We start from the raw sequence: 72,089 nt of genomic DNA, 5'->3' as shown, positions 1-72,089 counted from the left end.
TTGGCCCGTGCAGCAACTGAGTTGACACTGCCTCCTACTCATGTTAGTTGTTAGGCGGGAATACAATGAAAGTAGGAGTAGAATGCACGCTTACCTGACCCATTTCAAAAGTATGGTAGTTGTTCAACTATGGTTGGCACCATAAGTCCTTGATGAGTTTGGTTTTTCTTAATAATCGATACTGTTGGGGGAATAAATAAGTGGCAATTGCAGCAAAATGGTAAATTGAGACTTTTAGTATTGTTTTTGTTTTAGTTCGGCCAAAAGAGATGGGGAGGGGGATCACATAACTCCTCTCTTTGAAAATTAATATTATATGGTACACCTGTTATGAAATGTTCGGTTTGAGTCATAACTACAGCTTTTCGTTGTAGCTCTACCGACTTGTCAGAAGGCAAAAAGTCTTCCGTCCGAGGAGCCTAGCTTATTATTATTATTATTTTTTTATCTTTACGATGCCAATCTCTTACATTTAGCAAAAAAAATATGGGTTTTGGATGAGGCACCGTGGAAAAATTGGGCGGGACGTCCGAAAAGTGTTTTCCCAAAAATTTCTGCTCGGCCCATTTATAGTTTATATAAATACTTTCCCAAAAAACCACTACATATACAAATAGATAAAAAAAAAATCAAGATTTGTTTTTTTAGCTATACAAAGGTTTTTTGCTTTTGGTAAAGAAAAATAAGAATAAAAATATATTAACAGCCTAATTTATTTGATTTTCTTAACCTATTTGACGTCAGAATTGTTAGCCTAGCAAAGGAGCAATAGCTGCTAACCGAGAGAACCTGCGAGAGAGCGAGAGCGAGAGCGAAGATGGGGGGTGGAATGGAAGCGCACAAGAACAAGTTCATAGAGGAGTGGGGCTCAGCGCGCGAGAACCTCGAGCACAACTTCCGGTGGACTCGCCGGAACCTCGCTCTCGTCGGCATCTTCGGCGTCGCCGTCCCCTTCCTCGTCTACAAGGGCATCGTCCGCGAATTCGTACGTCCTCCTCCTCCTCCTCTCTTGCTCGCTGGATCGACCGACGCGTCGATCGATTCCGATTGATGTTTGCCTTTCTCGATTCGGTACTTGCCCTAGTTTGGATTGCGATCGAATCGGTGCCGGGGGATCGGCTGCGATTGCTTGGGAGAGTGAGCTTGGTGGCCTAGTTGTAGTTGAGTTGGGATTGCGCCGAGGAATGACAAGCAATCGCTCGGTAGCTGAACACCTGATTTTTGATTCTATCGGTTTTAGCTTTGTGTACCGTTTGGCTATTATTGGTTTATTACATCCTGCGGTGGATGGCATTAAGATTACCTTCTATCTGTTCCATCCAAAATGTGCGATTCTTGAATTTTGGAAGGAAAATGATAGGTTCGGAAATGAATGGAACAGATAGAAGGTAATCTAGTGTTGGTTAGAGGGAAGGCAGGAGAGACTAATAAGGCTAGTTTTTGCCATGTGTAAAGACTCGGTTTGTTACCTACGGAAAGGATTAATTGATTAGAAACTTTAAAAAGAGCGTGGAGTTAGCGGATCTCATTGAAGAAATGGCAGCAGTGCTTTATGGTTAGAAGAATTTAGCGGCATGTCCAAATTGAGACAAATTCTTTTTGCTGCTGATGATGACAGCTTTGTCGGCTTCTTCTAGTTTAAATAATTTGGAATTTTGTCCGTGGGAAACACAGTGATGAGCCCTGTTAAGTGGTGCAGTTTGTAAAGGGTAGGGCTGGAGGGACATCTTCTTGGAGAAACGAGATGAATGGGTCCATCGATTATATTGAGTTCACTTGGTGAAGCATGTTGAAAGAATGGTAAGGGGGTTAAGGCGGATTAGACATGCAAGAATATATGCTGCACGCCAGAGACTATTTATATGTCTGTTGACATGAATCAATTGGCAAAGTGCATGAGCCTCTATATCCTTTCCCAGATTAACAGGTTCACTGGAATTTGCTTTATCACATTAACCTTGTGGAACTTCATATCCTTTGATTCTTCAACTAGAATGATCTACTGAACCTATGTGCTTTTCTGTCATGAGTAAGAAATAGTAGTCTTTGGATCTTTTCACACATGGTCTAGGAATGTTGGAGTCAAGTTCATATGGGGCTGGTTGTTTGTCCTTTGGCAAATATCTTATCCGGTGGGGAGCATAAAGAATTCTAATCACTCCATTCTGAGATGATAGTATCTTCAAAACTTAATTCATGCTCACTCGAGACTAGCTGAAACAAATAGAGTGAATTTTATTGGCATCTTGATTATTCATCACCAGGCAATATACTTACGTGTATATAGCTCTCTTTTGATTAATGATGGACTCTTTTGGATGCTTTTTTCAAAGTGGTGCTGAAACTGTGTTTGCTTGTCGTTGTTTTGAAAGCGAGTTGAGTTACTGATATATGTACAATCTTTCGATGGCGTTTAACAGCACATGCAGGATGAGGATAATGGAAGGCCATACAGGAAGTTCCTCTGACTGGTTTCGAAGTGAAATGCCATAATAATTCACTGTGGATGTACCTGAACCACAGAATTGGCTTTCAAGTTTTTCTTGTGAATCTCTGTGCTGTCTTTTCAGTATTTTGATGTGTGGCAACTTAATGCTGATGGTGGAACTTCTATTCTTCCAATTTCTGTGCTTGTTCAATTTTCTTTCTCTCCGGCTCCCTTGGCCCATCTGGCACCATGTTCCTTCACAGTATTACGTGTATTGCTACTTCAAGTAGTTTTACATGGGACTGATTTCTTCTCTAACAAGTAAAGGGGAAATATTCCGGAGACAAATGCAGGTTTGTATTGTTTAGCTATTTTTGAGTAACATTAGGTGGTTCAAAACTGCCTATTCGTAAGAACACTTGTTACGTAGGATGACGGGGCTTTCAGTTTGTCATGACCTGATGACCATAAGTGTCCTCGCCTGCTTATTTAACTCATTCTTCTGATAATTGTCAATTCCAATGCCGATTTTGAAGTTTGAACGAGGTTAGTTGGGGTTATTTCCTTTGGGTTGGATCAGCCAAGTTTTAACTGTTTCCGGCAATGTGTCCAATTTGAAATGACGCTCATCTGATGTATTCAGACCATTTTCGATTGGTTTTCTCGTATGATATCAACCCCGTCGGCACAACTTCAACAATGGACAGAAGTATATGCGCGTGTGTGAGGGAGGGAGGGAGGGAGGGAGGGAGAGGCTACAACATTGTTACATTGTTTTGGAGGGAGGGAGGGAGGGATGGAGAGAGAGGCTTCAACGTTGTTACATTGTTTTGTCTGCTGATCGTGTTTTGTCACTTTGTCAAAAAGATTGAAGCCAATGGTTTCTTAGAACATTTGGAGGGCAGAAAACTATACAAGTTCTTAGTTCGTTTTTTTGTTTTTCCTTTTCAGTATTTTGCTAAGATACTATTTCCATTTGTAAATGAGTTGTATGTCAACAAAATTCGGTTGAAAAAAATATTGCACCTGCTATTATTCCAGTCGTAGCACGATATATATGCGGACGACAGTAGCTATTGGCCTGAGCCATTGCCCAAGCGAGGGACAAGAAAACTAATGAATAATGGTGCGTGTTGGCTCGTACGAACGGGAGAATGCTTCTAGGACGAGGAACAGAGTCAAGTGTACCGAAATTAATCGAGTCTTCTCGTTTCCCAGGTCAAACATGTCTCCAAGGAAATAATTTCACTGTGGAGAGGGATGGAGAATCCGCAAAATGGACCGCCCACCTCTCACGAGTCAATCAGATGGCCTTTTTGATTCATTGCCAAGCAAAAGACTACAGTCGCTTAGGAAACGGGAAATTATCAAAATAATTTTAAACCTATTTCACTTTTACTAATTTAGTCTCGAATCTTTTAATTTTGCTAATTCAGTCCTAAATCTTATGCATTTGTGTCAATTCAGTCATAAACCTTTCGTATTTGTGCCAATTCAGTCCATTCGGTCAACTTTGGCCGGTCGGCATTAATGTAGATAATTTTTAATAATATTTCAATATTTTTTGAATTATTTTTTTCTTTTCTTTCTCCTTCCTTTTTTTTCCCCCTTTCTTCTTCCTCTAACCGTTCGCCACCGGCAATCGATTAGAGGCTAGGGTGTAACGTCCCAGATGCGCCACAGCCTTGAAACTTACGTATTCTGTTTTAATCTTTCATTATAAATTTGGCACATACGGAAGCACTATTTAAATCAATAGTTGGTCGTACTTAACAAATGCATGATAAAGCTTCAAACACCAACAGTAGGCACACCTAACTAAAGGTATGGCCTTATATGGTTCACTAACAAGAATTAACACAATAGTTATCAACCATTTATTTCATCAAACTTATATATATGTACAAGGGGTTGGATTCAGTTACAACCACAGTCAACAACATTTGGGAAGCAGGATCAAAAGACACCCATCCAGGGCAGTCAATGACTATCAACAACCAAAAATGGTTAGCTGCTCATAACCACAACTCCATTATATACATGATCAAATCTTCCCGTTTCCCCCACTTCTACTTCCTTTCCTTACTTGCCCATCATTAGGACCGTCGTCGTCCTCAATGAATGGGGAGAGGACCCAAAAGTACATCATCTTCACCAACCATGTACAGTGCTATGAAATAATACATAACTGGGGTAGACATCGGGCCTACTTCAATAGACAAGGTACAACTCAACTTCTTAAACTTCACATCAGGATGATCCGTATCCACATAGTCCTCCCAGGATGAAATACATTCCCGGGGAACCTCATAATATAGCATTGGCGAAGCCGCGCTAACCTGTGGCATTCCTACTATCTAAAAAACCACAACTCAACAATAGTGAGCTTTTGCCCCACGAATGAACGTCTAACATAATGGATTGCAAGCATTGAAATCAAAATACCATCTCAATAATTTGTAAATTCAATGCAAGCATCTCAGCCGTAAGCATTTCCTTTCCACAAATTCGTGAATTATATGCAATGTCTCCGGCTCTTTTGTAGATACATCTCATGCGGGTGTGCCGTCATCGGGGAAAAACCTCACCCCGCATCTCCAGTCCATAGGCATCTCCTTTCAAGAATATATAGCGAAGGCATCCCCGCCCTACGGAAAGCACCGAGGAACATCCCAATTTCCGTCCGGCTCCCATGGGGCATCGCTAGATAAATCTCATGGTGGTATAACATCGGATAAACCTCATGATGAGTGTTATACACGTTTCATTATGAAATGCCATGTCATGCACACACAACAAAATCTTGCCATCATTGGCGTTCAGGAATTTCATAAAATGCATGAATCATTCGTAATCATGATCATATTCTTTCAAAAAAGTCCAGCAATGCAAATCAGGCGTATCAAGCATAATTTTCAAGAATATGATCCAGTTTTTCAAACTACTGATGAATGATTCTAATGTTAATCCAAAAAAACTATAAATGTTAGAAATCCACTCGCATGGATTTAGGAAATCTCAATTTCCAAATTAACGAACGAATGAACGACGGATGATGGGCGGCGACGCATGGCTTCACGGACAGCGGCGGCTAAGGCGGCATGGGAACACGGGCGGTTGACGTTCGGCGTTCGGCTTTAGTAGGGGGACGGTCGACGGCGTGAAGAGGTGGTCGGCGATCGGTTCTAGCAGAGTAACGGCGAGATTTCCGATTAAAGCTGCTGAATGAACTGATAGCAGCTTCTATTTATAATGATTCGATCGCCTTGCAACAGCTTGCGATTTGTTGAGTTTGTCACGTCAGCAGGTTGAGCTACTTGCGGGATTCACCACGCCGTGACATGTGTCAAGCACGTGCCACGTGTCGCGCGATGACACGTGGCACCGCCTCTCCATTGCTTCATGCGGTTCGGCCACGTGGCCATCCACATCTCCATGTACTTGTCCGGTTCCGATTTTATATGTATTTAGCCCCGCCGTATCCAAAATAAATTATACTGTGTCGCCCCATCGTCTTAATTTCAGCCCATAATCAATCAAAGACATTTCTTGTGTCATTTTCACTTCATAGTTGTCCAACAATATTTCTGGACAAGCAACTCAATTTTCGGGTCATCATATATGGCCGGTGAGGTTGACCTTGCCGGCGTTGGGTGAGGTCAGCCTCACCCTTGCCAGCCATTGGCTAGGACGAGCTAGTGGCTTGTAGGGCGAGCGTTGCCTAAGGCCGGTGAGGTTGATCTTGCTATTGATGGTCAACTAGAGGAAGAAGAAAAAGGGGAAAAAAAAGGGAAGAGAAAAAAAAGAAGAAAATTATTCAAAAAATATTAAAATATCATGAAAAATTCTCCTCGTCGGTGCCGGCCAACCAAAGCTGGCTAGATTGATTGAATTAACACAAATGCAAAATGTTTATAACTGAATTAGCAAAATTAAAAGGTTTAGGATTAAATTGGCAAAAATGTAATAGGTTTAGAACAACTTTGATAATTTTCCTCTTAGGAAACTATATCACACACCACTTCCTTCCTGCATAGAGCAATCGGTGCCTTTGCAATTGGGAAGCAAAATCGATCTGGCTGGACGTCCGTGCGTTCTCGCCATGTAGACGACAACCAAAGGGCCATTGAAACTCGGGGCGACGTCCATGATATTTTCGTTACGGGCTGCGCCCAAAAATAAGGCTTGGAAGCTTTTCTTCGCCGAGAAAGGGATCGTCGGGGCAGAGTTGGCTGGTGAAGTTTGAAGCAACTCATCGTCGGCGAGGGAAACTCGCTTGCTTGAATTGGGTGAGGAGAGACGGCGGAGGCGTTCACTCGGCCACCACTTCACCGAACAAGAAGCGATGCAACTTCAAGTGGTCAGGGTCAGAGCGAAGCAGAGACAATGTAGCACCGAAGACAAGGTGGCCGCCACTAATTACTTTATGTTACAAGCAACACCAAGTTGAACGATTATGCATGAAGAGAGGAAATATTAACAAAATAGTCTTAAATCTATTGTAATTATGCAAATTCAATCCTAAACTTTTTTTTTTGCTAATTGATTGCTAAACCTTTTGTAATTGTGCCAATTTAGTCCATTTGGCCAGTTCGCATTGACGTAGATAATTTTTAATAATTTTTTTTTATTTTTTTAACGTGGTGTCAACGATGCTGAATATTGCCCATGAAGAGAAAAATATGAATTCAGAAGAAATTTGGGGGTTGACTAAATCAATTGTCTTTTGACCTTTTCACCATTCTATGCAATGTATACACATTCCATAATAAGATTAGATTATTCTTTTAAAGATTAGATTATTTTAGGGACGGTTAATATATGGGAATTTCTTCCCACAATAATTTACATGTTCTTATGGAGATTATCAATATTAGTGCACTAGTGTGAATATTCAATCTTATTGTGAGATGGGTCAAGCAATCCCTATATGTTTTGCCCAAAGTCCACAATGAAGGTGCAATTATTTAATTTAATCACATGTAAGCGAAGTTAGAGAACTAAAATTACGGGAAAGAGGAAATAATTGGGAACTCCGATGAAACATTTAATCAAAAGGTATGAAGTCACCAAATAAACTTTTACAAAATATATTATTGAATTGCTAAGGGCCTTTTTGGTAACACTCCGCATTCTCCGATTCTTCTTGTTCATTTATTCCCGAAAACAGAAAAAGAGTAGAAACCTATTTGATAATTTTTTTATTCTCGGGAATAGTTTTCAAACAGAAATAAGAAGCAAAACAAAAAATTGATTCTTTGTTCTCGGGAACAATTTCAATAAACAAGTTCACTCAAAGAGAAACAATGTTATTGTAGAAAAAAAAGCTCTATGTAACTTAACGCTTGTTTTTACAACCACGAGTCCATCGCCGATCCCCATCATCGCCGCCGATTGCCATCCCCACCACAAGTTGCCACCGGTCTCCACCATCTCCACTTCCCGCTGCTAATCGCCAATCTCCACCAATCTCTGTTCCAATCGCTCTTGGTCTCCACCACCACCAATCGCTGCCGCCAATCTTCGCCACCGGCCTCCGCCACCGCTGCCGTTCTCCAACGCCACCGGTCGCCATTGCCGGTCTCTACAAACTTTGGTTACCGCCAGTCTCCGCCACTGCCGGTTTCCACCACCGCCAATCACTACTAGCGCCGCGATCGGCAATTGCAGCTCTCGGACCTCGTCGCCTCCACTCATATTTTTATAGTTAAATAAAAAAATTTGGAATTCAAAATTTTAGGGTCATACCAAACGTATTTTTATTTTTTTTCTATTCTGAGAATAGAAATTTTGTGCAACTACCAAAAACATTGATTTGCCAAGAAAATGTTTCCGGGAACAAAATCAGAAAAGATAATTTTTACTTAGAACTGTTCCAGGAAATGGAATTGCTACCAAACATGCTCTAAGTCTCTTTGCAGCCCATCGGTTTCGTGATCTCTTAAGTTTAGCATTCACCTTTAAAGTGATACGAATAAAAAGAACCACAAAAATAAAAAAAAAAGAAAAAATTGGAAACTCTCTCTGTATGCGTGGGGAAGTGTTGGGGGGATGTTATGACCACCTTCTCCCGGGTCCTGGTGATTGTCGCAAGAGAGGAGTGGGAGACTCAATCAGAGAATGACCGGATCAAATAAGAGGCTAGGGTCGAGCCCTTGCCACCGTCCGTGGCGACCTGGTGGTTGGCTCGACTAAGCTAGGGATGGGTCACCGGCCTATCAATTGTCGCCAAAGCTAGGGTTAAGGATCATGCCCTTACGTGATATTGAAGGTCGCATGAAATGCAGTCTTCCTTTAAAGTTGTGATGTAAATGATTGACAGGATCTATTGATACGTTCAAGAAGCGGGCAAGCTCCGTACTAGTAAATGGATTATCTTTAACAGCACATATGGAGACACCCCGCCTATACACGGCCGGTTCCGGTTCCACGAAAAGGTGGAACCGGCGGTTCCGGGCCGGTTCCCGGGTCGGTTCCGGTTCCGCTTCGGAACCGAAGGTTCCTGTTCGGAACAGGCGGTTCATTCCGATTCTTTTTTTAATATTAATATTTAAAATAATAAATAATAAAATAAACATAATAATTTATAAATTATAAAATACAATTAAATTGTACATTATAATAAAATATGGGAAAAAAAAAAACAGAGAGGAGGAATGGGCTTGAACTTAATGAATTATCATTAAGCGCCTACATATCTTCTTGGGAATAGAAGAATCAAAGTCCATGTAGTTCTTTTACCTTTGAGAACCCCAACTTACCTCATCGTCAATCGTCGCTACCCGTTGTGGTACCCGTGGCGGTGGTATCTCCAACATCATCGCTAAAAAATTCGTGTTCACGATCTAACTCTTGGTGTCGATATTTCGCCCTCGTCCAATCGCCGACACAAGCTTGAGCTTCCACAGAGTCCAGGCTTAATCTTGAACGGCGAGAGTCCAAAATTAATCCTCCAGCACTAAATGCTTATTCAACTGCAACCGTTGAAGAAGTGGTTGCTAATATCCGACGAACGATGAGGGTGAGAACTGGATAATCGATTTGGTGACTCTTCTACCACTTCAGGATTTCGAAATCTGTACTATGTTCCGCATCACGAAACTCAAATTGAATGGTTAAATATTTTTCTAATTCAGAAATACTACCTGTTGCCCCTTTTTATTTTTTTTGCCTACTCTTAAGCATATTATACCCTCTACTAAGTGAACTACCACCTTCGCTACGTGAGGCAGTAGATTGTAAAGATCCAAAATCACTTAAACCATATCTACTACAAAATTCTCCATATAATGCTACTATAGATTCTTTAACATCTTCTAGTATATTTGAAATATCTATTGAATCTTCTAAATGTAAACAATCATGATAATACACATTCAAATAATCTTGTAAACCGTCTAATTTAATACGTGGATAAAAAACAATACCAACTAAATAGACAAGAGGAATTTGCAAATAATAATGCAACCATTTTTCTCGCATTACTAAAATAGTTCGACTTAATTCGGTATCATTTTCATATTCACTAAAAACACTACCAATATTAACACACTCTATTAAAAATAAATGCGTAGTAGGATAATAAATACCAGATAAAGTCTTAGTAGCATCATTAAAAATTTTCAAAAAATTTAAAATTTTCTTGCAAACGTCCCAATGTTGAGGAAGTAAAGTAATTTCGGGAATATTTTGTGAAATAAACATACATGATAAATCTTTATATTCAAAAGTTTGCCGAAGCAACTCGTACGTAGAATTCCAACCAGTCGGAATATCTTTTGGAAATCTTCTTGCCCTTCTCCCATTTTGTTTACAAAATTTTCCTCATGATTTCATACAATGGGGACGACTCCATAAAAATTTAATTGCACTCTTTATTGGGGCGAGAAAAGTGTCAAGAGTTCGTAAACCATCTTGTACACATAAATTTAAAACATGACAAGGACATCTAATGTGAAAAAATTGTCCGCCAAAAGTGGGTTTGCAAATATTTTCTAATTCGGGAATAGAAGCGGTATTTGCGGCGGCATTATCAAAACCAATTGAAAATACTTTATTTATTAAATTATATTCTTCTAAAAATTGCCTAATTATTCTATAAATATTATGAGCCGAATGTTTTTCATCAAAAACTCGGAATGCAATAAGTCTTTTTTGAATCGTCCAATCGTCACCTATCCAATGACACGTGACACCCATATAAGAATGAATTTGCCAAGGATCACTCCAAATATCGCTACCTATATGCACACGTCCATTGAATTCCGCAAAAAATTTTGCTAAAGATTTTTTTCCTTTTTTATAAAGATGAAAAACTTCACGTTTAAGAGTATTTTTTGGAATAGTTGGCGCTTGCGGAACCAACGCAGTATTTATCAAATATTTCATATTAAAATTTTCACCAGTATTAAACGGAGCATGATCAAGGGCAACATATTCAGCTAATGTTTGTTTATAAAGTGCATCGGTGAAACAAAATAAAGGATGAGGATTAGAAGTGGCGTACCCGGAAATTTGTTGTTGCATATTGTCGATCCCCGCTTGCGTTGGATGTTTTTTCGTTAAATGTCGACGGAATGTTCCGTAGCTGTCTCCTTTCGTAAATTTATATGTTTGTGAACAATATTTACATTTTATATTATACTTACCTTCGCCTTCATCACGTACCTTGTCGAAGTGTAGCCACAAGTCGAATGTATTATCTCGGCTCTTCCGTTCCGGCTCATTTGGCGTTGACGTTTCTTCGACACCAGTGGGAGGATGAAGACTTTCTTGTGTTTGGATGTGCTCGACATTCGGAATCGGGACATAGTTGATATTATCATCGTCGTCTTCCCAATATGTATACTCACGAGGATCATATTCGGGAATGAGATACTTGGAATCTCCCATAGTCATCTTGCCCTTGTTAGCATTTCTGCTTCCACTTGCCATTTTTGAGAGAATTGATCGGAAGTCGGAATTGAGAGAATTGAGTCGGGATTGAGAGAATTGGGAGAATTTGAGCGATTTGAGAGGATTTCAGAGAGAATTCGAGAGATTGTTCGGAGAATTTGTGACAAAAATGAAAGGGGAAGCATATGCATTTATAGGCAAGAATTATTTTTAATTCTTCTTTTATTTTACCAACGGCCCCCCCTTTTTTTTTTTTTTAACGGTTCGGGACCGTGGGCCCGATCAACGGGCCGGTTCCGGGCCCACGGGCCCAAATGGCACTCTCTACCAGCGCTGCAGGCAAAATCAAAGTACACCCGCTAATTGGATTGCGAATAATATTCCAATGCTCGAGTCACGTACAATATTGTAATTAACAAATTAGAAGCCTTTTTGGGGATCTTTGCTTTTAATATGTCGTATCACGATCACTAATAATTTACTCATTAAAATTATACGACTTACAAATCATTAGACTACATTTCGATCCGCCATACGTGAAATATTCTGGATTTAGAGCTGCAGAATGTTCACTCCGGAGTTCTTCTAGTTACTCATTTCAGGCTTCTTGTCATGTTAGTTTTGAGGCATTCGAAAAACCGCTAAACACGGGCCTTCTGAGCAGCAAACGACTTCCGTAGACAGACCAGACATGTTTTAGAATGGATTTTGTGGGAGTACTCATTGACAAATTAAAAATAAAGTACCGATCACTCTTCATGGAAACGACACACAGCATCTCCGTAAATGACATGGTAGAGGGACAGCGTTTTATTCTGGCCGGAGAGGTTAAAAACATGTCGAAAGCTTCCATAGAAGAAAATTCATATTACAATTGAATCTTCCCCAAAACAAAACGCATATCTACAGATTAGCTGCATAATCTATAAATGTTCGATTCAGATATCTTTTTCTCAAATTCAAAAGTACGAGTAGCTGTGATAGAAATCCAGCTATTGACTAAAGACGATAGGAGAATTAAGATTTTAGAACGATGAACTGTTGCAGCTAGAAAAAAGCCCCACATCTTTCACTGGCTTCAAATTGCTAACTAGTATATCACTGAGTCTACATCTATGGTAAAACGTACCACCGATATCCCGAACTCTAAGCAGCAGCCACACAAAAAACCCATATACAAAGATTGCTTTGTAAATTTACCAATAAGACTAAGGTTTACAAGAACTTTCTATGAAAATTTGCTTTTACCTAAAAGCATGTTGGACAACCAGAGTTTGCACAGATTTGAGAAGAGCCAGCTTCTCCAAACTTATGAAGGAAAATCAGTTGTCAAAAGTGTTCCACGAAAACCTTCCTCAGCATGTTCCACATCCATTTTTTGAATGGATATCTCATCTGTTAAAAAAAATAATATATATGAGTCACTAAAGAATAAGCCTCCAAATCTCAGAACTTAAACACTAATGCATAGAAAAATAATTCTTCCCCTCAAAAATAGAACCAGTGATTTCCAAAGGAAATGTAAAGAAAAAAGTTAACCATGCAAGTGCTATTGGATAACTCCCATACGGAGAAATCCAGTAGACTAGTCCCTGGTTGACGCTTTATGTCCTCTAGTTCCTATTGCCCACACTTTGTGCCATAAGATTTTAAAAAAACCTACAGATTACACCTTGGAGTGACAATTAGAAAAAGATTAAGCAAATTAAAGAAATTAGAGGGTGTAAATGTTTTTCAAATTTAGGGCACAAGGAATAGATCTTGAAACGAGACGATACAATGTGTAGGTCTTGAAACTAAGGGCGAGGGCGAAGTTGGGGATTATTGTAGTGAGATTCCCTAAGTAATTTCGGAATTAAAGCACAAAGCATATATCCACGATACTTTTATCGACAATAAATTTTTGGCATAAAGGAGAAAATGAACCCAACAGATATTGGGAAATGAATAATCACTGGCTTGCTAAAAATATTGTGCAAATGCCAATATTGTCATCACGTGATTCTGATTTTTCAAGTTTCTTAAAGCAATACCTCACTCTTTAAACGGCATCCCAGCTTGCATGTGCAAGGGGAAGTACTGGGTTGGGGTGAAGATTGTGCAATGGAGTAACCGATCTCAAGTGAAAGATTGTACAATATCTCTCTGTGAAGCACAAAGCAATGCCTCTCAACCCACAGTGGTTGTTTTATCTGAATTTGCAATTCAAGATCAAAAGAACTCGTTGGAGATTACGAATACCCAAATGACAACCAGGGGACACAAGTACGTTCACATGCATAAGGAGAAGTATTTGGTTGGGGATTGTGCAAGCTTGCATGTGCATACCGAGTATTGCACGTCTTTAAGATCTGTAATGCAGAAGAAAAGGTCAAGCACAAAATTGGTGCTATGCTCTTGTATGGCTACAAAATCCTCCACTAAATTGCTAAATTTGACTGCCGGTACTCCTATTGCAAGTCCAAAAGTTTGACCTTACCCTTTCAGTCAGTCCTGTTACTGAAGGACCCCTCACTATTTAGTTTCTTTAAGTATTCTATATAAAGAAACTTCTCCCTAAATCTACGCCAGGAAATAGTCCAATCCTACAGAAAGGAATTTTTTTATATCAAGTCTGATTAAAGTCTGCGACCCAACGCCTTGGTGACCTCAAACTTGATGGAGGGGCTACCAAGGTTCAATCCTATGATAACATAAGTTTTCTCTGGCATAAAAACATCAACCAGAACTTAGCCCTAAAAAGGGAAAAAACAAGCCAAAACATAGATTTTGACAGGTATTAATCTTTGGGCTACTCTTTGGATGCTTGGGCGGTAAATCGTTGTTATTATCCAAATGCTTTAGTGTTGCAGGATTGGCGATCATGAGATGGGTTGAAAATTTGCTGGTTTGTTTAGACAGGTATGCAGGCTGGTATGAGTACTCTCAGAAAGAGAATGCCATACATTTAACCACTTACCCTCTCATTTTGTTGTGACAAAAGGAACTCCTCGCTTACTTTTCCGTTAATCAGCTCATCATCTACCAGTATTTCCTTTTCTACTTGTGTTTTTTCTCTTTTCCCTAGTGATGTGCAGTTATGTCTTTCAAAAAGATGCAATTATAATTAACTATCACTCGATTGCCAAGCCAAAAGAAAAAATCTCACTTAAGGAATTACCAACAAGCACATTGACATATTCAGTCATCTGGCCTAACTTTTATGACTAATTTTAACAAAAATCAAAGAAGAAGAAACCCAACAATTCATGTGCTATCGTTCACACATAAGAAAGGCAATCACAAAGCTTTGGAGAATCCTATCTCCATCATAGATTTCTTCATTTATAAGGCTCAGAAAGGGAATTTACCAGCAATATCTCGATGCTCATGGATCTTTGAATCCCTCACCCAAAGTGTATCGCCAGGAAAAATGTTCAAATCTGCAAGAGTAGAAGATTCCCCTTCTATTTTTGTGTGCCCTTTGTGAATTATCTGGTTTTCTTTCACAACCTGCACATGTTATCCACAAATTGATTAGGGAGAGCTGCAAAAATTTAATTGCGAGTGGTTATCAATGGCTTTCATGAGTTGATGCAGGAAAAGAAGAAAAATTGATTGATGCAAAGATATTTGTGACTTCATCACATAAAAGCAGCTGCTAAAACTAAGTACTAGCAATATTTCCCTGCAAATATCAAAACAAAGCCAATAGCAAGTTGATTTTTACAGTAGACGAAAATCCGTTTTGTCCGCCAGCCTTTCCATGAATTGAGTCTTAAAACTCACAACATCAAACCCTAGCCAAGAAAAAGAGTGCCACAATAATCCTATATGTTGATGGCACATGTCGCTACGCATGGGTTGGGTATATAAAATATATAAGAGCAACAAATGGAGGCACCCTCAGAGATGCAAGCATAAAAGGATGAAATATCGACTGCAAGTATTCTAATCCATCATTATTTTGACAAAGCCTACCCCAAGAGATTCCCATATCATCATTTTTAACTGGTATATTGATGTGGAGCCAGAAACTTTCAGATTAACTGCACTTCCATAATTTGTCCTTCTAGAGCGTTTAGATATCCGGCGGCCTGGATCAAACGCAGCCTCAGGTGCTTCTAAGATAGATTTTGGAACTTCCTTTCCATGCACAAACGTGACATATATGTCTTCGTTGCAATAGTTCAATCTCTGCATCAATTCGGAGCTTGCTCTTTCTCCAACGCATTCCTCACAGACCTAGGACATAAATAGATTCCTTAAACAAGAGACATGACCAAGATGAGATTTCCTTCTGCAGTTTCATTGCAAATGAATAAAGAAGCAATGGATTTCAATCTCATAAAACCATTCACCCAAAAATATGCAAATATTTGGATGGCAGCAGGACCAAAAGGAAGCAACCATGTAGTGAGGGGGGGGAAAACCTTAAAATAGGCACCACAAGAACATATTTCACATTTGGCACCACAGTAGAAAGTTCAGATACAATGCATGGTCAACTAGTCCTCATAATTACCACCACAGCGTTTCAGCGAGATTACTCTCCCCTTATTCAACGTCGTACTTAAGTAATGCATGTTTGGTAATCAGTAGCTAAAATTTCATTAGTTTGCCACCTTCTTATATTTCTAATTGAACTGCTAAATATTCACAAATGAGTTTGGCCAAATCCAAACCTATGTGGGGGGAATAGTCTTAGAACATTGGAAAATTAGACAAAGCCTTCATCAAGCCAAGTAAGCTTTCGAAAAAGTAATATTTATCTGCATCATTAGTCCTTCCAAAAGAGAACCCAATTCCTACAGTGACGAATAGAAGCGCAATTAAAATCCCTGGGGAGTTATACATTTATGTATTGATAAGACCATTCACTATTTCTTGAAGCTCGACCTCTCCCCTGAGAAGATTGACAGTCGTAGCCCATTCTGAAACTAATCAGATGAAAGTCATCTGCATACCTGCCTATACAACTTTAACGGCTAGTTCCATTGGTACCTCTCTGTGATGTTTCTCATTTTTCCCAGTAACTCGTAAGAAGTATGGACATAATACTTGATTCATTCAATATCATGCCAGACCTCAGAATCACATCCATCTACTGCCAATATAAGAGATCAGATACACCTGAAGAACCTTCATTCTGCCAACTTGAAGATGCTCACATTTTCCCATAGGAGAAGATACCGGATTTCATAAAGGTATAAACAGATCAGTTTCACTGATCTCAACTGATAGGAGAATAGTTCGTTCTCGTTTGCTTTTAATTATTCCCTTTGACAGGGAATATTTACTCGTGACCAATCATCCTTAAAAGAGGACCACTTAGGATAGTTTGACCAGCGTCATTGTACCTTTCCTACATATAGAAAGCCTTATTGTACTTCAAAGCACATATCGGTAATTCCACAGACAAAAGGCAGATCTGCCCAATTGGCTATTTAGCCTGTAGATATCCACAACCGATTTTGGGGAAAGCAGTCAATTGCAAAATAATAACGTGAACAGTCCTTTCACAAAGGAATGATGAGTGAGCCCAATACTTCGAAACCACAAGTCCTATCACAAGGTGCACAATCCACAAATAAGACCATCAGTTTGAAGCAATTAAACATTCTTGAGGTATAACAATCAGATACAGAATGACAAAATACCGAGGAATATATCCACGAGGATAAAGAGCAAGAAATGGAACAATGGTGGACTAGAAAGTACCTCTGGTGATGTCCTGATCACTAGCCTTCTCTCATCAAGTCGATTATTTGACCCATCAATAGAACCAAGCTGCTCATTACCTATCAATGACTCTTTACCACACATACCCTTATCTTGGGCATCATTATCATGCTCAATGATAGCGGATATGCCTTTGTTCTCAGAGCATCCCCATTCTTCACAGAAACATTTCCAGTCACTTGATGTTATGATTGTCAATCCATCTGTCTAGAATACAAAGGAAGAGAGGAAAGGAGGAGAACGAATTATGCCAAACTGTATATGGAAAACAGCCAGACAACAAACACAGCTTTCCTAGTGCTTTACAATGAAAAGGGATTACCAAGCTCATATACACACATTGATCACAATGATGAGTATCAACAAGATCTACAAAATCATCCAGAATACGATGAATAATTCAAAACCAACTAGAAAGATATGAGAAAGAGATTTCTTTTTCCCTTTTGAAATCTTCTATTCTGATCTTTAATAAAAGCCTAACAATAGACAAATTGAACACATGGAGCTTCATTTTCTGCAAATGTACAATTTTAGTGAATTTGTACAAACTATCCTCCTGGTACAATGACCCAGATTCAAAATTCCAAGAAGGGAAACTTTGAATAGATCTTATAATTTAAGCCACAAAGCACAAATCCATCTCCTTACAACCTCTTCATTTTCCCCAGCAAGTCTTTGATTATGAACCTAATGTGCCTTTTCAGTGCAGATCAAATCCAGAAGTTTCATTAAGCAGTTGTAACTAATTTGTTGGATTTCTGTACTGAATTTCAGTCAAAAAGCAAGAAACAAGTTACATGCACCTAAGACAGCTGTTACATGCACATAAGCCAGCTGAATTGTGGTTCAACCAAAAAGCAGGGTCTGGACATCATCTTTCCCTTTAAAGAAAAGATATGCATGTTCATGAGACAAAACGGAGCCCTCCCTGCCTATCCTTTCCATTTTCAGCGCCATTGAGAAAACATACCAGAGTCTACAAAGTGGTATGATCAAGGGCAGTCCCAAAACAAAAGCTCTCGAGAAAAAATTGTACTTTTATTCTAAACTACCATTGAGTTCCTCTTCTTCAGAGTCCGCTCATATATGCAAAAGGGAGACTGCTCTCCCTCCCCCAAAACCCCAAACCAGCCCCCCCCCCAAAAAAAAAAAAAAATCCCAACCAACAATAGATAAGGAAATACTTTCCGAGAAGAGGGACCACTACTACAAGAAGTCAAAGGTCATGAATGCTCTGTTGACGGAACTCAAGACTAATTGCTAACCACCCAAAGCACCTGGCTATCATCATTCAACAATCATGGTCACTAGAGCCGGGGACAGATCTGGAGGTGAAGCTTTGGTGGGGCTAAGATAATAGCAAATTCACTAGATGAGGTTCAGCTGACCAATTGAAATTTCAAAATCTAGGGATTTAGGCCTAACCTAGCCACCATAAAATCAGTTTGGACTCTGATCTCTTTACACATTGAATTAGCATCTGATATTTCACGTGAAAAAAGGCCATAGATGGAACATACTAGCTGATAATTATTGAAGACAAGTTTTTTTTTCAAGAGATTGTTCTTCTATTACTGTTGATGCTACAATTTTATAAGATGAATAAAAGATATGATGCTCTTACTGGTGATATATCTTTCGCTAATTGATCGCAAGAGGCAACTTGGATTGATCTAAATTTTTTTTTTTTTTTTTGGTTATGTTGGTTGTTTTGGTGCAAGGCCCCACCACTAGTCCCCAACATCTATTTATAACCAGAACATTGACTGAACATCACCATCACCATAATTACCTAAAGACCTTGTTACCATCACCTTTCATCACCATCATGCTCCAACAATGACCACAAGAACATGGACACTGGGGTCCAGAATTGACTATACAGTCCCCACTATTACAATTTAAAAAAAAAATCTAGGGATAAGGGAACAGCTTGTGATGCGGCTTTGTCGCCATCATCTGAAATTTTAGATTTCACTTCTTTGTTCACTGTCTTCATGCGCATCTAAGAGCTCCAATACACATGATTCAACTTTTGTCGAAAGAAATTAGAGCATCGATACTTACCAACACCTAAAGATTATACCTGCTGTCTGTTATCAAGTGAATCAGATTCTGAATATATGAGGGTTGTAGTTTTTCTTCCTTGTTTATGAGGAAATAAATATTTCATGATAGTGTCATATACTTACAAGAGAAACTTTCTGAAAAATTGCTCCACGCTTGTGTACCAGGTCAAGAGGCCTTTCCAGAAGACGTAAATGCTGCTAAGAAGCACAAGCACATCCCTGAGTAAAAAATGGTTGAATATGGAGTTCAAAAAAGGTATCAATACATGCAAGGGATGCCAGCTAAAACATGTGTATTAATAGATGCCACAAGTCAATTCATATCATCACTGGTAGGAGCATAAGAATGAACCATCATCTCCGAAATAAAACGGAAGCTAACTTATCACAAAGTCCCACCACCTATTCGGATAGATTCAACAGTACCAGGTCCAGGATAGTTATTTACTGGCAACCATATAAATCCGTGTCCATGATCAGATCAATTAAACGTTGTCAAGTGGAATTTGATCTGTGTCTGCTCCAGTATAGTCACTTTGGTTCCATAATTGTGCCACTCAAACAAGAATGTATTAATCTAAAAATCACATGAACCAACACCCTAGAAAATAGCATCTTCTTGTCAGCTGGGAAAATATTTATTCAGGGCAAAGCAAATTAAAGTACTAAATTTCGTGAATGTTACAATAATTCTTTTGGTTGCAAAAATTGGAAGAGACAGTCCAGATCAGGGGATCTGTGAAATTAGAACGTAAAGCCAGTGAAAAACATAGACTAAAACCAACAAGAAGAACCAAGCCTTATCCCACTAAGTGGGATCAGTTATGTGAATCTATACGCCGGCTTGTTCCTTTATTAGATTCTCTGCAAGGTCTAGATCTTCCATATCTTTCCTTATCTTCTCCTTACTCATCCTTCTAGGACTCCCCCTACCCATTTTAATTAATGTATCCAATCCTTGCCCACATCTCTTCACCGGAGCATCTGAAGGCCTTCATCTAACATGGCCAAACCATCTAGGTCTTCTCTCATCTTATCCTCAATTGGGGCAACACCTACTTTTTCCCTACATAACATCATTCTTTAACAGTCGGAAAAAATCCCAAATGTACTTCTCCACTTCATCCATATGCCTGTACTCTATGGGTGAGATCTCCATCTACTCCTTGGCACTTCCTTATGCCCACTTTTCACCAAGGGGTCATTTGCACTTCTTCCCTTAGTAAAATTACAAACCATATATTTCTGTATTAGTCTGGCTCAGTCCATTAGATTCCAAAGTTTCCCTCCAAATTTGAGTTTCTGGTTAACCCAACTTGATATCATCCACCAGCACTATGTCATCTGCAAAAGGCAAACACAAAGGAACACCACCTTGGATATCTCTTGTTAGCTCATCCATAACAAAGGCAAAAAATAAGGACTTAGAGCAGAGTCTTGGTGTAACCCTATATTTATGGGGAATCTTTTTGTTTCCCCTCCATTTGTCCTAACGATTTGACCACTCCATCCTACATATCCTTAGTCGCTTGTATATAGGCAATGAGTGCCCCATTCTCTTTTAGAACCACCCATAAGATTTCCCTTGGTACTCTATTATATGCTTTTTCCAAATCTATAAACACCAAAAGCAGATCGCTCGGTTTATCCTTATACCTTTCCATCAGTCTTCATAATAGGTAGATAGCCTCCATACTGAATCTGCTTGGCATGAAACCAAATTGGTTATCTGAAATATGAATCTCTTGCCTCAACCTCTCCTTCATAACTTTTTTCCATAGCTTCATGGTATGCCTCAGTAGCTTAATACCACTGTGGTTGGCACAATTCTGAGTGGCACCTTTGTTCTTCTATATAGGCACATGGGGTACTTTTCTTCATTCTTCCGGCTTTTTGTTTGATCTTAAAATTTTATTGAGAAGGGTTGCAAGCCCAGATACCCAATCTCTCCCATAACCTTCCACACTAGTGGTATGCAATAAAGGCCCACTTCCGTTCTTCATCTTCTTTAAAGCTCTAACAGACAATTAAAAGATCTTTACTCCTTCCTAATACGCAAAGACAAACATAAATGATTTTTGAAGACAGAGAAACATACAAAACAAGTATTGCAGGAGCTAAAACTAATATACAGATTTCCAGAGACCAAAACCAAACCATAGAACTTAAAGAAAGGAGATAAAGATGTTGCAGAGTTTCAGTACATTGCCTACCCAGGTAAATGATTTGCTTGTGCTTGTGCTTGTGGTTGTGGTGGGTGAGTTGGTGGAAAAAGGGGGACGGGGGAATATGCATTGAAGAACCTTCTGGACTGGTTAAAAAAAAAAAAAAGCATCAAGACACCGGAGATTGCAAGATATGACTGCAAGTTACCTTCGCACATGTCAGCTTATCAATCACGGAATCCAAAGATTCAGGCTCATTGCACGACAAAGTGTTCTTGCCACTAGCATTCACATAATTTCTCCACGTTGTGAGCCATACCGACGGCAACAAGTAATACTTGTGATAGGGAAGAATTGGAAAGCTTTTACCAGCAGCTAACTTCTCATGATTTTCACGCTGCTTGTTCTTCACCGCTCTGAACCCAAGATACACAAAATCAACAAACATGCAAGTAATCAGCTCATATCTTCCAAACAGACAAACAGACAGATGCACACAAAGTGAAGATAAATGTGCTAGCATGTATGATGAACAATATCTGTATCCACAAAGGCAGTTAACTGAAATAACGGATGTATAGATGACCTTAGAGAATCTTCTAGGCATGCCACTTCTGAAATTTTCTCACTGCATTGGCAGCACTGCTCTGAGCTAATGTGGAAGCTAGGACAACCCAAAGGATCATCAGGATTCACAGTTAAAGCATCTTCATAAAAGAATAGCCAAAGATTCTCAGGAACCAGCAAACGCCTAGCACCGGCAGCCTGCTCAGGCATAAGTTGCCCATGAGGACATCTGATTGAAGCTGTAGGCCCCGCATCAGCTTCACTTGGTGCATCTGTGATTTTTCTTTTCACCCACTGCTGTAACCTGCGAAGCATGGCAGATTGATGCTGCATTACATTAACCAAAAGATCCTCTCCGATATTCTGGTGAATCTTTGGTTCGTTTCTAGGCATAAATAGAAAAAAAAATCTGAGCCAACATTATTATGCAAGAACAAAGGCTCACACAACTTCACACAGAAAGACTTGCCACACAGAGAGACAGAGACAGAGACAGAGACAGAGAGAGTACATAGTTGGAGTGCCAGGCAATAATTGCTACTAAACCGCAGCGAAGGAATGAGTAACAAGTTCTTAAACTAATTAAGTTCTCTACTCACAATTGAAGTGGTAGAGTCGTTACCATTAATGACCTTTTCCTAAATCTAAACACATGAATGAAAGAACTGCTGATTTCTGCATGGCTATTGTACTGGAACTACGAAGAGAACTACGCCTCACCATCTCAATTTGGCAACAGCTCTATGTAGCTGATAAGAGAACCTGGAATTGCCTTCTTGAAAAATTGAAGATTGCCAGTTCTTTTAAGTTTGACACAGGTAAAAAATGCTCCAACACGTTATCGGCTCAATGGAATGCTACTCGTCTTTGCATTTGATTAAGATGATCTTATGAATTTCTTCAAGGATTCTAAGATACTTAATAACTGCACCTAGGTAGGATTTATCTGGTCCCAAGCCATAGGTAGTGGACAAGCGATGCTCAACGTCCAAGAATGGACCCTACAAAGAATTGCATTAAAGCTAGGTCGTCGCCTGGAAGTGCCACGTCGTGTCCTAAACACAGTGAGAAGTGTGCAATGGCCATTGCACAGGCGCTTGGTGCAGTGTCAAATGAGCAAGGATTTCCTTACCTTTTTTTGGAAGAGACAAGGAAAAGAAGTTAGTCCACGAGTGTAGGATTCAGTTGAGGACTTGGAACATTGGGACTTTCACAAGTAAATGGACGGAAGTGGCTGGTTTATAGTTAGGAGAGAGATTAGTACTATAAGCCTTGAAAAAAACAAGTGGGTTGGCTCTGACGCAAAGGACCTCAAGAACTCAGTTTTTCAGCTTTCTAGACTAAGAAATGAAGTTGGAATCACTGTGGAATTAGCCTATGACAGAGGATATTGTGGATGTTAGAAGGATCTCGATAAAACCATCAGAATCAAAATAGTGGCAGGAATGAGTACTTCAATGTCATTATCATATATGAACCTCAAGGTAATTGGGACATTAAGTACAAATATTGGGAATGGAAAAGATTTTAGTTGAACTATAGGAATCTAGATACAAACTACTTCTGAAGAGAAAATGTCGCGTATTAGCCAGTAGGTGTCTTCTTTGTAAGCAGAGTACAAGATCTGTTTCTCATCTTCTCCTTAATTTCCTGGAGACTTGAGGACTCTGGAATATGGCTTTGTCACTCTTGCACATTAGTTGGGTCGTGTTGTGGCAGGATCTCTGTTGAACAGGAACTCTTTACTTGGTCTGAGTTGAATTGTTGTAAAGATAAGGAAAAGCTTTTTGTTTTTAATCCTCGCTTCCAGTTGTCAGGGTATATGAGAGGAAAGAAAAAGGCGGGCTTTTTCACATGGGGAAAGTTCTATAGGAGCTCTCAAGGATATTTGGCTTTCCATGTTACTTTTTTGGCATTGTGGTGGAAGCTCTTTAGACGTCTGAGTCTTTTTTAATTTTGTTTTCGATATTTTCTAGCTTTGAGGTTGTGAAAGGTAGGAACCTCCTGGTGCTCTTTAATATACTTCATAAAATTAAAAACAAGGAACTGATTTTACCACTTGATCTAAAAAGAAAGAAATATGAAAGACAGCTCCTGCCTAGGGATCAATAGGGAAGATATAACGGAAAATTGCACAACCATACCAGGCCTTCGATACATAGTACGTTCCATCACTACAATTTCCGGAAAGCGCATAATCTGCAAGTTCCTTCATTGTTTTTCTCCGATCCCTATAGCTGTCAGCACAAACCAGTCTGTTTGCCGCCTCTTTTAGGCAGTCCACGCAGTAGTCATCATTGGCCAATGCTGGCCCCCCACCATACTGAGAATAAAAGAACAGTAGAAAGCAGTTAATATTAACAGTACGACAAATTGAAAAGAAACGTGAGCAAGAGCTCCGGTTTAAAACGAAAAGATATCTGAAAGCCTCAGATGACAGATTAATGAAAAATGATGTGCTGAAGACTGAATCTTGCTTGACTTAAAATAGTGGAAGCATGTAGAAATCAACAAAGATATTCTATTGTACAAAACCTTAATCTATGACTTTGGGTATAGCTTTGAAAAGAGGGGAAAAAAAACAGAACAGAAAGCACACCAAGATCCACAGTAACACACGCATAAGTCAGTTTGATAGATGAATTCTTCCCGTAGCTTTAGCACTTAAGCAATAATCACAGCAATGCTTCTGGTTATTATCTCACTGCAAAGTTTTGACAGCTTATAGGCACTCACACTATTCAATATTTGCTCCTATTGGAGAAGACACTGAGCCCCAAGGAAAACGTAGAAGAATCTGCAGCTACTTGATGTAATTTAAGATTCCCAACCACATTAACGGGTAGAGATATAATAACATGGCAACCAGGTAGATTGAGTAGGAACCCTTATACTGTGCCCCTAACCAGAGAATATGGTTAACGTGTCCATTGAAGCTACTGATTGTTAATATTATTTATATATATAAATATAAATATATATATTGGGTGGGGGGAAGCATCTTAATATCCATCAACAATGTTCCCAAGTTAAAAGAGATAAGTCACCCCTTTTCCCTTGAGAAGGTGAAAGAACTTGATTGACACAGAAAATAAATTGATGCAGGCACTCAACACTCACTGTGACCACCAAACACTCATTCATAGTAAGATTATAGCAGTTAGGCGAGAGGTAACTTCATGAAAAACAACTGAGTACCTTTGAGAACAATTTCACCCAGGCACAGGCAGACAATCGCTTCATGGAGCCTACCTCTGCCATGTGAACTTTTCCATGAGAGCATTGAATGAGAGTGTTATCCAGAACACTGCCAGACATCACAGTGAAGCCAGGAAAATACAAATAATGATAATCCTCCCAAAATGCAATGGATAATGATAAGAAATACATGAACAGTAACTAAAACCAACTACAGTCTCCTGCTTTCCTCTTTGAATTCTAAATTGGGCCTTGGGATAGCCATATCGAGCTTTTAAAGGTACCGAATCACAAGTTATCTTTGTGAAGGAGGAATGACTCATGTTTGGTTTGTTCAAAACCACTTTTTTTATCAAGTTTATTCTTCAATGTCAATGAACTTTTGATGCGGCTCATCGATCAACTAGTTGATCATTGTGAACAAATTGACATGATTACAAGGTTCTGGTGAAGACTGACTGTTTCATTAGTCCATGGACTAGCATTTCAGTAGAGCCTGCAAGTTTAATGTTCATCAAATTGAGAAGACAGACACTTATCTTTCAGTTTTCAGCAATTGTTCACTTCTGAGTTGTGTGGCGCGATCATTTTCTTAACTTTCAATGCTTTTTACCAAACCTTTCAACCTCATTGATTGCTTATAATAACCCATCATATCAATTCTGTTCGTAGCCCACAAGTGGTATTTGTATATCTGATAGTACTAGTCAGATTGTCCTACACCAGCTTGGTATAAAGTATACTCCAAACCATGGTAGCGAATTCCATATGGCCTTTTTTGGGCAAGTTTGAGTAATTACCAACAAGACAGTCCCCTTTATCATCTGACAGCAGATCAGAGGAATCGACGGTCAAATGTGTTCATTTGAAGCCGAATCTCCCAACTTGAATGCACAAATGCATTTGAAAAAGCAAAAAATGAGCATAATTCAGCAAGCAATGTCAACAAAGAGGTCAATGAAGACGATGATAATGAACATGTAGAGAAACTTGTTGGGACAGGCCAGTGTGAAAGATAAAGTTGAAGAAGTAGCCATGCTTGAGAGGGTGTCCTAGGACCATATGAAACCAGTCATAGTGAGGAAAAGAGCAAGGATGTTGGTGCTTCAGGTAACGAGGAGAACATGGCCTCTATAAGCCTAATGTATAAATACTGGCGTGAAGTAGTAAGTCAGTATTTAAGAAGTATGCATGTCAGAGTGAAAGAGAGAAGCACATGGCAATGGTGGTGCAGCTGGAGCATCTGTACTTACGGAGGCATAATATTGTCAACCCACAGGCGGAGCCAATTTGCAGATATCCAATAAAAAGGTTCCTCAAATGATTGAACAGGAGCTTCTGAAAGAATTAGGCGCACCTCTTGCCTCCTTTCTTCCATAAGATGCAATGTTGTTTCCTTCTGTAGTTTATACTGGTGGCATGCTTCCACGTATGATGCATTCAATTCATCAACCTCGTCTCTAAGGTAAAATGGAAGAGAAGTGATGTCATTTGATGTGCTGTTGGTGTGTTCAGTTTCAATATTATTGGCATCCAGAACTGTGAACGTCTTCTGAAGATGCGTATTGGTTTGCCGCAGATTGTACATAAGCATGTATGCATCAGCAGATGAAAAGATCTCAGAATGTTCTGAATCACCATTTTCTGCCAAATGTGGCAGCACATCATCAGTAGCATCACCAGCAGCAGAAACTGGCGAGGAGTGCCGAAGTGGTTCCTTTTGTGAAGGTTTACTCTTGTATCCTGACGAATCTTCTCCAAATGGGTGATCACCTAAATTCGAGACATGCTCGTCATCAAACTCCCACCACTGCCCTGCCTTTTCATCTCTGATATGAGCAATGTAATGTCCACTGTTTACTGCAGTTCCTTTGTGTATCAGGATTGCTGACAAGTCGTATATTAAATCAGCCTGAGCTGGGTCACATAATCTCTTCCGCATATCAAGTTCCCGAGGAAAAGAAAACGCAGAAGTTATCTTTTTCTTGGTTGTGGTCTACAATGACAGAATCAAAATATATCAACAATAAGTGAATGCAAATACAAGAGTATAAACAAACTACACCACTAGAGAGAGAGAGACTAAGGCATACAGAGACACTATTATCAATTTTAATTATAAGTCAAAATGGAATTCTTTACAGAAGAAAAAGGTCAAACACTTGGAGCCATCTGACATCATTGGTTCTACCATTGTTGAAACATCAAGTGCGAGAAGTTATAGGAAGAAATATTTTCAACACTTCCAGCTTTAACCTTTCAATAGACCCTATAACAACAAGCTGACAAAGCCATTCCCACTAAATGGTGTCCTCTGCACAGACTATCTTTTATCACCGTGAGTTTTGTGATAAAATCTTCTCTCAAAAACCTTAAGTCTGGTTGACTTTCTAGTTAAAGATAAAAAAACTATAATATATATCTATGTACATAGTTGTAATTGCTATGAAGTACCTTAGGAAGGAAAACATAACGCTTAAGCTGGATATTAAGTACGCGAGGAAGTGTCCGAAGCTTTATGCTTCGACTAGCATCAACTCTTGCTCCACAGGATTCACAAAAATACTGATTTTCCCCATTGAGCTGCTCCACACGCAGATAATCATTTAAACTTTCATCTAAACTTTTCAAACCCAACACATTCAGTTCCAACTCGTAGAAGTCTTCAATCTTTGAAGAAGCCTCTGAATCTTTCCCACATCTTGAGCAGCTGTAGGCAGAAAATTGGTCCAAAGGCAAATGTCATGGCTTTTGTAACTTAAAGCACTAAGACTTCCAATTATTTTGTGAAAAGTAACTCCTACCACAGCAACCACTTAACCAAAAAATTAAGAATCTCTCCAATTCAGTTTAGGACAAACATAGACGGTACAAAAAGGCAAATAAGGCCACATCGTCTCATCACAAAATGGCTTCGCAAAAACATGACGGTGGTTTCAGAACACGGCTTCACAAAATGATTGTTAGCATGCAAAGTATCGACTGCATCAAAGCAACTCAAAGAACCCCAAACACCTGAGAAAAAGGTAACTCAACCAAGCTTAATCATATGCAAGTGGATTTACAAGAGTCAAGCAGAAAAGAAGTAACTGAAATATAAAATAACTCAAAAAATATCAATAATATCGCTTTCCATCCCATACATTCACGGTAACTTTCCTTCTTCTTTTTTCCAGATAGGTACATTCATGCTAACTTTCAAGCAATCCTAAAATTTTAACCCGCCATTTGGAGGTCCAGAAAGTTGGGGAATGGTTGTGGAAGAAAGTGGCAAGAAAGTAAAATTCCCTTGTTTAGAAGGGGCAGTGAAAAATAAGGTGAAGATTTGAGGTGTGGGAAAAAAACCAGGGCCCACCAAAGGGTCCACCCAAATTGAGAAATAGAACATGGAGAAATGGTAGGCCACCTCGTTAATTCCTCAAAATGCCCTTGTAGTCGCCTCAAATATACACCCTTTTTATCCATTCTTATCGGTATTGACATTTTACAATCTAGTCAGCGGGAATCATTGAACATATCACTCAAGATATTTGGTAAATAAAGAGCACTACAGCTATCTGATCAAATGTAATTTGCATGGTTATTTCCAAAATTCTTTTATAGGCTGTTCTTTTACAGTTTTGTCTTCTCCTACTCTATGGGAAGATAATCATTTGCTACATAAGTATTTTCTTTCCACTCAATTTCTTTCCCTTTCCAAACAAGTCAACTCTCAAATCTTCAACTTTTCATTACTCCCAATCCTCGCCCTTCCAAACAACTTCAAAGGATCATCTACTTCACCTCAAATTTCTTTACTTAGATTTTCTTCACCTCCCACTTATTTCTTCTAAACAAAGCGTAACGAATAAACTTTGATCTACACTAAGCTATGCACAATTCTTGAAAAAATTGATTTTTATTCAACTGCTCATTGCCGAAGGTCATCATTCTCATGCTTATTTTACTAAAATAGACAGTGAAGTATAAAAGAAAAAATATAGGAATAACACAACTCAATATCCTTACGTTGTCAAGAAAAAAAAAAAGGAATAACACAACTAAATATCCTTACGTTGTCACATGGGAAACACTTCCACGAAAGAGATCTTGAACAATAGTCCTAGCCACAACACTTCGGGAATTGCTGAGGCATCGCTCAAGCAGAGAAAGGAGTAAGGTTAAAAATTCATGGCTATCTTGTTGGACGCCATTATCTAACTCCAGCGTCTTTATAAACGGGGCAGAATCCACAAATGCTCTTTTACTTGCATGAAGCTGAGCAAAGAGCCGGGCAAGCTGATCCAGCACAGGTTGTTTTCTCAGTACATCAACTTCAATGGACAAGAATCCTCTTCGAAAAGTTGCATTCATGTAGAGACATTGGAGAATACTGTTAGCATAGCATGTTGCACCCAAATTAGTTAATCCAGCAGGTGAGTCGAGTGAAGCACGAAGTTCTTTAAATGGGTCCGGACCCAAAGATTGAATAACATCTGACATCTTTTGCCATATTCCAGATTTCCGGCTTCCATTGGGAGATGGAATCAGGCCACAAAAGCAGTTTGGGTTATCTTTAGCATTTACTCGGCAGCCCTGGCATACTGGCTTCCCGATGTTGTATAGCTGGTTTATGTCATCCTGCGTTATTTCACCAGACGCGTGGATTTTCCTGCAAAGTATAAGGCAAAGACGACCCATTATTAATGTAAAGAGGCTTGCATAGGCGTAAAAGTGAGTTCCAGTTACCTTAATGTGTCCGAAATCTTGTCAACATCATCGGATGGTTTGGGCTTTTTATTTTTACTTCGCGTGGTTGGGCGATTCATGTTTACATACACTAGCTGGAGAAGACATGTAAAATGACATCAACTACAGCAAGAGTACTCAGTAAATTAAACCCACAGACTATGTGTCGTCCTCATCAGTATTCCTTATCAAGAGGGTAGATGAGCAGGAATATATACGACAAAACATAAAATGCATCTGCTATTCCTCAGAAATTACCCCGTCCGTGCAAAAGAATCACATTCTATCTCACAGCTTCTTATGTAAAGACTTCATGGTGTAGCAAGCATCGTGCAACTTACTAATGCTCTCTGTTCGTACCGAAATGCTTGTCCAATCTAGATTTCTTCTGCTTCATATCGTGCGCAAACAAAAGTCTACAGAACAAGGAACCGATGGATTACATTGAGGAATTACCTAAGGTTTGGGGGGCCAACGCGAGTGGATGACGCGCAGGGAGACTATTAGGGTTCGCGAACAAGAGCCGGGAGGTCTGGAACCACACTGGAGCTCGACATTGGATCACAAGACTCCGCAAAACCCGCGAACCGACGAAATTCAGGGCGACGGAGACGACGGCGACGGCGACGATAGATGGTAGATAAGGATCACACACGCACCAGAGTCGGCATCAACTGCTGCGTCGTCTGGTCGGTGAAGCAGAGGAAGGGGGGAAATCGAAGCAGACGAGCGAGGAGCGAGGAGCTAGGGAGGGAGGGGGCTTCCTTCTTCGTCGTCCCGCGGAGGAGCTGCCTCTCCAAGTAAACTCGATCGACACCACTCCTTCGATTTCTTCTTTTTTACGTTCTCCAGTTTGTATTTTATTTTCTTCAAAGTCGAAATATATTTTTTTGAATTCCTCTCACTATTATTTTTCCTGAAAATAGCGCCACAAGTGGGGTTTTTTTTCCATTTAATTTTTTAAAAAAATATTTGCAAAAATATTTTTTAAAAATAAATATTTATAAATTTGGGTCTCGCTCGGTAATTGAGCTGCCGAGCAGCTAAGTCTTTGGGCCCAGCATGGCTGCTCGGCTTTTTCCCCAAAAAACGCCATTTTCTTTGTTAATTTTGCATTTTTCTCCCTTCGGTGCTACTTCTTGATATCAAATGAACCCTCCTTTCCCTCTTTCCTCTTCTTTCAATCTTTTTAGCCGATCGAATTGCATAATTACAACATTATTTATATGAATATTTTACTAATTTTATATTATGAATATTTTCAATTAATTACATAATTACAACATTATTTATGAATTATAGATCTTAATAATTTTTTGTATTAATTATTACTAATTATGTTATAAAGATAAGCTTCGCAAAAAAAATTATAAATAAAATAAATATAAACATGTTAAAAAAATACGAAATAAACTAAATATTATAAATATAAATAATTAAAACACTTAAAAAAATGAAATTTTTTTAAAAAAAAGATAAGCCTAGCCTTGCTCGGCAACCATGCTGGGCCCAACAGCTTAGCCGCTTGGCAGTTGGGCTGCCGAGCGGGCCTCGCTCGGCAACCCAACCGCCGAGCGAGGCCCAAATCTGTAAATATTTATTTTTAAAAAATATTTTTGTAAATTTTTTTTTAAAAAATTAAATTGGAAAAAAAACCCGCCACAAGTTACTAGAATTTTTGGTTTAATCCACGATATTTTTGGCATATTTGTTAATTTTCTTTATTAAATTTCTATATTTGAATTGCTAAATTAGAATAAATGTCGACTTATTTATCCGATCGACATTTCTGAATGTGATAAGTTTGTAATAAAAAGCAAATATTATAGTACACGTTCCAAAATGAGCACGAGCAATGTTTTCCATCCTATCCATTATTGATTTCAGGTAATGTGATGAATGTGCTAGTGTTGGATCACATTTATTACTTCAATGGGCAATCAAAAGATTATGTTAGGTACCATCTTATATATTTGGGTTACTTTCAAGTTTCGTTTCTTTTTTTTTTTTTTTGAAAATGTGATGTTCGTCAAAAAATATTTTCCACGAAGATGGCATTACTTTTGAGTATTATGTTTAAATTTGAAAATAAGCTCAAAAACATTTTTCACCTTTAGTATGAAAATTTTGATTTGATTTTTTTCCGTGCAATCTATTTTAAATTTTTTCTATTTTTTCTCTTTTTCTTTATATTTTGAATTTTGAATTTTGAATTCCTTTTTTCTTTTTCGTTCTTCTTCTTCAAAAAAAAAATTTCCAATTATTTTGGCCAACGACCTGCCACAAAGCAGCGATGAGCTTGCCCTAGGTCGGCAAGATTGACCTCGCTTGATCTAGCAAGCTTCAAACTCGCTTGTGTTCGATTGCTGGCCAAATATGACGAAAAAAGGAAAAAAAAATTAAAAATTTCATTATTTTTAAAAAATAAAAATAACTAAAATGATTGCACGGAGGAGAACATGCTTGGTCTAGGTGAAAGAAAGATAAAAAAAATTAATTTTTCTACTTTTGAAGATTTTTTTTATTGATGGAAAATAATTTTTTTACTAGTACATTTTTCGTGAATAGAAGGCTGAAAAATTCAAAAAACATTTTTCTAAAAATTGTTTTCCGCGTTTTTTCCTACATATGCACATTTTGCGTTATATTTTCTTTCTTTTTACCTTAGCAACGTTCTAACCTTTTTGTTTACCCCCAAAATTATTTCCAACAGCAATTAACCTAAGATGGCCCTCAGATAACCCTCGTGTAATGCAAGGGATGTTTAGGGTTTGGGGTAATTTAAACGATATTTGCGGTGTAGGGGTCTGGGGTTATTTAGGTATACTCAATGCCTACTTAAGGGTTATTCTGGGTTAAGTTAGATTAATGGGTCATCTGGGATTTATTTTGAGTTTGGAATTTACTGGAGCTTTGATCATGACTCATTTAGTTCCCTTGCAAAGGGCACTTAGAAGTTGGCAAAAAAGTGAGTAGATATGGATAACGAGAACAGACTTCATGAAATTGAGTAGGAAATACTTCAGCTGGAAAACCGGAAGCTCCAATGCGCTGTTGTATGAATTCAGAAGATGTTAAGGTTGCTGATTGCTCGCCGCCGCTAATGGCGTCTCTTTCTAAAGAGAGCGCTCATGAGTCTTATTCTTCCTCCGGTGTTTACAAAAGCAGAGAGGTCGCTTGCATCCAATTAGTGAATCCTTGCATCTTGTTCTCCGTTGAACCTCGCATTGAACCGGAGTTTTCAACTTTCAAGGGAAAAGTGGAAAGGAAAAAAAAAAAAAATAACGGATCCTCGAACATGTATCGACCAGATTCTGCTTCTGTCCCTCAGTCAAGAAGCAGAGATTTAGCAGTGTCCTCCAATAAGTGCTGAACCAGAACGTTCTCTGCTTTGGCCTAGTCATGGTTAAAGCTTTGAAGAAAGCTCCTTTACAGTCCTCTTGCTCCACTGCAACTGAATCACTAGATAAGATTACCATGTGCTTGCTTTAAAGTTCACACGATTATAGTTTGGCCGCTGATTTAATCTTTTGAACCATACAGTTTACTTCAACCATTGGTCCCAAAATACTGATTACTCACAACACCAACACGAACAAGAACAAAACACTGCACTGCACTGGAAAACTAAGGGCAACCAAATGCAAACTTAAAACAGGAACAATTGATCCCACAATGTATTCGCATGAAAGAACAAACTGCATAATCGAAACTCACGCCCTGAAAGCACAGCATAACATGGGGCTACAATTTGTGGGGCAAAACGATCCGCTTACCTGATATAATTATCAGTTTCTTCCTCAACACAGAACACTATCAACATAACAAAACTACATGGCATGCTTCAAAAGAATATCAATTTGTATGAAGTATGCTTCAAAATATCAAACCACGCAATCTAGTAAAATGAAAGGGACTTTCGCTTTCTAATGTCCTTTCCCTTCTTCATATATGAAATTCTCCCAATGTGCTAACTGGAGTGCACCCAAATATGACCCGCTTCTAACACATTTAGATACCTCGACTTAGATAAGATAATATTATTATGTACTTTAAGTTAGAATATGCCCTACTCAATAACCATAATCTCCGAAGTAGTAGGTCGAATACATAGTTGGGCTGTTTACTAAAAAAAAAGCCATTTACCTTATCTTTAAATTTTTTATCTTACTTAGAGACTTTTATGTTGCGTGCTGATGACAGGGCTTTTATCATTTTTTGACTCAGGCAAATTTTCAATGAAAAAAGACATACAAATGGATGGTTGCTAAACAAGAAAGTGGACACATGTCGAGGTATTTTAACTTATTTTTCTGCAGCAAGCACACAATGACTACCGCAATTTTAAATTTTAGAAGCATACTATACTATACATGAATCAACATTCAAAATTCAAAATAACACTGTTACAAAACGCAGCCAATTCGACTGAGAGAACCATTGGCACCATATCCATCCCCGATGGCATTGGTCCCCTACCTTATATCATCGGCTGTTCATGCATGACAACGGACCAGCTAAAACTAGTACTTGGAACAAAACAAAGGAAGAACCAAAGGGCAAAACAAAAGCATGACCAGACCAACTGAAAACTGGCAGAAACACCATATCTGGTATCCGAAGATCCATATGGAATAGCAATAAAAACACCATAAAGATCCATATGGAATAGCTAAAAAAACACCATAGCCAGGATTCTGAAGATGGTTAGCCTGAAGCCCAATACTCAAGCAATTAGTTTTCTTCTCTGTCTGAGGCATGGGATATTGCCAAGACATTACCAACAAAATCGCAATGTTTCATGGACCCACCTGAGGGGGATTTTCCTCATCAACGGGAAATTTTTTTGCAAGAAGACCAAATCAAGGAGGACAGCTTGGAGGCAAGTATAGTTCACAAGTTTATTATTAAGCCAACAAGGGTGACAGCTTCGCCAACAAATTAATACTCCTATGTTCCAAGCCATGAAAAGCCATTCAAAATTATCCACCACAAAGAGGAAGCACAGCCCTCAGGAATCAATTGTTCTGTTGAGACAGACGTAGTTGCATCTTACTGTCACACCTAGAGCTTTTCTAAGTGGCTTACTCAGCATCGGACAACCCACAGAAATTCCTAAGAATAAAGATTTGTGCTATTCCTAAATTGATTAAACAAACCCTAAACATTATCATTGCGTGGCCTCACAGAAGCAGTAGTTGCAGACTATGTGCATCTGAAGACAACAGATAAACAGAGATCCAATTCAATTTCTTGCCCCACATTCCCCAGAGAAAGTCCAAAGATGTTTACTGTCAATTTCATTTCTCAGAATCTTTGACAGCCAATGCGCTTGACCTTTCAGCATAGTGAACAAATCCAAAATCTCGTTCGCTAATCCCAGATTTCGAAGGTGGCATGTCCACCTTTGTCAGTTCTCCATGATGCTGGAAACTTTCCTTAACTTGTTAAGTAGTGGTATTATCAAGGATGTTCGTCACATAAAGAGCCTTCACCTAGTAGAACACAAGCAACCAAGTGATCTCTCTTAGATGTTTACTATTAGGACAAGCAATAAGAGACAACTAGCTTTAACAACTAGCATGGAAAAACCAATACTACAGCTGAATAACTCGGTAAATGCTCACACAAAACCCAAAGCCACAGAAAGTACACAAGGCTACTGTCACATGTTGTCAAACTAATGGTTTAACTTATTTAGATCCCAACAGTTCACCCAAATGATAAAAAAAAAAAAAAAGAAATGACCTGCACTATCCCAGCCTCAAACACACCCTTGCACCCAAAGAGTACAGAAACTTAAAAATAAAAAATAAAAGGGAGAGAGGGAGAGGGGACACAATTGAAAAACTCACAATATTCCATGGATGAACGTTTCTCCATTGTTTAACAACTTACATTTCTTATTAGTAAGAGCAATCATATAGCAATCATATGGATGTTACCAATGAAGTTTCACACCTGCTACAAGACACTCAGGTTTGAATCATAACTACTTAACCCTACATTGGACTCTTAGAGATTTGGTACACAAACTTGGCTTTTCTTTTGGGTCTACTTATTTCTACTCATTCATTCCAATCAGTACCCTTAACCCCCATGTTGTTGAAAACATAGCAATGAAGCTCTTTTTCTTCCAACATTTGGTATACATTCCTCTTAATTCCAAGTTCCCAAGCGACCTAGGGAAAGGAAATGAAGATCTCAATCCCATATCATTGTCCTTACTCCTCGTAATCAAACAAGCCTTGATCACACAAACATTTGCTATCAATGCATACTTTCAAACTGTTTGGAAGCACAAGCAATGAAAAGTGGAGCACCAAGACAACACAACAACATTCCAATGGCAGCAAGCATTGTTCTTGATAACAAGACCTGATAAAAAACCAGAGCTACCTGAATTTTGAGGATACTGTTCTCGATAAGAGAGGCATAAGCTTTAACATTCACATGATTACAGTTGAATGTCAACTACATAACAAGACCCCGCTAAATGGTTTGTGAAATTACAATAAATATTGGCTAGTGAAGTGATTATTCTAGCAAAACAGAGACGATTGAATGGTCATGGTCATTCATCGAGCAGAGTTCTAACCAAACATCTGGAGAGAACAGAGTATTGAAAGCACAATGGTGAAGCTACTAATGAAAGACCAGATCTCATAATAGTCTCAAACAATTCCATTTTTCTTCTTCTTCAAATTCAACACAATCATTCAACATCTCAAGATAGCCAGATCTCCCCAAAAAAAGGAAAGTCCAACAAACAACTCCTAAAACCTCTAGATTCTTGATGGCTCACAGCCGAGATAGGGTGAAACAAGAGTTTCCACATAGATAGCAAGTTCGGCTCTCTCTACGAGAGAATCCATGTAAGTATTATCCTTTAGATTGAACAGAATAATGTCAAAATCAGCATGGAAAATGATTTTTCCGCTCCTTGTGAATGCCAAAGGGATCAGCAAATAAATACCAGGTATGTCTTCACTCGAAAAGCTGAACAATTTTGTCCATGATACTCCTATCCCATGCTCATTTGTTATCCATGCCATGAACCAGTGATCATTTGAGGTGTACATTAACAAATTGGCTGCATGAATCTTGAGTCCTTGGAAAAGTATTTGCCCACTCCATTCAGGGACCAGACGCACCTGGTGGAATATCTCTTCTGACAAGTCAAATGACACAATCACTCTATTGTTTCTCCCCTCGTCAACCCTGCACCAGTTTAGGGCCCCCTTCCAATAAACTCCTTCTCGATCATAGGCAAGGAGGCGGCTTTCTTGTTGGACTTGTATCCTTCTCCAAGAACCGGAGTTGAGCGCAAATATCTCCACCTGACATATTTTAGAAACCTCACCGAAAATATCTCCACCCTTGACTACCACTTTATAGTCATCAGATGCAAGGTCGTATCTGAATCCTTTAAAGAACTTCTTCATTTCTTGATAAAGATCGGGTGGGAATTTTCCTAAACTCCTCGGTGGTCGGATTATATAGGATAAATCCACTGATGACATCTAAACATACCAGACCATCGCAAGACCCTATGAGGAGGGGTTTCCATGTAGAATCGTCAATTCTTGGTTTACGAAACCTTATAACCGTGCTATCATGGTCCAACGCTTTGTAATCTATGGTCTCGATAGGGTAAGTCTCAAGGATTCTTTGGCGAGAAATTACATCCGTTGCCTTTAGCCTTTGTAGATGCCACTTGGCCAAGCCTGGTTCCAAAATTAGAGATCGCCATTGTTTACTGACCCATTTAAATCGCATCAAGGACTTGACCGGTAGCCTCAATAATACCTGGATGATGATATCCTCAAGTAAACTTTTGGTCACCAAGGGTGGTTGGCGACGGCTACTTGCCGGTCAAGATGGGGCTCGCGAGGGAGGATGCCGAGGAGGACGAGGTTCACTTGCAGGCCAAGATGGGGCTCGTGAGTGAGGACGCCAAGGAGGACGAGGTTCGGGCTCGGGCTGCTTGATCGCCAATCTTGGCGTTGCCATCATCAACGCCAGCGAGGAGGGTGGTCCATGTTCACGTTTACATACCCTAGTTGAAGAAGACATGAAACCTGACATCAATCACAGCAAGAGTACTCAGTAAATCAAATTCAGAAACGTGAGAATTGGGTATACATCACAAAGTCACGAATGCCATGCACTTGAAGATGTTCTCAGCCTAAATTGTACATCAGCAGATTGGACAAAGAAAGTTTCAGGAAATGGTTCACCTCACGGTTCACTTTTACCAAGAAGCAAACTCAAACAGGAAAGGTCATTGAGCTGGTGACGGGTATATCTTGTCATTGACAAGTGACAAAGCATTTTCTTCGAAATTAGTATCGTTCTACAAGTCATCAGTGCCCAAAAGATGTTTTCGTATAGTTTCTTCCATTTCCCTCCTTCCCTGCTTACGCCAACTAGAATAATTTGTATTTCAGCGTTACTGCCCATCCCTCCTTACTCCAATTCCACCTTTGATGACCAACTTCCAACAATGGATTTGTTGACTAATTCAAGCATTAATACTACTTATAGTGAGTGAGTGCAATCAAATACTGACTGAGATGAATACTTGTCACCCACAGAACATGCGTCGTCCTCACCAGTATTCCCTTATCAAGAGAATAGAGGCAGCAAAAAAATATGACAAAAAACATAAAATTGCATCGGCTATCCCTCAGAAATTACCAGTCAGTGCACAACCATCACATTCGATCTCACAGTTTTTCATGGTCATCAACTGTACAGAAGATAAAAACCTTCTAGATGACGCACTAGTACATGGGTACTGGGCAAGGGGCAGAAAACCCAAATGCAACAGGATGGGAAAACCAAAAAAGTTGCAATTTTCCATTAAAACACAATACGAGCAAGCACCAATAGCAAGGTTGAGAACAAGGAACGAATGGATTCCAATGAGAAATTACCTAAACGAGATTGGATGACACGCAGCGATAGTATTAGGGTTCGTCTGGAATCACACCGGAGACGACGAAATCTGATAGGGTTGATCACACTCACAGAGTCAGCTTCAACTGCGGTAATCGTCTACCCGATAGGGATTAAACATTGATAAATACTTCGGGGTTCAAATTGCCATTGCAGATGATGACGAATTAAACATTGATAAACACTTTGGGGTTCATATTGCCATTGAAGATCCGACTTTAGATTTTTATTGTAAATTGGAATTCACTCGTCCTCGTTCAAGTACTAAATTTAATAATTTTATGGACAAATTGAAAGGTTGGACTAAATTGGCATCTGCACACTAGGTTTGGGACTCTTTTGGTTATTTATCCCATATACTAACACTCTAGATATTTGTATTGATTCTAGCTTGTTTATCGAGGCAGTTTTATAAGAAAGGGAATTTTCTCATTATACATAATATAGGAAAAAGGATGATATTGAATTTCCGACAATATTTTATGTAATCAACCATTAATTTCCTTCAAAATGTCAATATGCTACTTGGATATTATTTGCCTTTTGTTTCAAGTATTTCTAGGTAAGTACACATAGTAACAATTTGTTTTTTGGCATGGGTAGCTCCAACTCTTGGATTCCTACCTTTGATGAGTTTGGAGATTGCTTAGCTCGGGCGAATCTTGATGATCTCATATATGTGGGGCATAGGTTCACGTGATCCACCTCATCGGGAGAGACTCACAAGCAACGTAAGATTGATCGTGTTATTATCAATGAGCACTGGAGTCGTGTCTTTTCTTTCTCCGAGGCTACATTCCCGGCACCTGGCATTTTAGATCACACTCCTATGGTGGTCAAGATTGTTTCCCCTCTCTTATCCAGAAGACCGTTCAATTTCTTCAATTCTTGGACCTCTCATCCCTCCTACAAGGATATTGTGGCTCACGTCCGGGGTACACCTATTCGGGGCACTCCTATGTATGCGATCTGCCGCAAGCTGAATATCCCGAAAGCCGGCTCAAACAACTAAATAGAAGCTCCTTCTCCGACATCTCAACCCATACCGAGCAAGCAAGGTTAGCTCTTTCTTTGGTTCAAGATGCTTTAGAACTTGATCCCTTGAACCGCAGCTTAGTTGATCGAGAACTGGAGCACCTTCGGACATTCTCGGACCTACGATTTCGGGAGGAGTCTTTTTATAAATAGAAGTCAAGAATACGGTGGCTCAAGGAGGGTAACCAGAATACAAGGTACTTCCATTACTTCGTAAACAAGCGACACCACCACAACCGCATCCTCTCGGTATCGGACACGGCTGGTACACTCTTGACCGAACCACACTTGGTTCAGAAAGATATTGTTGGCCATTTTGAGCAGCTTCTTAATGGGAACTCTACGGCTACACGTGGGTAGCGGATATATGGGGATTCGTTGGTTGTACTACGGATGATAGCCAAATTAATTTCTTATCTTAGCATGTCATGGAGGAGGAAATCAGACGCACCTTCTTCTCCCTTGCTAGAGGTAAAGCCCCCGGTCCCGATGGTTTTAATGTTGAATTCTTCACATCTTCATGGGACATTGTTGGTCAATCGGTTACTTTAGCAATTAAGGAGTTCTTCTCGACGGACTGTTTGCTTAAAGAAACCAACACCACTATCCTTGCCCTTGTGCCTAAGACATCCAATGCTTCGGTTATGATCGATTTTCGGCTCATTGCATGTTGTAACACGTTGTACAAATGCATAACCAAGATCATTACTAATCGAATTGCACATGTTATACCATCCATCATTAGCCCATCCCAAACGGCATTTGTGAAGGGGAGAGGGATTAGTGATAATATTTTGCTTGCTTAAGAGTTGTTCGCGGACTTTCATCATGAGCCGTATCTTCCCAAATGAGCAATCAAGGTAGATTTCCAGAAAGCTTATGATACGGTTGATTGGGCTTTCATTGAGTTGGTGTTGCGGGCATTTCGATTCTTGACTTCTCTTATTCGGTTGATCATGAAATGTGTTACTTCACCTCGATTTTCGGTTGCGGTGAATGGAGAGCTTCATGGGTTCTTTTCTAGTAGCAGAGGTATTAGACAGGGTGACCCCTTATCCCCATACCTATTTACTATGGTTATGGAGATTTTCTCCGGTATCCTTCATGCCAAGACCAATCTCTTGGGATTCAACTATTTTCTGGAGATGCAAACACTCTCGGTTATCCCATCTATTTTTCGTTGACGATGTGCTCTTATTCATTGAGGCAAACGTGGGTTCCATTCAGTTGCTCAAAGAAGGGCTTGACATCTTCTCGGGGTGGTCGAGTTTGAGGCCAAATGGGAACAAGAGAGATATTTTTTTCTCGGGAGGCACAACGACTATTTACAACCACATTCGGCTTTGTCTTGGCTTCTAGCAAGGTACTCTCCCTTTTCGTTACCTTGGAGTATCTGTCATTGCATCTAGATTAGGCAAGGCTGATTGTCGAGCATTGGTGGACTCTATCACTGCCCGAGCTAGGTCCCGGTCTCAAAGATTTCTATCTTATGCCGGACGCCTTCAACTCATCTAGTCTGTCTTGCATTCGATTCATGTCTACTGGGCTACCATGTTTACTCTTCCCAAGTCTATCCTACACGATATTGAGCTTATTTTTAGACAGTTCCTATGGAAAGGCCCCGACTTAGGGGTTGGGGGTGCCAAGGTGTCCTGGGCTGACATTTGTATTCCGAAAGAAGATGGCGGTTTGGGGATACGCAGACTTATGGATTGCAACAAAGCAATGAATTTAAAGCATATATTGACTCTTTTCACCTATAAAGAGTCCCCGTCATGTAAGTGGATCCATATTACTTTCTCGAAGAAAACCAACTTTTGGGGGGAAAAGTACACTAGAAGTGCTATAACTTGTGTACGGCGTTCACTTAAGTGCCATAGCTTTCAAAACGTTCACTTAAGTGCCATAACTTTTAAAAATCATTCACTTGAGTGCTATGTCGGAGCAAAATCGTTCACTTGAGTGCTATAGCAACTTTTTCGGCGTGCCACGTCAGCCTTTCGGCGTGTCACATCGGTTTTTCGGCATCTACAGTAACTTTTTCGGTGTGCTACATTAACTTTTCCGGTGTCTACGAGTAACTTTTCCGTTGCCACATCGCCTTTTCCGATCGCCATGTCAACATGACACTTAAGTGAACGATTTTTAAAAATTATGGCACTTAAATGAACGTTTTGAAAGTTATGGCACTCAAGTGAACGCCGTACAAAAGTTATGGCACTTCTAGTGTACTTTTCCCAACTTTTGGGTGGCTACCAAACCCACATTCTACTCATGGGCTTGGAAGAAGATCTTAGACCTCCATGTCGACTTCTCCTTGCATTTCGGATAGAGGATTGGGAATGGGCAATTGATGTTCTTTTGGTATGATTGGTGGCATGATAGAGGCCCCCTATACAAGCTCTTTGCTAGCGGGGATATTTATCGTTCCAGGATTTCTCATGATGCCTCGGTGCGATCCTTTTATGAATCGGGCTGGCACTGCCGTGCTGCATTGGATACCGTTATGGGATGGTTCGAACCGATTCCTTCTTTTGTGGAGGATAAAGCCGACACACTCGCCTGGCAAGCTCACCCTTCCAAGACTTTCTCGGTGGCCTCGACCCGGCAGGTCATCAGATTCAAAGGCCGGGCTGTCCCTTGGCATTCTTTTGTGTGGGATCCAGCCATTACTCCTCGTCACGCCTTCTTCATGTGGTTAGTCACCCTCAACCGCATACCCACTCAAATTTTGCTGCTTCGGTATCATAGGATCATCGACACTACATGCGCTTTTTGTCGGGGGAGATAGGACTCCGTGGATCATCTATTTTTTGGGTGCCGGGTTACGAGCAGCTTGGCCTTATTTTAGGCGACCAAGTGTCACCTCAATTGGCAAAATCGTCCGTGGTAGGACCGCCTCCGTTGGGCCATAAAACACTTAGGTGGCTGGTCTTTCTCTCATTGTATTTGCATATTTTCTCTCAGGGCGCTCTGTCATATTATCTGGACCGAGAGGAATGACATCTTATTCCGTGACAAGCCTCTTTTTGTGTTGGGCATGATCAAGCACCTCATCGAGGTAGTCAAAGATAAAGCCCTTTCCCTTGGGCCCGTGGAAGATCTTCCTCGCAATCGTCGGCTACAAAGAAGTTGGGGTCTCTCCTCTACCATTTTTGAGGTTCGGCCTTAGGCCACCTAGCTGTCTTCTTTTCCTCTTTTGGCTGCTGTTTAAGCCATGTAGATGGTAGGATTCTTGGCCGGTGTTGGGCTGTTTAGGAGTTCTTAGGTTTGGCCGCTTGTTTGGCTGCTTGGTGTATACCTCCCTTGCTCTCATATCTTTTTGTGCCGCATCACCTTCGACCCCTCTAGGACAATTTCTTGTGTCCTAATTGGGTCAAGGTTTTTGTGCTCAGCCTCATCTTGTTACCTAGTGCTTTGAAAAGTTTATACATACTTACTTTACCAAAGAAATTTTTTTTTTGTTTTTTGGTAGAGACATATTAACAAATTCAAGTGACCTATTATAGAGTAATCGAAATTACTTATCCGGCCATAAATAATTACTCAACGATGAAACCAAAAAATATTATTTGCAAATTCTTGTAGTCTTCAAATCTTAATTTCCCAACTAAGACTCTTTCCTAATTTGTGCTTCTAATGGAGCTTATGTTTTGGATCTCTTGCTCAAAATACAACTACCTATTTTTCAAAGGCAGATATGATGAGAAATATAGAGTTGACCCTTAATAATGTGAAAACATTTATTTACTTCTACATATTGGAAAATCAACCCTTCCATAAAAAATTCTTACTTTTCCTAAAAATTAATTTTGTGGAATATTTTTTTTTTCATAATACTAGATTTGATGATGCCTAGTTCACACCCCCCCAAACAAACAAGCCTCCCGCAGTGATGCACGGCCAATCTCTCTTCCGTCCAATGCTTGTCAGTTGTTATTTTTGGTCCCTTTTCTTTCATCCTATTTTCCGTTCTATAACTTGGATCAGCCCAGAGGTAAATTTTAGTAAATTGTTTATTCGCAATGTGAATAAGTAATTTATAATTCCAAGTATTATATCTCTGTTTTTGTATAATCCTTTTCATTAGGCTGTAAAAATATTTCAAGTGATCTATTTTAAAGTATAAAGTAGTCCTCACAATCAGTTGTAATCATCAAATCTTCATTTCCAAAGTAAGCTTTTTGCCTAATTTGTGCTTCCAATGTAGCTTATGTTTTAACTGTTTTACTAAAAATACAAATTTCAATTTAGCTCTTTCATTATAAAATACTCATTCATGGAGATTATTTTTCAAAGGTAAATATGGTGAGAAATACAGAGTTCAATCTTAAAAGTGTGAAAACATTCATTTTTGCACGAATTGTAAAATCAACCTAACCATCAGATAACTCTTACTTTTTCTGAAAAGTATATTTTGTGGAAGGTGACAACTCGAAGAGATTATCCCAAAACATTGCATACTAGATTTAGCATCACTAACCCCTTATAAATAGGTACATTCTTTTCATTATACTCACATTGAACATCACATTCTATCACAACTTTACTATCTTCAAATTATTTTAGTTTACTGTCTTTGATCATGGCTGGAAAAAGTACAAGAGGACGTCGGCCAATCCAGATGAGGCTGATTGAAGGTGAGGGCCATAAGCTCATCACATTCTCCAAACGTAGATCAGGTATCTACAAAAAAGCAAGCGAGCTTGTAACCCTTTGTGGTTCGGAGGTGGGAGTAACAATATTCTCTCCCACCGGAAAACCGTACTCTTTCGCCCATCCATCTATCGACTTGATTGGAAACCGATTCCTCAATCAAAACCATCCACAAAATGATGGTGTTGATACCGTGGTGGAGTCCTATCGTCGACTCCGGATTAATGAGCTCAACCAACAACAGGATGAGCTCGTTGATCAAGTCAAATCTGACAAGGCGCGAGAAAAAATGCTGAAGCGAGTGACAGAAGGACGGGATGGCCAGGGGTGGTGGGAAGCTCCAATTGAAGAGCTCAACTTGGAAGAGCTTAAGCAATTGAAGTCGCAAATGTTGGAGCTCCAGCGGAACTTGTGGAGTTCCATTAATCAAATGAGTCAGGGAGCTACATCCAACCAAGGAGAAAGTTCAAATCGGAGAAACAATACTAGCGGACAAGCTTGAATAACTATAGCTACTAATCTTCATGCGTACTTATTTAGTCTTTTCAGTTGTATCTTACATTGATAAGATGCTATGGATGATTTTACTACATATTTGTTGTACTCGAATATGATATCACTACTACAAATTTCCAGCCCAGATATGACAATAAGAATGGGAGATTTGTTTTCTTGTGCACTGGTTTAGTCTTTCAATCTGTGTTTTGTATTTTCGACCCAAAAAAAAAAAAAAAAATTCTGGGTTTTGCATAGGATAGGGGATTACGGATTACATTGCTAGACATTTCATATGTGTTTTACACGTTTTTTTTTTTTGGTCGGAACAAGTGTTTTCCACGTTAGCAAGTGTAATTCTCCAAAATTTGTCTAATGTACAAGGTTTTTTTTTTTCTTGAATATGATATTCGTAAAGTAACTTAAAGAGTTCTACTATATGATATTCATAAACTAACTAAAAGAGTTCTAGTACAAAAGACTTGAATCAGACCAAAGTCAGGCCAAAGGGCTTTTTCGGAGGGTTGAACAACCAACAAAAGGTAATGTCTAATCATGTGACCTTTAGTGATCCAGTCCGCCACCATATTAGTCTCTCTCCGCTACAATGGGCAATCTCGAATTCGTGAAACCCATTAATAAGAGCCCGGCCTCGGTGATAAGAACACTCACTTCCCGTGAACAATTATTTGGACCTTGAAGTGTTTCAAGCAAAACTTCGCTGTCAGACTCCAACTGAAGACCTTCTCCCCTTTGTGAGCTTAAGTACTTCAGGGTTTCGAGCAAAGCTAAGACCTCCATGTGCTCGGCTGAGCTTTCGCACTAACAGCCATAGCTTTAGATCACAACCCTATTTTGCATGACTGTGACCAGATGGCAGAAAGCTTTAGTTTAGCAATAACGCAAAAGACCATAATTGGCATAGGGGAAATAAGGAAAGAAATCCAAAATATGTCAGTTTGAAAAATAAACTTCATTAGAATTCATCATATGTAAACTAGCTATCTAGATAATGTGAATAATATTTATCTTAAACCGATCTTGTTTATCAAGACAGTTTCGTACAAAAGAGCATTTTCTCATTGTACATAATAAATAGCAAATGATCTCATAAATATCAGCAAAGTTTTTATGTTAATTTACAATTTAATTCCTTCAGAAGGTCGACATGCTACTTTAATATTGTCTACATATGTTTGAAGTTATTTCGTGTAGTATCTCTTCGAAGCGCACGTAGTAACGAATTTCATGTGACCAATTATAGAGTAACCCAAATTACGTATTTGACCATAAATAAATCCCAAACAATGAATTAAATATATATTCATTACAATTTGTTACAATAATCAAATCTTAATTTACTAAATAAGATTTTTTTTCCCAAATTATGCTTCCACTGGAGCTTATGCTTTAAACGTCTTACCCCAAATACATATTTCGATTTGGATCTTTCTTTATAAAATACTCAATTATAGAGACTATTTTTCGAAGGTTAATGTGGCTAGAAATACAATGTTATAGCCTAAAATTGTGAAAACATTTATTTAGATGCACATATTTGAAAATCCACCTTTCCCTCGAACACTTCTTACTCTTTTTTAAAAGAAAATTCATGGAAGGTGGCCTCAAAAAGAGTATCTCACATTGATATAATCACCTTGTAAATAGGTGCATTCTTTTCATTATGCGCACACTGAAGTTGACATTACTATCACAACTTAGAAGGATAAGAGGATGTCAAAGAATCGAGATGATGTTGACACCTAAAATTTGCTTTCATTTGGTTACTAGTTGCATACAAAATTAGGAGCCGACTACAGCCCCTAAACAAAATATTTAACTTACTTTCATACAGTTTTAAGTGCATATATTAGTTTAATTTTCTACATACATTCAGTTGCATTTTAATTGAACCGGCAGCGAAAATGGACCTGAAATTGTCATGCGGACCGGCCTAGAACACCTTAAGAATTCAGCCGACGGATAGGGGAGGTGGGGTTGAATTTATGAAGACCTTATTCAAGTTTAATTCGGCCCATTAAAAGCCCAATTAGGGAAAAGCCTTCAATTAAAGCCTATTAATTAAGAAAAAAGCCTTAAATTGCGACCATGAAAGAGCGAGACAAGACCGTCGGGGAAGGAATTTCGGCCAGCCCATGATGAAGGGGCTAGGATGAATTCCACGATGACACAGAGCCAATTCGATGCAATTTGGCCCTTCGGGGACTTAATTGTAACGATATTGCAAGTCCAGGTCAATTTTGCAAAAAACGAAAACTTGAGGCCTCTGACCTAAACCGACAACGTCTATCTAAACAACATCATGCCCTAAAGTTCAAGGGCAGCAAACTTAATCAGAAAACATGTGAGAAACACTTGAGAGAGAGAGAGAGAGAGAGAGAGAGAGGGAGAGGGAGAGGGAGAGGGAGACGAGGAGCACGGCCAAGACCTTCCCCGGGCGCTCTCAACCATCGCCGTCGCCACCTCCATCCGGCGGCCTTTGTCCATGATGACTAAGCTATTGCTTTAGCTCCACCGAGTCCCAACTTGCACCCCGACAATTAAGCAGCCGCTATGATGACCGAACCGCAGGCCTCTACCCATGACAACCGAGCTCTTTTTCGAGCCCGGCATCCCCATTGTTATTCCCGAGTCGACCAAGACCCCAGGCGCCCCTCGGTGACTACTGCTATCCTTTGTTGATCCAACGAGGCGGCGGACCCACACATACTTCTTGTCCAACGTCACTACTCCAACACAAGTCCCTATCATGGTAAACCTCAATGCCGTCGCCACTATTCAAGACGACCAGCCGGTCCCTTGGTGCTTCTCTTTGTTTTTTCATTGATCTTGACAAAGCCCGCTGCTATGACAATCTCGCGAATTGGAGACCTTGGTCGAACCACTTTCACTCCCGGTAAGGCCGAGAGTTCTTGTCACTATACTTGCCGGTTGCCGTGAATCAAGGGTCCCACCGCAAGTCGTTGTTGACATCGTCGTCCATGCTGCAACACCTTTACCAAGCCGTAAGCCAACCATATCAGCCGGTTGTCCGCCGTGAGTCATCACCGCCGGTCCGTGATCACATCTGCCATTCATCGGAGTTCAATTTTGGAAAGTCAATCCTCAAGTTAGGTAAATTTCTTATCTTTACTCATTTGAAACATTTTATTGCCTAGTTCATAGGATCATCGGGTAGATTATTGATTTAGTGGGTATTTTAAATTTGATAGGATGATCTATAAGGCATTAGTTATGTTGCACCGACACGCCACCTAGGGAAATTTTCACGTATCGGACATGGTCGGACATGCTCGGACACACGGTCAACGTGTGTCCGAACTTCGACACTTGATCAACCGAATAGACTCGCGTGTCCGGGGGCAAGGTAGGTCAAAATTCAAAAGACCCAAATTTTTCTGACCTAATTTTCTACCTCTCCTGTCAATCTCACATTTTTTCTTCGACCTCTCGTGCTCTTGGCTCTATCGCGACTCTCCTCTCTCTTTCTCTTGCGTCGCTGCTCTCGGCATAAACTTGAATAGAATGAGAGAGAGAGGAGCAATAGTGATGTGCACATATCAATCCTTGATAGTTGTTTTGAATCCCAGTATGAACCATCACAATTCGGTTTGAATTTGAACCAACAACCAATGATTTATCCCATTTACTTTCGCTCGATTCCTCTTAGTACTTAGTTTTTGTTCCGTCAACAAACATAGTTTACTTGCTTAATTATTGCATAAAATGTTTTTTAATTTGCAGTAAAAATAGTCTTCTCCAACAAAAAGCTTTTGAGCTGCTCAATATGGCCAAAATTCAATTTTTTTTTATGTATAAGAATGTTTTTTTTTAACTACAATGAAAAGTTTGAAAAAGTTATTCATTTCTCTAGTTGAATTATGTGGCAAAATACGCTTATTGAAATTTGGAAATTGAAAACCAGAACTAGCAGTGGAACAGTACAACTAGTCGTGAGCTATTCAAATTGATTTATCTGCTTTCCATATTTCAATTGTTTGATTGAATCATTATCTCTTTGCCATATTTTTCTGTAGGATTTGAACCTTAAAATATATTGCCTGTAGATAATGTTGCATATAGATAAGATTTGCATATACTTTAGATAGAATTGCATGTTTAAATTTGATTGCATTCTCGGGATACATTTTCTTGAACATTTTCATATTTAATTTTCTAGATAATTTTACATAAACATGCAAATTGTTTAATTGTTGTGAAGTCCTGAAATTTTGACGTCCGCAAGATAATTGGATTCAATGAAGGTTGTAATCTTGAATTTCGGCCTGTTATAACGATATTTGGATTTTTCCATAGACGTCGATCAAAGTAGATTAGGCTTCAATAGTTTAACCGTCTCGCAGTAATTTTGGAACAATTCGCACCCAAGCCAACCCCGACCGAACCCTAGCTGCGAAAGTGTCAAAATACCCTTCGTCGGTTGTGCCAAAGGTCCAACCAGTCCTAAAATGCCAAATGATCAAAACACCCCTACCTTTATGCACTAAAAGATAAAGTTTTCAAATGTGATTTGACTCTTTGGTGGGCCCCACTTATCAATCCCCACCAATCCCTCTCACTAACAAAGTCAACTCACATTCTCTCTCTTACTTTTTCTCTCTCTCTCTCTCTCTCTCCCCCCCCACCTCTCCTTCCCTCTTGAACCCCGAAGCCTTCCTCCTCCTCTTCTTCTCCCGAGGGTGACGACCGCCGGCCACCACCCCGCTCCGTTTATTCGTCACCAACCGGCCGCAGCAGCCTCGAGTCGTCGATCTCACGCAGCAACCACACCCTTCGTCTTGTTGTCATTGCTCGCCTCGCGGAGCCCCGAGCCCCTCGGCCTCCGCCCCGTCTCTCTCTCACTCTCCCTTTGCTCGGCCTTACCCCGCCACCTTCCGGTAGCCTCTCATCATCCCCAAACGTCACGCCGCCTCTTCGTGAGCCGTCAAGCCTCTGGCTACCCCGCAAGCCACCACCCGAGTTTCAACCTCAAGGGACCCCAAACCCAAGTAGGCAACCTCCATCTCATCGGTAGCCGTTCCACCGAAATGAGCCACTGCCCCTCATGCCACCTACTAGCTCGTCGCCGTCTACCAACCCACGGCCGGTCACCGTCGAAGACCTCGGTTGAGATCAACGCCCTCCGTCGCGGCCGTTTTCCTAGAGCCGAGTTCCACCGGAGCCCAAGTGTGCCGCGACCCGAGAGGCCTCGAAGCCACGTCCTTGAGCTTTATCGTCGCCTTCGCCGTCGTCCCGGACCGCTGTAGTTAGTTAACCCCTAACTCATGGTTACATCATTAATTATGTTTAGAGTTAGTGTAATTAGGTGTTTAGGTAGATAATTGTGGTTGGTTTAGTTAGAAACTCTGTTTATGTTAAATGACCACAATTAATTAAGATAGACTAGATAGCTAGGTGGACTATGGCTAATTGGTGAATAGACTGGATTGATTGATCGGCTACAATTATTTGATCGCGAGCGAGCAATTGGTTAGAGCCGAGTGAACAGTGAATTGACAGGATCGATTGATTATTATGGGCTTGATTTTATGAAATTGGACTAATATTTACAATGATCGAATTAATAATATTTAATTAATTATTGCTATCGCTTGCTCGATTGGGTGATTTACTAATTGATAGCTGGATGTCCTGGTTGGGCATATATATATAGCATATATACGTTTGAGAATTAATCACCCAGTATTAGACACAAATTTTAGAGGATAAATTGTGCATTCATGTGACCATGTGTGGAATCAAATTGCATATTTAAGCATGAAAATGGCCTTGAGCCGAGTCTTTAAGCATAGCCGTGTGAGCATTTGACTAAACGCCAAAGATAAGAATTGCTGGTTGTACGGTGTGCTTATGTGGTCATATGATGGCTTTCCCGACTAGCTAGTGCCGTGTCGATCGGAGTTACACTACTTGTCAAATGCATGACAATCCGTGTCACCGGGTTGATCGGATGCTGGTCTCGGCTTGTAACGAATCGACGTTCTTTGTAGGAATATCTGCTACGCTGTACCGTATTGATCGGAATCACACTAGCCTAGTAGTTGCCGTTGCCGAAGGAATATAACGGTGCCTGGTCCGGCCAGAAGGGCACCAACTGTCTAGTGTGCTATGCACCAACCGTCTAGTGTGCCGGGCCAAGTAGCCATTAATAACTAGAACACGTATGGTTTTCTATGCATGCAAGTTGTTTAAGTGTTCCGGTTGTTTTCCATGGTTGTCGTCATTGTTGAGTCAAGTCGAGTGTTGCATTATGTGTGATCCAAGGCGTGGTAAGTTTGCATGTGATTTGTTATCAACCATTGCCGTTTGTGTAAGCTGCCACTGGCGAGTCAACGCCTTAGCCAGGCTTAGGCGTTGACTCACCGAGATTTATTTCTCACCCCGTTGTTGTTAACCCTTTTTAGGACCAAGGTAATGGAGGTTTGGTGCTGTGGTTGTTGTGGAGGACAAGGATAACGTAGCCCTTCTTTTGGAGTAGATATGAATTTAACCTTGCCCCGACCCATCTAACTTTTTGCTAGTAGGGAGCCGTCCCGAAGTATGGGGTTGTATATATTTAGCTTTGTAGGGTTAAAGATTATCTCTTAATGGAAACAAAATAGTCTTTTGCTGAGTTAACTGTTGTTGTTGTTGTTGACTATCTTGCTTTCCTATCCCTATTGTTTGATTTATCGTCCGAGAGTTGTATGTTCTGTATGCGCTTACTAAAAAGATAAAATGTATGGGTCAATGACATGCCTAGGACATCGTCTTTAATGACTTGAGGCGATTAGGTAGGATTATTGCGTACCCGGGGGATCGGGGTGTGACATCTCCGCCCAAGGTGGTATCAAAGCAAGGTCAGCCTGAATCATTTAGTCATGGCATGGAGTAATAAGGAGCTTTGGGTTTTGGGATAGTTAGTAGGATTGAAATTTTGTACATGTATTTATTACTTGAAGTTTTATCCATAGGGCCTAAGCTCTCATTAGTGTTGTTGGGGGTGAGCAGGACCCCGTAAGGTATCTGCTGGGAGTGTAGCTTATTAAATTAGTTGGGTTGAGTTTGGAACCGCTGGGAATGGTCTTTAGGACCTCTACACCGTTAAAGGATTGGGTAGTGTCTGTTGTAGGATGTTATGGGTGTAAGTTGATTATCGGGGGTCATGAAGAAAAGATAGATTCGAATGTGCCGGCAATGTTTGACTCTAATATTATTACTAGTATGGATTGTCGTAGAACTATAATGGATGTTGTTACAAGGCGTTGTGGTTTAATCCGTTGGATGGGGTTAGTTTTGAGTTTGATGGTAAGCGATGAGGAACCTTGACTTTGCTGGTTTTGTAGCTTGAAGCGACTCGTCTACTGGAGAATGGTTGTCAAGGTTACCCGGTGTCTATGGTTAATGCGTCGGATGAGGAACCTATGATGGAGGACATTGCTGTTGTGTATGAATTTTCGAATGTCTTTCCTTAGGAGTTGTAAAGGTTACCGCGAGAAAGGGAAATAAAGTTTATAGTTTAGTTAGCCCCTGGAATTAATGGAGCCAATCTCCAACCCGTATAGGACAGCGTTTTCAGAGCTTAAAGAGCTCAAGATGCAGATATAGGAGTTGTTAGATAATAGATTTATCCGCTCCGGTGCGTCACCATGGGGAGCACTTGTGTTGTTCGTGAGGAAGAATGATGGATTGTTGAGGTTACGCATCGATTACAGGTAGCTTAATCGGGTGACGATCAAGAACAAGTACCCACTGCCGAGGATAGATAATTTGTTTGACCAACAACAATGAGCTTTGGTATTTTCCAAGATAGACCCATGGACGGGATATCATCGGTTAAGGATTAAGGAGGAGGATATACTGAAAATGGCATTTAGGACGCGTTGTGGACATTATAAGCTTATTGCGATGGCGCCCGGCCCGACAAATGCCCCTGTCGCTTTTATGGATTTGATGAATTGGGTGTTCAAGGAGTATTTGGATCGATCGGTGATAGTGTTGATAGACGCTATTTTGGTGCACTTGAGGAGTTATGGGAATCATGAGCAGCATTTGAGGATTATATTGAGGACCCTTAGGGAGTATAAGTGCATGCCAAGTTTAGTAGATGCGAGTTTCGGTTAATTCATGTAACTTTCTTAGGTCATGTGATTTCTGATGAAGGAATTTCGGTGGATCCGGCCAAAATTGAGGCGGTCATGGATTGGCCAAGGCAGCCATTTGTAGCAGAAGTTCGAAGTTTCTTAGGTTTGGTAAACTATTATAGGCATTTTGTGGAAAGGTTCTTTGCAATGCTCTTGGCGTGATTACCTAAGAAGGACAATAAGTCGAAGTGGAAAGGAATTATCGATAGATTTGACTTGTGAGTATGGGATTGTAATGAGACAACTAATATTGGTGGATTATATAAGTTTGAATTTGTGTTGTATTCTAATAGCTTTAGTTATCGACTTTCATTAGTGGCCTTGAGTGGCAATATGAGTGAGATTCCCAAGCAGGCGAACGAAAATTTGGGAGGTTTAAGTATGGATTTGAACTAGTGAATGTGCTTAAAGTTTAGTGGTTTGCTTATGGATGAATGGCCAATTGGATTATATGATTATAATTTTGGTTTGTTAACAACCAAACTTGAGAATATAGTATAATAGTCGTCAGGTGGATGGGATGATGAGTTCGGGAGGTGATGATTTAAACTTAAATTATTAGAGTTTGGTGGTTAGCCTACTTGGAATTGTGGTGATTGATAATTATGGATTATGGGTCTAAATTTGTGTGGCACCTTGATGGCTTAAGCTGTTGATTTTTATTGATGGCCTAGATTGATGAGAAAAAGGATTGCAAGAAAGCGAACAATGAACATTTGGACTAAAAGCTAGTGTGATTAAATACGTATGAATTTTGTCCGGACATCGATTAGACATGAAATTATATATCGACCTTAGGTGATGGATGTTTGAGATGTAACGGTTGCTTGTGGAGTTAGAAAGTTCGAATTGATAAAGATTGATGTGAAAGTGAGTGGTGTGTGAAGAGTAGTAAAGACAATCATGCACTGCACATGTTCATGAGCAAGCTGCGTTTGTGTCTAGTAGGGGAAATAGTAACCACTTTTGCCTGTTTGTTAGTTAAGAGATGATTGATCGATGAGTATGGATAGCTGATTTCTGTGGTTAATTGTGGATATAGTATCGCAATCGATAATTGGATTGGACAAAAAGTTCAGATGGTGACAATTTATGTTTGAACTTTTGGAGTTAGACGATTTAACCTGTCTAGTCGGATTGTGGATATGGAATTGTGACAGGTTGCTAATTGAGGATCATAGGTTTGAATATGACTTGGGTATTGATGGTTGTTTTGTGGTTTTAGTGTGTTTAGTTGAGATGAGGATTAATATGAAACGAGTATTGTATGACGAGCGATGAGGATGTTATGAGGCGAGAATATATTCATCTTTTTGAGGTTGTGTAGTGGTATAATTTCGGAGACGAAATTTCCTAAAGAGGGGAGAGTTGTGACGTCCTGGAATTTTAACGTCCGTAAGATAACTGGATTTAATGAAGGTTGTAATATTGAATTCCAACCTGTTATAATGATATTTGGATTTTTCTCGAGACGTCTGTCAAAGTATATTAGGTTTCGATAGTTTAGTCGTCGCGTAGTAGTTTTGGAACTCTTCGCACTCCAGCCAACCTTGACCGAACCCTATACGTGAAAGCGCCAAAATACCCTCCGTTGGTTGTGCCAAATGTCCAACCAGTCCTAAAATGCGAAATCACGAAAATACACCTACCTTTATGCAAATGTGATAAAGATTTCAAATGTGATTTGACTCTTTGGTGGGCCCCACTTGTTAATCCCCACCAATCCATCTCACTTACCAAGTCAACTCACACTCTCTCTCTTCTCTCTTTCTCCCCCCACTTCTCTTTCCCTCTTGAACCCGAAGCCTTCCTCCTCCTCCTCCTTACCCGCGTGCGACGATCGCCGGCCACCACCCCACTCCGTTCCTCCGTCATTGATCGGCCGCCGCAGCCCCCAAGTCGCCGGTCTCACGCAACAACCCACGCTCCTCCATCTCATTGTCTTCACCTACCTCGTGAAACCCCGAGCCCTTTGGCCTCTGTCCGTCTCTCTGTTACTCTCCCTCTGCTCAGCATTGGACCGCCACCCTCCGGTAGCCTCTCATCATCCCCGGACCTCGCGCCACCTCCCTATGAACCATTGAGCCCCTATCCACCCTATAAGCCACCACCCGAGTTTCAACCCCGAGAGACCCCAAACCCAAGCCGGCGCCCTCTACCTCACTCGTAAGTGTCCCATCGCCCTTCGTCCCCGCCGTTTGAGGTCTTCGGCGGTGACCGGTTGTGGGTCGGCGGGCAGCAACCTCTACCTCACTCGTAAGTGTCCCATCGCCGTGAGCCATCGCCCCCCAAGTTACCCATTAGGTCGTCGCTGCCCGCCGACCCACGACCCGCCGCCGCCGACCCACGACCCGTCGTCGCCGAAGACCTCGGCGGAGACCCGCGCCCTTCGTCCCCGCCGTTTGCCCCGAGCCGAGTTCCGCCGAAGCCTGAGTGTATCGCAACCCGAGAGGCCCCGAACTATGCCCTTGAGCTTTGTCGTCGCCGCCGCCGCCGTTGTCATCCCGGACCATTGTAGTGAGTTAATCCCTAACTCACGGTTAGGTTGTTAATTACGCTTGGAGTTAGTGTAATTAGTGTAATTAGGTGTTTAGGTAGATAATTGTGACCAGTTTAGTTAGAAGCTCGGTTTAGGTTAGATGACTACAATTAATTAATATAGACCGGACAGCTAGGTGGATCGTGGCTAATTAGTGATTAGACTGGATTGATTGACTAGTTGCAATTATTTGATTATGAGCGAGTGATTGGTTAGAGCCAAATAGATGGTAAATTACCAGGACTAATTGGTTATTATGGGCTCGATTTTATGAAATTAGATTAATATTTGCGATCAGATTAAATTATCATAATCGGATTAATTATATTTAATTTATTATTACTGTCATTTGCTTGATTGGGTGATTTACTGATTGATCATTGGATGTCCTGGTTGGGTACATAAATATTTATAGCGTATATACATTTGAGAATTAATCACCCTATATCGGATACAAAGTCCGGAGGATAAACTCTGCATTCATGTGACCATGTGTGGAATCAAATTGCATATTTGAGCATGAAAATAGCCTTGGGCCGAGTCTTTAAGCATGACCATGTGAGCATTTGACTAAACGCCAAAGATAAGAATTAGCTGGTTGTACGGTATGCTTGTGTGGTCATATGATGGCTTTCTTGACTAGTTAGTGTCGTATCGATCGGAGTTACACTACTTGTCGGATGCACAACAATCCGTGTTGCCATGTTAACCGGATGCCGGTCGTGGCTTGTGACGGACCGATGCTCCTTAAAAAAATGCATGTTACGCCATGCCATGTCAATCGGAATCACACCGGCCTAGCGGTTGCCTTTGCCGAAGGAATGGAACAGTGCTTGATCCCTCTAGAAGAGTACCAACTGTCTAGTGGGCGGGCACTAACCGCCTAGTGTGCCGGGCCAAGTGGCTATAAATAACAGGAACATATGTGGTTTTACGTGTATGCAAGTTGTTTGGGTATTCTGGTTGTTTGCCTTGATTGTCGTGATTGTTGAGTCAAGTCAAGTGTTGCATTACGCGTTATCCAGGGCATGGTAAGCTTGCATGTGATTGTGATATATGGCTGGGTTGTGCCCTTTCTTGTGATAGCTAGAGCGTTGCGCAAGCCGTCCACTATTGATCCGTTATCGATTGTTGCTACTTGTGTAGGCCACCTTGAACGAGTCAACGCCCTAGCTAGGCTTAGGTGTTGACTCATTAAAAGTTATTTCTCACCCCGTTGTTGTTAATTCTTTTCAAGACCAAGGTAATAGAGGTCCGGTGTTGTGGTTGTTGCAGAGGACGAGGGTGACATAGCTCCTCTTTTGAAGTAGATATGAATTTTACCTTGCCCCGACCCATCTATATTTTTGCTTGTCTTAAGGAGCCACCTCTAAGTATGGGGTTGTATACATTTAGCTCTGTAGGGTTAAAAATTATCTGCTAATGAAAACGAAATAGTCTTTTGCTGAATTGATCGTTGTTGTTGATCGTCCCGCTTTCCTATCCATATTATTTGATTTATCGTTTGGGAGTTGTACGTTCCGCATGTGCTTATTAAAAAGATAAAATATATGGATCGAAGACGTACCTGGGATGTCATCCTTAATGACTTGAGATGATTAGGTAAGGTTGTTGTGTGCTCGAGGATCGGTGTTGTCACCCGAATTTTGATTAATAGTTTTTTAGTTTATTTTTTAAAAATTAATAAAAATCATAAAAATTTAAAAAAATTGAAAAATCAACTTTGGTGACCTTGGCCAAGCCTAGGGAACCATTTTTGTCAAAAAAAAAAAAATTTCATAATTTTCATATTTTTTAATATTTTCTAAAAATAGGAAAATACTTGAAAAATTCTGAAAAATAGCATTCAAGGTCAGAAAAATATGAAAAAATAGTTTATATTTTTATTTTAATATCATTTTCACTTTGACCACCCAAAAGTTCAAAAATATAATTCAAGTATATGTGTTCCTTCATTACACATAAATTGGAATTAGGCAAAAAAATACAATTTGAGTAATTTTATTTGCAATTTTTGCATTTTTAGAGTCTTGACATTCAACTTGATTACCTTTCATTGCAACTGAGTCCTTGAATTTCAAGAAATTGCACAATTGCACCAATTGGACTTAATTGCATAATTTTTTTTTGAATTTAGTCCCTAGATCATATTCAAAATCAAATTAATCAAAATATAAGGAATTCCATGGCAAAATGGGACCACTATCCTATTTTTTTCAATCTTTTGAATCGATTGGTGAGGGTGGTTTGGTTTGATCTGACCATTTAGGGTTTCAATTGCTCAATTTCAATTTCCAGTGTCGGACATAAAATTGGGGTTTTTGATCAATTCGTCACAAAATTTTGGGGAAAATCACATTTTTAGATGATATTCATATCCCTAAATCCAATTTTGAGGTTTAATTTGAAAAATTCCCCAAGGTTTTTGATTAATTTTGAGATTAAAATCAATCGGGTTTGCTAGGTTGGACCCGATCCAACCAGGTGAAGCTATCGAAACCCGGTTTCTTCGACCAATTTTCCCGCGCGAAATACCAATTATGCAGGCCGAGATTGTTCAAGGAAATTTGATGCCAAATCGTTGATAATTAGACGAATTATGGTGGGGGAATTGGAGAAGACATTTGCTCGCGTCGATCGAGCCGTGTCAGACAGCCTGGGTTCGCTGGAGTTGCGCCGGCGAAGGTAATTGGTGCCGCGGTCAAGCCTATTAAAATGCAGAGCAAATTCATGCCAAATTGGCATGAAATTGAGTTTGCCAGAGAACCAAACGGAATGACCATTTCATTTCCGCCGACGATCGACCTCTGAGGACCATTTTGCACGTGGTATCACGTGCAAAATAGATCAAGCAACCCCCTTCCACGTGCCAATTTTTTCAAAAATCCAACTATAAAATCGTCACGCATTTTTTTATCACGGAGGAGGCCATTCCGTTCGAGAACATTCCAGAGAGAGAGAGAGAGAGAGAGAGAGAGAGAGAGAGAGAGAGAGAGAGAGAGAGAGAGAGAGGCGATCAAGAGACCTTCGACGACCGCCATTTGAGCTTGACTATGCCGGACTTGTCGAGAGCTCGCCGGGTCTTCTCCGGCAAAATCGAGCTTGTCGACCCATCCAATCAGCCCGAGAACTTGAAAAATGATAAGGTTACTTCTCAAGTTCTCTCTGAGCCTCGCATGATATCTCATGATCCAATCGATCATTTAGTGAGTTATTGACCTTGATTTGTTCCTTACACTTCATTGATCACAACTGTAATCGTTTTGTGCATTTTTATCGAGTGAAACTCTGTGTCGACCTCCTACCTTCTTTGACCGGCCGAGAGCCGTCGAGCTTGATCTAGGCCAAATCAAGCCATTGCGAGCATCGGTAAGTTCCCTCAACCTCCCTGTGATGCTTCCTAATGAATTGTTGTAGGTAGATCGCGTAGAAAATGACTAGGGCGGACTCTCGCCGAAGATTAGCTTCAGTCGGAGTTGCGGGTGTGTAATATGTTGTTCCGCTTGCTTGTGCTTGATATATGTGGTAGGGGATGTCGAGATGAGTCAATTGGCGTTGCTTTCAACTCATTTGGCGCTCCGTAGGCCTCAAAATCGCCTTCCGACGATGCGCTGGTGTCGATCATCTTCTCTGGGTCGAAGTTGACCAAGTCAACACCGGTTGACCTGGTCAACGCTAATGTGGCGCATACATGGCCCCACGTGGCATGATACATGGCAACCACGTTAGCAAGGCCGTTATAACCATTCGATTTTAATAAATAAAAATTAAAATGATCGAATGGCTGAGAGTGTGACACGTGGTCTAATAGAGGCCGTAGGATCAGTAAATAGATTTTCAATAATTCTAGAAAATAGGATAAAAATAAAAAAAAGTCAAAAAATAGAAAATACTATACGGCGCCGTTTCAATGCTCGAGTGGGTTCGGGTATAGGTCTAGACCGGGCGCTCGATCCGAGTTGATATTAAAAAAATAAAAAATAGAAAATCAATAAAAAAATTATAAAAAATTATAAAAAAATGGGAAAAAATCGAGAAAAATCCCAAAAGATTCAGAAAAATCACAAAAAATGGAAAATGACCACATTCAACTGGCTTAACCTTAATTTGTGATTTTTGGGTTCTTGAGCCTTCCAAAATGATTAGTTTACCTTTTTGGGTATTTGGCCCTTGAACATTTTCTGAACGAACTCTGGACTTTGATTGGACATTCTCTAAGCCAATAGGGCTTCACTAGGCATGGCATGCTTGATTTGATTGATTGGTTTGATGTGATTTATCCATACATGTCCGATTCCTTGATTTGCGCACTTTAATACTTGATTGTGGCCGATAGGATAGAAAATTCCCATCTGCATGACACTCATAAGTCGTTAGAGCCTATCTCACATCCTCGAGCATCTGTATGAATTCTTAGGTTAGAAAAACACTCAACTTGGTACCGAAAGGGCGTCGATGGCATTCTCAGCCTAACCAAATCCCCGAACCCATTTCTCTAGTTTTTGTAGAATCGATTGGTAACTCTCGACTGTTCGATAAGGTTTCCAATCATACCCTCTAAAAAACGATTTGTGGCGACTTCGATGGCACGTATACTATGCACATGCCACCCGACCATACTAAGGTCAACCCCGATTTTAATCTTTCCCATCGTTGCGATTTGGGTAATAGACCTTGGGAGGGGCCCACGTTTGAAATCCATCCATTACGAGTTGGATGATGACGACCCATTAACCCTCAAAAGTGTTCCACACAACGATCGCTTGACGGAGGGGGTCACAACAATCGGGGCGTGGCAATTTTTTTCATGAAATAGTATCGAAAGCACGTTATAGTAATCTAGCGTAACTAAGTTCTTGAACTCAAAATCTCTTATTCGTATGAATAGAAGAGTCCTCCCATTATTTTATTTAGGTATCTAATCGACTTATCGTAAGCCATGTAGCGATGACTCCGAGTTAGAGTTTTTGCATGTTAAGGCATAAACCCTAATTTGCGATTTGGTATGGACTTGAGAGAGGCTGAGCTATGTTAATCAAATAATTAGCTTAGCAGTCCATTAGCCTAGGATATTCTTGATCGTTATACATTATTTGTTGTTGTGATCAAAACAGTTTTATATCAAATAGGGTCTTCTTATTATATATAATGATTAGATAAACCTCGCCATATTTTTATGTTTATTGAGAATTTAATTCATTCAAAAGGTCAATACGCTACTTTGATAGTATCTACCATATGTTTAAAGAGATTTCTACGTGTTATCTCTTTGAAGCACACATGGAATATCGGTACGTATGGATGATGAATTAAATGTTGGTTAACATTTGGGGGTTCAAATTTCCATTAAATATCTGATTTTAGACTTTTATTTTAGTTGGATTTCACTCATCCTCCTTCAAGTACTATACTCGAAGGTTTAGGGCTAAATTGGCATCCGTATAATAGGTTTATGACTCTTTTGGTAACTATCTCATAAACTAACACTCTAGATATTTGTGTCGATTGTATCTTGTTTATGAAGATAGTTTTATAGAAAGAGCATTTTCTCGTTATACACAATAAACAACAAAGGATGATATAGAAGTTCCGCCAAAATTATATGTAATTGACAATTAATTTCCTTGGAAAGGTCACTTCGCTACTTGGATATTATCTTCCATATGTTTGAAGTGTTTCTAGGTATTATCTTTTTAAATACACATAGTAACATTTTTTTTTTGGTCGGGACATAGTAACAAATTCAAGGACCCTATTATAGAGTAATCGAAATTGCTTATCTGGCCATAAATGATTCCCCGACAATGAGTTATTGCAAATTGTTGTAATCTTCAAATCTTATATTTCCCAACTAGGACTCTTGCCCAATTTGTGCTTCTAATGGAGATTAAATTTCGGATCTCTTGCTCAAAATACTACTACCAATTTTTCAAAGGCAAATATGGAGAGAAATACAGGGTTGAGCCTTAATTGTGAGAAAACATTTATTTGCTGTCCTCGAAAAATTCTTACTTTTCTTGAAGAGATAATTTCGTGGAAGGTTATTTTTGGTCCCTTTTCCTTCATCCTTTTTTTTTTTTTTTTAACTTGGGTCAGCCCAGTGGTGAATTTTAGAAAATTGTTTAATCGCAATGTGAATGCGTAATTTATAATGCAAAGTATTATCACTCACTTTGTTTTTATATGATGCTTTTCATTAGGCCATGAAAAAAATTCAAGTAATCTATTATAGAGTCCTGACGTGTTTGGCCATAAAAAATTCCCAGACTAAGCTTTTCGCCCAATTCGTGCTTCCAATGTAGCTCATGTTTTAACTGTTTTACTGAAAATAAAAATCTCAATTGGACTCTTTCATTATAAAATACTCATTCGTAGATTTCTTTTTTCAAATGCAAATATGGCGAGAAATACAGAATTCAGTTTTAAAAGTGCGAAAAATATTTATTTTTGCACCAAGTGGAAAACCAGCCTAACCATTGAATAATTACTTTTTCTGAAAAATATATTTTGTGGAAGGTGACAACTCAGAGAGATTATCCCAAAACATTGCATACTAGATTTAGCATCACTATCCCCTTATAAATAGGTGCATTCTTTTCATTATGCTCACATTGAATTTGACATTACCAAATTATTTTAGATAAGTGTCTTTAATCATGGCAGAAAGAAGGACAAGAGGACGTCGGCCAATCCAGATGGTGCAGATCGAAAATGAGCAAGATAAGGTAACAACGTTCTCCAAACGTAGATCTGGTATCTACAAAAAAGCAAGTGAGCTCGTAACTCTTTGCGGTTCGGAGGTGGGAGTAGCAATATTCTCTCCTACCGGAAAATCCTACTCTTTTGCTCATCCATCTATCGAGTCAATTGGAAACCGATTTCTTGATCGAAACCATCCGCAAAATGATGGTGCTGTTACCTTGGTGGAGTCCTATCGTGGACTTCGGATTAATGAGCTCAATCAACAACACGATGAGCTCTTTGATCAAGTCAAAGCTGACAGGACAAGAGGTAAAATGTTGAAACAAGTGACAGAAGGACGGGATGGTGAGGGGTGGTGGGAAGCTCCCATTGAGAAGCTCAACTTGGAAGAGCTCAACCAAATGAAGGTACGAATGTTGGAGCTCCAGCGGAATTTGCTGAGTTCCATTGATCAAAGGAATCAGGAAGCTACATAAATCCAAGGAGGAATGTGAATAACTATTTAGTCCTTTCAGTTGTATAACATGGTTAAGATGCAATGGATGATTTTACTACACATCTGATGTACTGGAATATGATATTACTACTACAAATTTACAGCCGAGATATGAGAATAAGAATGGGAGATTTGTTTTCTTGTATATTGTAGGGAATCTACATTCCCGTTCTACTTCAATCTAATTCGCGGAAACATACCCAATTGAATCACTTGAATCACCGATCGTGCAAAGTATATCACGAGGATATACCTTAATTGTCACCAGTTAAAAGCCCCTTTTTGCGATATCGGAGTTCCATCATCGAACGTCAATCAACCGAGAATTGGGAGGAGAGTTTACGTTCTGTCTTTTTTTTATTTTATTTTTTGAAAGTGATTGAATGAGTGTTGTAAAAAAGATAGGGAGGAAGTCGGTTTTATCATCTGTTGAAACAATGTGACTTTACACGTTGGTTTCCTGTGATAATTGCTAAGGGGAGGTGTTGTTGCCCGTGTGGGCGCACACCGTAACCCCGTGGACCCTATTCAATATAATCTAATATCTTCCACTCGCCCATGCAGGGTAAACAACTCTCATCCGCCCACCGAGGGCCAAATACAAAACTCCTTTTATTTTCGCAAAATTCATATTAGCAAATAACCCATGCGACCAGCATACTTTAAGAGTTCGTTGTCACATATCCGGGGAAAAGTATACTAGAAGTGCCATAACTTTTGTACGGAGTTCACTTGAGTGCCATAACTTTCAAAACGTTCACTTAAGTGCCATAACTTTCAAAAATTATTCACTTGAGTGCCATGTTGACATGGCACGCCGGAAAAGTTATCGTAGCTCGCCGGAAAGCTAATGTGGCATGTCGGAAAAGTTACTGTAGCACTCAAGTGAACGATTTTGCTCCGACGTAGCACTCAAATGAACGATTTTTGAAAGTTATGACATTTAAGTAAACGTTTTGAAAGTTATGACACTTAAGTAAACACCGTACACAAGTTATGCCACTTCTAGTGTACTTTTCCCCACATATTTGTTAGGAGTATATGACAGCTCCAAAAAAAAAAAAAATGGACATGACCATAGATAGATTTCAGTATGCTGTACCCTATATCGATCGATCACATACATATCTTTCTCTGGATCTCATTCAAAAATATGATACGTTATATTCACGGTTTTGATCACACTAAATAATCATAACTGACCGGTCTGTGAATATAATCCATGACGTGACACAAATCTCTAAATCGATCTTCCTCATCCATTAGACCTCTTAATCTCATCTCAGCTCGCTTTTCTAAAAATGTCCCTTTAGATCGAATCAATTTCATGACCATAGGTAATACTCTAAGGTAGCGAACACTAAATAGAGATCTCAAGAACAACGAAGAGTCATGAGAGTACTAAAAATGAGGAATTTTATCATTGAGAGTTTCACACGGCATAGAAAAGTTGAGATATAAACTTTTGCAAACTCTCATTGGTCGACTATGCATACGTAATATGAAATATGTATTACGGTATATTTCTCCTTTCCCATGAAGCGCATATCTTCTCATTTTTATACCGTACAGATGATTACTTTTAACACACTCAATACCTTACTTGAGTTCACGTAACAACTTCAGCCAAAAAGTTTCCATCAGAACTCTCATCCGGCATTGAAGATAGATAAAGTGAAATATATAGGTTATTTCACTTTGGGACATTATAATATAATAAGTCCTCATCTTAACATTCTGTTAAGGTGGCATTAATATTTTTAAGCTTGAGCTCTCAATTATCACCTAGATAATAAGCTTAAAATTGCCTCATATCTATTCAACACACAGTAAATAGAGGCAATTACCCGTGTAAGTGGGCTAATCTCACATCCGTTCGACATACCTTTTAAATACAATGCACCAAGTATTAACATGCATAAATATCAAATAGACTTTCATATTGACAAACAATATCATCAATAATTAATATTCGGGGGAAAATACAAATATTCGGTACATCAACTTCTACGCAATCCTAGAGTCTTTATATGACTCAAGAAAACATCTCTAGGAATTGGCTTTGTCATAGGATCTGCTAACATACTATGTGTAGATACATATTGTAGGTTCACTTCCTTTCGTGCTATCATGTCTTTGACATAGTTATACTTAATGTCTATGTGTTTGGTCTTGCCATGAAACTTAGGATCCTTATTGTGAGCCATTACTGCTTGACTATCACAATAAATCTTCATAGGTTTTGCGGTATCTTTAGTAACACCCAAATGATCTAAAAATCTTTCAAGCCAAACACCCTCTTGTGCTGCCGCCGATAATGCCACGAACTCGACTTCCATGGTGGATAAGGTTATACACTGTTGTTTCTTCTTGCTCCACAATATGGTGCCATTATTCAGTAAGAACACATTTCCAGAAGTGGACTTCCTCTCATCCAAATCTCCTCCTTAGTCAACATCAGAATAGCCTTCAAGGTGCGGATCACTTCCTTGATATGTCAGAGAGTAATCAACGGTTGCTTTCGGATACCTCGGGATTCTCTTAATGGCAGTCCAATGTGCTTGACCTAGATTGGATTGGTATCTACTAACCAGTTCAACCGCATAACAAATATCGTGTCCGGTACACATCATAGCGTACATGAGGCTTCCAACAGAACTAGCATATGGAGCGTTTTTCATATGTTCTTGCTCTTGTGGAATCTTAGGACACATTTTTCGGCTCAATCCTTCACCTTTTGCAATAGGAGTATCAATGAAATTGCAATCTTACATACGAAATCGTTCAAGAACTTTATTGATATATGTCTCTTGCGAAAGAGATAATAACTTTTTCAAATGATCTCTCGAAATCTTGACTCAGAGAATGTACCTACCTTCACACATATCTTTCATTTCAAAATTGGAAGATAGCCATCTTCCGGTTGTCTTGACAAACTCCATATTACTTCTGGCAATCAGTAAATCATCAACATATAATGATAAAATTACAAAGTGACCTTTGGACCTTTTGATATATACACAATTATCTTCATTAATCATATCAAAATCATATGCCACAATGGTATTATGAAAGTGTATATACCATTGTCTTGAAGATCGCTTAAGGCCATATATCGATCTCAGAAGTCGACATACCTTTTGTTCTTGACCTTCTTTGACAAACACAACGGGTTGTTCCATGTAGATCTCTTCTTCTAATTCTCCATTGAGAAAAGCGGTCTTTACATCCATCCGATGTAACTCAAGATCCAAACTAGCTATTATTGCCAGAATAAGGCAAATTGAGATGAATCTAACCACAGGAGAAAAAGTATCTTCATAATCAATTCCTTCCTATTGGTTATATCCCTTCGCCACAAGGCGAGCCTTATATTTTTCAATCGAGACATCAGCCTTACGCTTTATTTTGAGAACCCATTTGTTCCTAATGGCTTTGCGTCCTTTGGGAAGATCAATCAATTCCCAAACATGGTTTGATTTCATTGACTCTATTTCTTCCTCCATTGCTTTCATCAATTTTTCCTTATCCGGGAAAGATAGAGCTTCATTCACATTTCTTGGTTCCTCTTCTTCTAGTGGAGCTATCATGAAAGCTTCCCCTTCGATCTCAAAGCGTTGACGAGGAATGATTTTGCGACTAGTTCGTCATGGAGAAGATTGTACCCTAGGTACTTCACTTTCAGTTACACTCCCACTCGGATCAGATAATTGTATCGATTTATCAAGTTGTTGCAATTGAGACCGATTGGTACCTAACCCCCCACTTCTCACATTGCTCCCACTTGGATCATTATATCCAGCAGTTCCATTATCCCGACTAATGTCTTAAATAGGGAACAGTTTTCACCTATTTCACCCTTTCTTGGAAAATCGTTCTTTAAGAATATGACATCTCTAGATTCAAATTCAGTCATACTTCCGCTTTCTTGTTCACCTATGAGTACATATCATTTAGAGTGTTCTGAGTATCTTATAAAGATACTCTTTTTGCCTATTGATCCTAATTTTTCATATTTATGAGAGGACTTATGAGTATAGGTAGCACAACCCCAAGGTTTGAGAAAGCTTAAATTAAGTTTTCGACATGTCCACAATTCATATGGGGTAGAAGTGACTGATTTGGAAGGCACTCAGTTAAGTACATAAGCAGTAGTTAATAAAGCATTGCCTCAAAAGGCAATCGGTAAATTAGCTTGTGCCATCATGGACCTAACCATTTCAAGTAGGGTTCTGTTTTGTCTTTCGGCAACACCATTTTGTTACGGAGTGTATGGAATAGATAACTGTCTATCTATTCCCTTTTCATCACATTGATTTATGAACTCATCAAATAAATATTCTCGACCTCGATTGGATCTCAAAGCTTTTATTTTCTTATCTAACTGATTTTCCACTAAGGTCATAAATTTCTTAAAGCAACTTAATGCTTCTGATTTATAAGAAATCGAATAGACATATCCATATTGAGTATAATCATCAATAAATGTAACAAAGTATACAGCCCCATGCCTTGCCCTTACATTCATTGGGCCACAGATGTCGAGATGAACTAGTTGCAAAGAAAATTCATCTCTCGTAACCTTTTCAAATGGCTTTCGTGTTGTTTTCTCAGCTAGGCAATGTTCACAGATGACCAATTTGACTTTTTCAATATTGCCTAATAAGTCGTCTTTGGCTAATCTATTCATTCTTTGTTGGCCAATATGGCTAAGCCTAGCATGCCAAATATTGACATCGTTTTCACTAGAATTGGAAGATGCAAATAGGGAATAACACACATTCACACTAATATTTTCAACATCTAATACAATAAAGCCATTCACAAAGTAACTTGAACCATAAAATGTTGTACGTAACAACAAATCCATACCACTACTATGGAAATTCATATTGAAACCAAGTTTGATTAACACCAATGCAGAGACTAGATTTTGATGAATCTCCGGAGCATACAAGGCATCATGTAGGAATAAAGTGCGTCCACCACGCATGTTAAGTTGGTAGTTGCCAATCCCTTTTACTTCTACTCTGCAATTATTTCCTACATAGATCCATCTCACTTCACATGGAATTTGTCGAAATTTCACAAATGTACTTCTATCTCTAGCTACATGGTGCATGGCGCCCGAGTCTATAGTCCACAAAGGAAGAGATTCAGTGAAATATACAGAACTAGATACAAAACCGACACTTTTAAGTGTGTCTAGGGTTTCTACCTTCTTCGGCTCACTACGATCGCGAGCAAAGTGACCTTTCTTGCCACGCTTATAACATTTCATCCTTGAAATATTTTTCTTCACGGGACGCTTCCCTTTGCCATTCTTCACAAAACTTGGTTTCTTACTCGATGGTTCCGCTCCTTTACCCGCCCTCTTTATGAACTTGCCAGGATACTTGCGTTTGAAGCTTGAAGCTCCATGTGAGATAGATCCAACCATATAAACATCAAATGTATTTTGGCTGCCAAAAGGCGATCCTCTTCTAGCTCTAAGTGACACATAGCATCTTCGAAGGTTTTCATATTCTCATTGTGGGTCGGGTTGACTTTCATATGCTCCCAATTATAGGGCAAAGAGCGGTTAATCGCTCGCACCCGCTGTTCATCAGATAATATATGACCAGCATCTTTCGGTTCACTAATCATGTTTGACATCTTCTTTAGATGTAGCCTTATATTATGCCCATGTGGCATCTTATATGTGTTAAATATGATCGTGAGCTATCTCAGCTTAGTGATAAAGGTATGTCCAAATCTTGCCTTCAATGCATCCTATATATCTTTAGCATTCTCATGCTGTATGAACTCTCGCACAATGTCATTATTTATATTGCTCAGCAACGTAATGTGAACAGTCGAGTTCCTTTTCTTCCAGGCAATGAAGGCTTCCTTGTCCCTTCTATGTTGTGCGGTGTTACCATCTTCTGGTTCACTCATGATAAGGTTTAGAGCTTCTAGTGCCTCTAGCTCTTCCAACACATACTAGATTTTCACACTCTAGATTTCATAATTTTCTCTATTCAATTTCTCTCCTTTGTTGAGCTCAAGAACAATATTCTTTGATGTCGTTGCCATAGTATCCGAATATTAGACATTTTGCACGATTTTAAGTCTTTTATACAACAAATGCAATTGTATTTATGCATCTTGATTATATTGATATATTGTTTCGGAAAAGATTCCAAAATCAACGGTTCACTAAGTTTCCCATCATCATCTAGATATTCTAATATAAAAACCCTATATCAATATAATCATCCATGTATGCTCATCATATAGTTACAAAAAAAAAAAACTAATGAGCACTTCCACTCGGATATATACAACATCATTGTATTAAACATATGACATGTTCTTAATAGAATATATAATTAAAAATATAATAGCCACAATGAACATTGAATCAACAACAATAAGTTCCCAAAAATAAATCATAATTCAACATAGAAATAAAACTATCAAGAAAAATTTAAAGGTAATCGCGCGTCGTGACCCTTATATTGGTTTGAAGATTGACCCGGGTAACTTCCCTTATCCAAGGAAGAGAACCTATAAGTTCTCTTGGAGGATTTTCAACTATATTAGGAGCCCATATCGGCACCTTAGGAAAACCTCTCTAAGAACCTATGGTCTTACGCCAAGGCGCATTGTGCCTGCGCCAAGACCCATTCATTCCAAGTGATGACGTCTTCGTTGCTCCAACCTTTATGAACTCTCGTAAGAAATGTAGCACGAACAACTTATAAGTAGTAATAGAATCTATCCAAGACACTTGAGTCATCAGTCCATGCTATTCCTCGGGTATGGAATCCCTTAGAGCATAAAAAGCATCCATATAGGTTATAACACATTCAGCCCAAATAATCTTTTGGATCTTGTTGTTGATCGTTATTACATGGGTTATAATGTCACGTACATTATCCCATCTGTAATGAGTCAATTGTTGAATCTTCTCATTAAGGGCTACTATTTGCTCGGGTTCCCTTGGTCTTCTTGGCATTTTTGAACTTCGCTTTGCCCATATTTCCTTAGGTCTAGGTCTTGATGACATTGCTCCCGCAACGAATGCAGAACAAAGTGGATTATTAAAATCCATCAATCAAGCGATAATTACGAACATATCTTAACCAATAATACCAAAATCAAATATCATACAAGACATAATAGATTGACCGAGTCTCTTTTTTGGGTCAACGGTCAAAGTCGATGGTCGGTCTATGGTCAACGGTTAATGGTCAAACCGGGTTGGGTTCAAAATAGGGCTCCGGTCGTGGGCCGGGTCTTGTCAATCCGAAATGGGCCGGTCCAAAATTTTTTTTTTTATTAAAGAGCTGGATTTCGTATTGGGCATGTTCGGGCCCAATACATCGAAGTGAGCCGCAGCCACATGCGTAGCACGCCGGCCGGGCCCCCACGTGCTCGGCATGTGCGACGCGGGCTCGGTTGGTCACGTGGCTCGGACATGGCGCGTGGCCTCGCTGGCGCGTGTCGGTGCGTGACTAGCCGTCCGGTGTCCTTTGGTGACTAAACTCCCCTAAAAAAATTCATCTCTTCGAGACGAACACAATGGTATATTTAAAACTCAAATTTGATGAACAAAAATTGACATAAAAAAAGGACGAAATGCCATGGCCTTGAGGCACTCGGCCCCGTCGCGGTGCGTGGCGCGTATGCGGCGTCGTTCGGCGGACCCTCGGGCCCGGCGACCACTCAAATTGATTGTCTCGACGAGCCCGTTCTAATGGTATGTTCAATTTATTTTTTTGATGAACGAATCACAACTAAAATGCTATGAATAGTAACGACGCGATTAGGGTTAAAAATTCTTGAAACATACCAAATCATCACAAAAGCGATAAAGACTCAAGTAACATATGCTCTGATACCAATGTAGGGAATCTACATTCCCGTTCTACTTCAATCTAATTCGCGAAAATATACCCAATTGAATCACTTGAATCACCGATCATGCAAAGTATATCACGAGGACATACGTTAATTGGCTTGGGCCTTAAATGGTCATAGAGTCCCCGTGGAAGTTGCGAAGCCCACGGGAAGATATGTTGGTAGCTAAGAGTATGGCAAATTGACGCTCGCTTAAATGTGAACATCGGCGACACCATGAATTCGGTTTGTCACATCAACGATTATGCGGAGAAGTTAAGTTGGTGTTTTAAACTGTTTAAAGGATAAGGAGAGCAATTACCAAAGTCGGTTCGAGAATTTAGGGATAAACCGCATCAGATAGTCTCATTTAATGAATAATTGTAGTGAATTATCACATTAACCACCACCCGCCGCTACGATCCACTAGTTACAACTCATGTTTACACACACAAAAAAAAATCAGATATTAACAAAATAAAACTCTCAATGATAAAGTGGTTCTAGATTACACACTCATTATCGGATACCATAAATACCGCACAAGAACGCAAAGACATATACCAAGAAAAATATAAAAACTTACTTCAGGTTCCAATTTCCAGGTTTTAGGTTGGCTTTAGGTTCTAGAACCTAGAACCTAGAATCTACCCGTCAAAATAGGTTCCTCAATTTTTGAAACCTAGAACCTATTTTACATGCCTTAGAACTTGGCACCGACCGGTTGCCAAGGTTTGGTTCTCCAAGTTCCAAGTTCTACCTTGGAACAATGCTCACCCCTAATGGGAGTACCCGCAAGCAACGGTTATACCTTGTACTAGGCTATAAATAGTTGGAGACGACTTTTTGTTAGGGACCGCTCAATCATCAATAAAAAAAAAACTACATTTAGCTTTTGCTTAGCAATTTATCTTACTTGCATCTACCTTTTATCCTACTTTACTTTTATCATCATGTTTATCATTTCCCATGTATTTTTCTTACTATCCGGAATCGTCACAAGCATCCGTAAAACAATAAATTTGAAGGCTTACGCTTTTTGGTGAAAGATCTTTCATAGCAGACATTTTTAGTGAAACAATATAAAAAGTAGCAAAAGATAATATAAATTTTGGCCAAAACACATTAAGTATTTGGCCACAGCCAAAATTCCCAAACTATGAATACAAGAAATAGTAATTACGATTTGTTGCAATTTTCAAATCTTAAAAATGTCTTACTCAATGCACAAATTTCAAATTGGCGTGTGTTGGAATCTTGGGACTGCGCTTGTAATGATCAAGTTTAGTAGGCAATTTTAATTGATTTATAAGTTCAATAGTTTTTTTTCGGGTAGAAGAACACCAAATGTGTCAAAATTTGTATACGACGCTTACTTTAGT

The 72,089-nt window shown here is 39.6% G+C and overlaps 5 protein-coding genes and 1 long non-coding RNA gene across 15 annotated transcripts in view; 3 read left to right on the top strand and 3 right to left on the bottom strand.

Annotated features, from left to right (window-relative positions):
• Window positions 1–88, top strand: part of LOC115755003 — a 6,033-nt gene extending 5,945 nt beyond the window's left edge. For all 7 annotated transcript variants that reach the window (XM_030694230.2, XM_030694229.2, XM_030694227.2 and 4 more), the window contains one exon: window positions 1–88. This exon is cut by the window's left edge and continues 630 nt beyond it. The gene's annotated coding sequence lies outside the window, so the exon portion shown is untranslated.
• Window positions 89–763: 675 nt separating this feature from the next.
• LOC115755004 lies at window positions 764–2,639 on the top strand. Its single transcript, XM_030694231.2, has 2 exons — window positions 764–985; window positions 2,421–2,639. The coding sequence occupies exons 1-2, from the start codon at window positions 818–820 to the stop codon at window positions 2,466–2,468; spliced, it is 216 nt and encodes a 71-aa protein (XP_030550091.1). The 5' UTR covers window positions 764–817; the 3' UTR covers window positions 2,469–2,639.
• Window positions 2,640–12,237: 9,598 nt separating this feature from the next.
• On the bottom strand, window positions 12,238–30,621 carry LOC115754978 (ubiquitin carboxyl-terminal hydrolase 26). Of its 4 annotated transcripts, none has more exons than XM_048275832.1 (14): window positions 30,231–30,619; window positions 29,775–29,869; window positions 29,101–29,697; window positions 27,501–27,756; window positions 26,300–27,042; window positions 25,047–25,155; window positions 23,993–24,171; window positions 21,868–22,152; window positions 21,490–21,697; window positions 19,240–19,314; window positions 17,024–17,251; window positions 15,284–15,547; window positions 14,674–14,815; window positions 12,238–12,718 (listed from the first exon to the last, which is right to left on the bottom strand). In XM_048275832.1, exons 2-14 carry the CDS (start codon window positions 29,852–29,854, stop codon window positions 12,633–12,635), a joined length of 3,252 nt encoding a protein of 1,083 aa, XP_048131789.1. In that variant the 5' UTR covers window positions 29,855–29,869; window positions 30,231–30,619; the 3' UTR covers window positions 12,238–12,632. The 4 variants fall into 4 exon arrangements, with proteins under 4 accessions (XP_048131789.1, XP_030550047.1, XP_048131790.1 ...); XM_030694187.2 differs by having other exon boundaries at window positions 19,240–19,311; window positions 30,231–30,618; XM_048275833.1 differs by lacking the exon at window positions 30,231–30,619 and adding an exon at window positions 30,116–30,175.
• Window positions 30,622–34,653: 4,032 nt separating this feature from the next.
• Window positions 34,654–35,688, bottom strand: LOC115755002. Its single transcript, XR_004017032.2, has 2 exons — window positions 35,630–35,688; window positions 34,654–35,269 (listed from the first exon to the last, which is right to left on the bottom strand). It is a non-coding gene; the product is annotated as an uncharacterized LOC115755002 (long non-coding RNA).
• Window positions 35,689–36,208: 520 nt separating this feature from the next.
• LOC115754993 (F-box/kelch-repeat protein At3g06240-like) lies at window positions 36,209–37,219 on the bottom strand. The gene is made up of 2 exons (XM_048276218.1): window positions 36,751–37,219; window positions 36,209–36,663 (listed from the first exon to the last, which is right to left on the bottom strand). Exons 1-2 carry the CDS (start codon window positions 37,217–37,219, stop codon window positions 36,560–36,562), a joined length of 573 nt encoding a protein of 190 aa, XP_048132175.1. The 3' UTR covers window positions 36,209–36,559.
• A 7,136-nt stretch (window positions 37,220–44,355) lies between these two features.
• On the top strand, window positions 44,356–44,928 carry LOC115754995 (agamous-like MADS-box protein AGL62). Its single transcript, XM_030694212.1, has one exon. It carries the CDS (start codon window positions 44,356–44,358, stop codon window positions 44,926–44,928), a length of 573 nt encoding a protein of 190 aa, XP_030550072.1.
• The last annotated feature ends 27,161 nt before the right edge of the window (window positions 44,929–72,089 follow it).

The sequence above is a fragment of the Rhodamnia argentea genome, chromosome 3 (genome assembly GCF_020921035.1).
Source record: "Rhodamnia argentea isolate NSW1041297 chromosome 3, ASM2092103v1, whole genome shotgun sequence".
Classification (NCBI taxonomy): Eukaryota; Viridiplantae; Streptophyta; class Magnoliopsida; order Myrtales; family Myrtaceae; genus Rhodamnia; species Rhodamnia argentea.
Note: the sequence above shows the minus strand (reverse complement) of the source record. Positions and strands in the feature narration are given on the sequence as shown.

Excerpts from the sequence above, each read along its gene's own strand:
- LOC115755004 (XM_030694231.2), top strand. The coding sequence starts at position 818 with ATGGGGGGTGGAATGGAAGCGCACAAGAACAAGTTCATAGAGGAGTGG. Across the intron at positions 986-2,420 it reads AGGGCATCGTCCGCGAATTC|CACATGCAGGATGAGGATAA; the intron begins GTACGTCCTCCT and ends GGCGTTTAACAG.
- LOC115754978 (XM_048275832.1), bottom strand. The coding sequence starts at position 29,854 with ATGAATCGCCCAACCACGCGAAGTAAAAATAAAAAGCCCAAACCATCC. Across the intron at positions 24,172-25,046 it reads GGGTGAAATTGTTCTCAAAG|TATGGTGGGGGGCCAGCATT; the intron begins GTACTCAGTTGT and ends TTTTATTCTCAG. Across the intron at positions 22,153-23,992 it reads TACTATGTATCGAAGGCCTG|GTTACAGCAGTGGGTGAAAA; the intron begins GTATGGTTGTGC and ends CATGCTTCGCAG.
- LOC115754993 (XM_048276218.1), bottom strand. The coding sequence starts at position 37,219 with ATGAAGAAGTTCTTTAAAGGATTCAGATACGACCTTGCATCTGATGAC. Across the intron at positions 36,664-36,750 it reads TTCGAGTGAAGACATACCTG|AGGATAATACTTACATGGAT; the intron begins GTATTTATTTGC and ends TGTTCAATCTAA.
- LOC115754995 (XM_030694212.1), top strand. The coding sequence starts at position 44,356 with ATGGCTGGAAAAAGTACAAGAGGACGTCGGCCAATCCAGATGAGGCTG.